Raw genomic sequence first — 72,089 nt, forward strand, 5'->3', positions numbered from 1 at the left:
AGGAAAGACGATAAGTTTAAAGATCCGTCATATCAAGCACATCGAAAGACTCAGAGCTTCAAAAGAAGTGAAGTTAGAACTAATTCTTCCAGCTGAGATTTTAATGCCACTGGTCAGAGGCGAAGTGATAGATTTATTGGTGAGCCCAGGTCTCAGAGATAAGGTGATTTGAATAAGAGAAATGTACCTTTATACCGTATGTACAATATTAGACACTTTGGAGAGTGTGGGAATCAGTGAATGTGTTCATGTGGTTGGATGAGACATAGAGGTATGAATGGTCCTTAGAATCAGTTGTTACCCAGCAGTCTTCCCTGGCACCACAGTATCGATCCAGCAGGGTTATGGACTTAGTAGTTTGGTCAGATTGGCGGTGGGTACAGGGATAATTGATGAGTTATAAGTCCAGCCGTACAGGCCACAAGAGATGGATCCGGCGAACATATTAATTGGAAAATTGAGGAGTAAGCCGTACAGGTCATTCTAGCTGACTCCGGCTGATATATTTCTTATTATGGACGATGTTGCCAAAGAGAGTAATGTTGGAGCACGATCGAGGCGTATTTATGTATTTCTAATGAAGAACAAGATGATAATATTACACCTTCAGGGTGTCCAGTGAGGGTGGAAGAAGTAGTTATGCCAGTGAATCTTATCCTGTTAGACATTGTGGATTTTGATGTGATTTTAAGCACAGATTGGTTAGGTTATAATCTTGCCAATATGGATTATCAAAGGTTACCTTTGTGATTGAGCAAAGTGGATTGAGTTAGGCCATCATTTATGCTGTGAGAGCAAAGAGATTGTTATCGAAAGGCTGCCAAGGATACTTAGCTCGTGTGGTGCTAAATGATGTGCTTCTAGTATTTTGGAAAATGTAAAGGTGGTTAGACATTTTCTCGATGTTTTCCCTGAGGAATTACCTGGATTGCCATCGGGTGGAGATATAGAGTTTAATGTTGATTTGTATCCAGGTACCAATTTTATGCTAGAGATTGGTTTATGATGAGTTAAGAGAATTGGAAATTCGGTTACATGAATTAGTTGATAAAGGTTTTATTCAAAGTACATCACGTTGGGAGAACACCAGTTTATTTGTGAGGAAGATAATGGACATTAAGGTTATGCCTTGATTATAGGCAATTGAATCGGGTAACGATTGAGAACCATTATCCATTGTTGCGTATTGATGACTTATTTGATCGGTTCAGAGGTACCTATGTATTTTCAAAGATTGACTTGAGGTCTGATCATTACCAATTGAAGATTATGAGTGATGATGTTCCTAAGATTGTTTTCGAGGCTCGTTATGGTCATTGTGAATTTTAGTGATGTTATTCGGATTAACGGATTCTCCTGTTTTTATGAGTTTGATGGATAAAGTATTCTAGGAATGCCTTGACAGGTCGTTATTGTTTTCATTAACGGTATTTTGGTATACTCTAAGCCTAGAGCATAGCATGTTAGATATTTTAAGTCAGTGTTACAAAGTTTGAGGGAACGTCGATTGTATGCCAAGTTTAACGAATGCCAATGTGGGATGAATCAAGAAGCATTGCTGAGATAAGTTATATTTGCTAAAGGTATCCAAGTGAATTCTTAAAAGGTAACGGAAATTGAGAATGTGGAACAGCCACGAACTGTGATTGAGATTCGAAGTTTTCTTAGTTTGGCAGGCTATTAGGGACGGTTCGTGAAAGATTTCTCAGTCATTGCTTTGCCATTGACGACATTGACGAGAACAGAGGTTAAGTTGAGTGGATAATAATTGTGAGCAAAGGTTTCAATAGTTGAAGTATTTCCTCACTCATACACGTATTTTAGCACTCTCAGAAGATAGCGGTAATTATGAGGTCTTTAGTGATGCTTCTTTGGTTGGTCTTGGATAAGTGTTAATGCAGCAAGGTAGGGAGATTGCCTATGCTTCACGGCAATTGAAACTTCATGAAATGAATTACTCTACTCACAATTTGGAGTTAGTAGCTATCATCTTTACTTGGAAGTTTTGGAGACATTACTTTTATAGTGAAAAGTGTAAGATTTTTTTACGAATCAAAAGAGTCTCCAATGTCTGTTTACTAGGAGGTATCCTAGTCTTAGGCAACGAAGGTGGATTGAGTTACTAAATAACTATGATTGCACGACCAGGGTGATCGTGAAATAGTTGCAACTGATGCACTTGGTAGGAAGCCTCTAGTAAGAATTGATGCTTTGTATGTTTGTGTGTTTCCCTTTCTTGCGGATTTAAGACCACTGGAGTGAAGCTTAAGGTAAAAAGTAAGAAGAAGTTTTATTGACTAATTTTCAGGTTAGACCAATTTTAGTTGATTGTATAGTTGATGCCCAGAAATTGACGAAGGAATTCAAGAATTAACCGAGGCAGAATTGGATGGTATGTTTATGCAAGAGAATGGGACGTATGTGCCAAATTATGTGGAAATAAAAGAAAGCAATTTTGACGATGTACACTGTTAAGCTTTTTGGGTATGTTGGTTACTTCTAAGTTTTGGATAACGTACAGGAAGCTTGGTTACCAAGTTACCTTATAGTACAACTTATCGCCCTCAAATAGATGGTTAATCAGAGAGCACTATCCAGACTTTGGAGGATATGCTGAGATCTTCAGTATTACAGTTGGCGACGTTTAGATTAAGCGGTTGGATTTGAGGGGAATTGCCTACATCTATAGCGTTCGTGCGAGCGTGGGTATGAAACCAATTGAGGCACTTTTTGGTAAAGATTGTAGTACACCTTTGTGTTGGACAGAAGTTGTCAAAAGAGTTCTTGCGGGCCCTGAGGTTATGGATGAGTCTACTTGGAATGTTCGAGTGATTAATTTTAACTTGGAAAACGGCCCAAGATCGCCAGAAAAGTTTAACAGACAGACATGCCACTGATCGAGTGTACAAGGTAAGTGATTGGGTATTTATGAAGTTATCACCGTGGCGAGGTGTTGTTCGATTTGGAAAGAAAGATAAGCTGAGTCCTAGGTACATCAGACCTTATTAGATCACCGAGCGCGTCGGTGAAGATGTTTACAGGCTTGAATTGCCGTCAGAGCTGTCCAGCGTACATAATGTGTTTCACGTTTCGGTGCTTCGACATTATGTTACAAATCCGTCGCATGTGATCCCTCTGCAACCCTTAGAGTTTAACCCAGATTTGTGTTACAAAGAGGAGCCGGTGGCGATACTTGATTGGAAAGACAAAGTTCTAAGGAATAAGATAGTGAGCTTGGTAAAAGTATTGTGGAGGAACCACTCCGTGGAAGAAGCTACTTGGGAGACCGAAGATCGGATGAGAGAGATTTATCCGAGGTTATTTTATAAGTATTAAGTGGAGTGGTAGGTTGTATGAATTTCGAGGACGAAATTCTAAAAAGGGGGAAGATTGTCACAGCCCGTCCCGAGATTTTATTCATCGAGGACGTGAAAAGACGAATTTACCCTTAGCGGGTATTAAGGTACGTGGGTGTGACGTTATTTGGATTAATTTTATAAGTTTGGATTAAATTACGATTGTATTTTGTGTGGGTAGGGATTAAATTTGGCATGTATGGTTGTGGTTGGACCACACACTCGCTCAAGACCTCCCTCCTTCCCCCGTGCCTTCTCTCTCTCTCCTCCCTCACTACTCTCTCAGTTTCTCACTCTCTCCCTCTCAAATTGTACGGACCTCACCACAAAACCCTGAAACTTCACGGATCGAAGGTGCCAAGGGCACCATTGTGCTCGTAAAGACTCTACGAACTCAAAGACACCATTTTCAAGTAAGGAATCCTTCGTTTTCACGTTGAAAACTCGAGGTCCGAGTTTGGCACTATTCATGAACTTTTTGTTGGTTGATTTTTAGGACAATCCAACCTCATAGTGAGCTTAGTGAGGTCCCAAGGAAGCTCGGAGTGATTCGTTGGAAGGATTTGGACGTCGGGATCACGAGGGTTAAGTTTGGCCGGTTTTGCTTGGATTTTTCCGGTGAGATTTAGTTGTTTTTGAAGCTTAAAAGTAGTATATTGTGATTCTACATGTTGAGGGCTTTAAATTGATATATTATACGAAGAAAATGGTTGAGAAACGAAGGAGAACGAAGCATTTGAAAATTCCCCAGTTTTCCGGCCACCGGAAAAACCAGTCCAGCGAACTCGCGAGGAAGAAGGTGCGCGTGGGCGCGCGTGGACCCGTGCCTTCCTGGGCGCGTGGGGGCACGTGCCACAGTAAAAAATTATTTTAAAAATTTTTCGACGTCTGTGACGTCGAGTAGGTCAATGTGGTATATTCATATACCCAAATTGAGCACCGTATGAGAAGTTATTAAGGATTGTTGGTTAGGTGTTTAAATAACGTTTTATAGTTTTTGTATTTAGGTAAAAATGTGAATTGATGATCCGACCGTTGGATCATCACCAAACTTTGATACGTTGTAATACGTAATATTTGAGGATTATAGGAACTTACGGATTGGGAATCCGATTTACGGATTGGGAATCCGATTTACGGATCTTCCGGAATTGGAGTTGTAAGTTCATAAAATAAAATGTTAACCGTCACTTAGTTTTGGAAATTGACGGAGATCCGACCGTTGGATGGTAATGAAATTTCAGGATGTTGTCCTAGAGATATATTGTGGACCTCTGGAAGTTATGGATTTAAAATCTGAGTTGCAGATCTTTCAGATCGAACTGCGTAGTGATGTGTTTTATATAAGTTATATTCTATCGATATGATTTCTGAGGTTGGATTTTATTATTGTTCTAGGCGGCAATCGTCATGACGCCTTGATGTGTTGTGCTAGGGAGTTGTAGGGCGAACTCCAGGTGAGTGGGCAGTATTTTCTGTATTTACCTATATACTATTGAGTTTTTCCAGAAATTGAATTTAAATGAAAGTATGATTTAAAATGCCATGGATAGATTTATATGAAAAGTATGATTTGAAATGCCATGCATAGAAGTATATGAAAAGCATGAATTGATATATGATGCATATATATATGTGAATTGGTGTTGTGGACGCACATGTAAGTATCAGGTGAGTTTTATATTATTCATGTGCATTGTTGATGTGTATATTGTGGATAGCTCATAACCTGCAATCATGGTGTTAGTGCTTATATTATTCACCACACCGCACGCTCGTCTTGGATCCAAGTAGGTGGATGTCGTACAGACCAAGTGAGGGTTCCGACATGCTAGTCGTATAGATTACTAGATGTGATTCCGACTAGTGGGTGACCTTAGATTATGTGCACAGATGATTGATGAGAGAAGCACTAGAGCGTATTATTACACCATCCATGTCGTACAGACTACTTCAGGTAGTTCCGACTTATCTGCAGTGTAGTGCCGTACAGGTCATCGAGGTGACTCCGGTTGGATTGGATGTTAAGCTATGGAATTAACCGTACAGGACCAACTGCAGGGTCTCCGGTTAATTCAACTTTTCACCTGTTACATTGATGCATCATTTATTTTGTTTTCGAAATTAAAACATGGCATACTTTCGGGTTTTAAAGAAAAATTGATGATTCGAGATTTATGAAAAGTATTATATTATTATACTATTTTCTGGGAAAAGTATACAGGTTTTACAGTGAGGGGTTAGAATTATGTTTGGCGAAATGTTTTTGAAAAGCTTGGTTTTACTGACCCACTCAATTTTGTTTTTCGCCCCTCCAGGTTCTTGATAGCAGAGTTTTGGTGGCCACGAGGAATCCAACGGTATTCTGACAGAATTCACAAAAGTAGGACTCACCCTCGGGGGTTTCCATTTTAATAATTGTATTTTAAAAGCTTCCGAACTGTGTAAATGGTTACGTCACTCTCATGTGACGGCCAGCATGCCCTCCTTCGGGACGGGGTGTGTCACTATAAGAATGTAATGAATAAATTTGATATTTAATTTAAAGTATTTACACCAGTGGATACCACAAAAACTTATTTTATACTTAATAGAAGTATAATATTAACTCTAAGTGTTTGTTTAATATACCGTTTTGACGTAATATGCATTCTACGAAACTTTTTTCAACGATCCAACCGTCAAACTTATTTGTACACATTCCGAGATTGCAAAAGTAAAAAATCATAAAAAACAAACATTCAGAGATTACGTAACGGAACAAAAGTTTTCGACGGTTATAAACGAAAAATCATAATTTAATGTTTGTTTTAGCTTCGATTTTGATGATTTTGTACATATACACTCCTCAACCCTATAAGAATGTAATGAATAAATTTTATCTTTAATTTAAAGTATTTACATTTTTTTATATATGAGTGATTGTATATATATATATATATATATATATATATTTTTTTTTTATTACATTTTTTACACTTCTACAATAATTATTATTAATTTTATTAATTTTGCCCTCAAATAAAAAACATTATTAATGAGGGTTGATTTTAAAAATCTAAACGATAATATAAGTGTAACAATAATCTATTCGTGGAGGAATAATGATAAATCACGAGTGTTTATATATTCTTTCACATTTTTCATACTTGTATGTATGTCTTCTTAGTTCTTGCATATACAAATACTATAATAGTATATTTTAATTTTGGACAAGAATATGTTATGTAAAATTTATCCTAGTAATGATAATAGGGAACTCTCATAATAAAAATAAATAATGACTAAATTTTTTTTTTTATAATTTATATAGAACAATAATACAAAACTATATATTTAATATAGAATATATTGTATATATTAATATGACTATTGTATTTTATAATAAATCTTTTAGTAATTAAACTTTAAAATTATTAAAATAATTTTTTTCTTAACGGGTCGAAACGGGTTACCCACGTGTTACCTGCGTGTATACCTATTAAGAACCCGTTATTAATAGGTCGCCCGATAGTGACCCGATAAGTTATCGTGTTGACCCGAAACCTGTTATTTTCGTGTCGTGTCAAAAAACTGCCAGGTCTAGTAATAACCATATCACATATATTAAAGTCACTCACCAAGATAAGTCCACAAAGCCTCACTGAGTCTTTAGTAATACTAATTTTAGTAATTTAAATGGTTCAATACCTATTGACCAAAAGTCAATTTTCAATCAACGGTGGGGTCCACATCCCTACATAATTTGATCCAGAAGATCCGCACATCGGATTTTGGATCTGTAATCTTCTAAAATACACATTATGCCTCTAGAACAACATACTAAAATTTCATCACGATCCGACGGTCGAATCATTGATTCATATTTTGATCAAGTAATGTATCATAAAGAAATTAGTTTCAAACAATCAAACCACATCATACGAATATCAAATACAAATTCAGGACATCTAATTGAACTTAGAAAGGCATTGTTGGCCCATTGGCCAAAGCATTGCCGTTGGTGGCGATCGGCCTCACCGACTAGCTGGAAAATTCAACAATTTTCAAAAATTACCAAATTTTACAAGCAAGTATATCTCAGTGAAGGGAGCAATTTTCATACCTGTGGCCAAGTCCAATTCGGCTGGGAAGTGTCCCAATTTCATCCAAACCCACCGGAAACCTTAGAAATGGGTGTTCCTCAATTCATTGCCAAAACGAACTTTGATGCCACATCCAATGCTTGGGCATTGCTCCAGGGGTTGAATGGAGTATATTGGTGGTGGTGATAGACGGTAATCATTGTCGGAATCATCGTAAAATGAGAAAACTCACCGGAAAACCCTCGGCACTTTATGGCTTTGACCTTGAAAAATGGAAATCTAAAACAACATAGATGTAGGACTCATCAAGAGCTTTCAATGGACACCAAGATCACCCAAAACGGAAGTCGGATGAAGGAGATATGACCGGTCAAAAATGGGGGTTCGCGGGTCACAAATGACCCATTTCGGGTCTCTCCTCTCCCCTCCTTTCTCCCTCTCCCATTGGTCACTCCTCCCCTCATTTTCTCTCCCACAACCTCATCTTCTTCTCTCTCCCACTACCACCTAGCAATATCCAGTTTTATTTATTTTTTAATACCAAAACGTCTCTAATTTCTTTGTTATAGCTCTGTTTCACGAATGGTTTGTGTCTACGTGTTCGTGAGATCGAGATCTATCCAAACATATAAATTGTGACCTCAAAATGCCTACGAGTTTTAAATAAATAATTTCCAAACTTCACTTTTTGTAACTAGTTTAATAAAAAATCTAAATTCAAACAAATTAAAATAAATTCTTGAAAAATAATATAAAATCTCAATAATATGAATACGTAGATTATAACAGTGAAATCCAGGAACGAGATTTCACAATTAGGAAGCAATTGACCCTTATTTATAGGACAATTGGGTTTGTGTTTTATCACAATTCACATCCTTGCAGTGTACTTACTGATGTGCTTTGCCATGGGTTTTGCTGCTTGCTTGCTGTGGGTTTTACTGCTTAGAGCTTGTTACAGTGCGTCACTTTCTATCGTGTGGTGCTATGCAAAAGACTACAGTGGATTTGCACTATGTAGTGCCTTTTTGGTCACATTTGTCCTTCAGTGGTGACATTGCTGTGTAGTGCAAGAAACTGCTTGCATAATCACTGCAGGGTTGCGTAGTGCGATTGCGTAGCATTTTGGTTTTCTTTGCTACTGTAATGTGCGTTGAATGACTGTTTTGTAGCTGCCCTCTTTGCCGTGCTTTTCAATCTTTGTGGCTGATTTCTTCTCGTCGTTGCAATTTTATCATCGTTATCCTCCAATGCTCATGAGGTTTGTCTCGCATGTCTTTCGCTTTAGTGAAGTAATTTTGTTTCTTTGCCGCCCCACTCTTATGCTTATGTTGCTTTGTTTATTTTGTTACAGCCATGGTGTATTTCAAATACTTTAAAAGTAATACCATCACCATTATTGTGAATGAAGGCGATTCATAAGATAGGGGAACGACGTTCAAGCTTTGTGCACCATTGACTGGCTCTAAGTCACTTATTCTTCCTGCAAAAGACAACACGATGCATATCAAGTCGTAGCCTTCTGACGTATCTTGGGAGGTGACAGATTTTGGTCAACCAAATACAAAGAAAAAGGCATGTACATCGAGGATTCTCATCTTGAATCCTTCGCACCATGCTTGTGACAATTCACCAGCTTTGTTTGAGCTTCTTGGCGATTGTGTCCATAACGGGGATGCAAATTGGAATAGTACTTTGTGGACTACTGGAGAAGCCGTCTATGTTGAGTTTTATTAGGAGTAGCTTGAAGATGTCTTAAACTGATCCAAAGATGTATTTACCAACGTGGCATTTTATCATGATGTGTACGCATCTTTGTTTAGTTATGATTGTCATCATTCCATCCTTCATGCGTTCTTTGAGCATTGGTGTTCAGCGACCAACACACTTCACACAGCTCAAGGGGATATGTCGATTTCACTTTAGGATCTCCATAAGAGATAAGGCTTACTAATCCAGGGTAAGTTTTATGACGAGGTTGTTCTTAGCGAGGAGGAATTTTCTCATTGTAATAGCCGAGGATTGCCTGTGAGGCTCAGGGTATCATAAGCTTTCTTAGGAGGCTCAGGGTAAGTCAGGCGTGAAGATTTCTTTATGGATCCAATTTTGGTATTGGGATGCCATAAAGTACAAGAAGCCTTCGAAGAAAATGGGCTGCAATAAGACCACTAAGCCAAAAGGAGGCTCAAAACCGTTAGGTGTCATTGGTTCAGCTAGGCACTACGCCCCTACCGAGTTGATAGCGTTTGACGAACTTGGTGTAACGTCAGAGCATGTGGAAGAATCTTACCTAGCCGTTTTCTTAGCTTGTTGGCTTTGTAAGTTTGTTTTCCCTAAAGACGATGTCAACTTTATCCGTCCCAGAGTTTTCAAAGTGGCTAGCAAGATGGCTGCAGGTGAATCTTTCAATCTTACTATTCCAGTTTTAGCCAATATTTACAACGGCTTGAGTATTGTTTTGAACTCAACGAGCAGTGAAAATCATGTTGCTGTACTTCCATACCATTATGTGTACGGTTGGTTGGGTGAGTACTTTGGCATTCATTTTTCTTCATCAACTTTAGACAAGTCGGGGTCTTCTTCACCAACTTCAGTCAAGTTGGGGCCTTTAATGACAAAGTACTTTTGCATGCTTTCTGCGAAGAGCTTTGATGATTTGCAGGCGCGAGCTTTGTTTAAAAGCTATGAAGGTTTGAGAATGGACCATTTATCAAAGGTTGGCTTGGTGCGGCGAAGCCTTATAGATGATTCACATCTTTATTTCTCAGACTTGTCTTATCTTACAAGTCATCATTCGGGGTATGTTTCTTTGCGGCAATCAGATCGATGTATTGTTCAGCCGTATAATCCTTACCGTTTCAGCAGGCAGTTTGGTTTTGTCCAACATATGCCAAGTAAGCTGAAGGAAAACACACAGTCGGAATCCTTGCAAGCCATGTATATGCATTGAGAGTATTGTACCCATTCATGCACAAATGTTTCTGTTAGATCCCACATCGCCTAGGAAAGTGGATCTTCTATGCCTTATATGTACATGCTCACCTTCATATAGCACGAGGCCTTTTGGGAGCTCACTGATTTCGGGTTCCATCAGAACTCTGAAGTTAAGCAAGTTCGCACGAGAGCAATCCCAAGATAGGTGACCCACTGGAAAGTTCTCGTGTGAGTTCCCAGAAACAAAACGGTGAGGGCGTGGTCGGGGCCCAAAGTGGACAATATCTTGTTACGGTGAAGTTGAGCCCGGGTCGAGATGTGACAATTGGATTGTGAGATCCCATATCGCCCAGGGGAGTGGATCCTCTATGCCTTATATGTACATGCTCACCTCCATATAGCACGAGGCCTTTTTGGGAGCTCACTGGCTTCGGGTTCCATCGGAACTCTGAAGTTAAACGAGTTCATTCGAGACCAATCCCAGGATGGGTGACGCACTGGAAAGTTCTCGTGTGAGTTCCCATAAACAAAATCGTGATGTGGTGGAGCCCAAAGCAAACAATATCGTTCTATGGCAGAGTCGAACCCGGGATGTGGTGAAGCTCAAGTTCGGATATGACAGTTTCCATCACCCTGCCAGCCAATGATGAGTTCAAGAGTAATTCAGTGACATGTGCCTACGTAGGCTGGTGGTCAAAGGTATATCATAAAGACTTGGGAACGGCAAGTGACACCAATTATTCTCATTCATGCAATGATGAGTCGAGAGAGGGTTGTTCTGTGGTTCCTATGCAGTTGGAACCTTTTGATTGCACGAGTGCAACTCCTTTACAAGATGGATTTGCAGCTTTAGGTCCTCAATGCCCATGCTTGCCTTCTTAACATTCAGGTGCTTCTGAAGAGGCGGTTGATGAAGTTGATTCACACGGAGATAACCTTGTTTTGCAACAGCATCAACAAGTTTTGAACAAGCAACCGCATAAAGGTGCTATGGATGATAGTGACATTAATTTCCTTCATAAGAAGAAGAAAGTGTTTAGGCCTCCTCAGTTTGATGATCGTGTGTCACTTGAGAAAAATATATGTATTTCCTCATTTCTTGTGATTTCTTCTATTTTTTATTAGTTTAGCTTTTTGTTTCTAACACCTTTCTTTGTCTTCTTTGGGTTGTTCTTTTGACTTGGAGAACATAGGTGTTCATTCCTTTACGGAGATACTATTTGGAGGTAATCTACCTACAAACGAGGAGATTGGGGACCTGCCCGGTGCAGAGCTTGTTCCAAATCCGCCAAGATGCCCAAGTTTGTTGTGTGTGGGTAAAGGTATGCAAGAACCCACCATGCGTCCAACACCTTTACCAGCTGGCTTTGAGATTTCTCTTAGAGAGCCGAACCTTAGTGGCACTGAGTAGCTTATCTATCGCATTAGCCTTCGCGCAACTATGGGCATCAAGAGCTACATTGAGAAGAGGATTGCAAAGTGCCCGTTGAAGGACCTTGCGTTGCTCAAGGATGACTTGTTGAGGCTTGTTTCTACGATTGACAACCTTAACGTTGATTCTTCACTCTTGAGAGTCAAGATTACCAAACTTATGGCCGCCTTGACTGGGTATTCTTCCTTGCATGCTATTTCCTCGAAAAAGTTGAGTCCAGAGGTTAGAGCTCAATAGCTTGCGGCAATAGACTTATCAATTGCCCAAGTTCGGTCTTCTCAGTAAGCTGCTTTGGAGGGTTATCAAGATATAGGAACTTCTTTGGCTTCCGTCCAAGCATGTCTAGAAGTGTTGGCGCATGAGCGAGAGCAGTTGGAAATTGAAGCATCACGACTTCAAGGTGTTCTCTCGGAGGAGGAAGCTACACATTCTCAGCATTAGGAGGAAGTTTCATGCCTAGAGTAAGAGAAAGGCGCAGCCATGGAAACGTTCACCTTGTCTTCCACCGATGTATAGACTTTGAAGACTTTGGAAGGCTTGCTTTAAGATCGTTGCCGTAGTTTAGGGCCATAGCTCTTAAGTAATGTCTTCCATTTGTTGTGCTTAACGCCTTCTTTTGTTTTTTTTTTTTTTTGTTTTTGCTCATTTTGTAACAAGGCTTTCTTCCTTTAAAGAAATAAAGTATTCATATTCTTGAATTTGCTCTTTATTCTTCAAAGTGTTTATGTTTTTGTTGATGATGTGACTGTACCTGAAGTTTTAAAGTTTCAAGTTGCCTACGTACCCTTAGTTGAGGAGGTATCAAGTCATGACGTAGTTCATAGAAGTGATGGATTTCTTTGATGGTTTTAATAGTTTTGGTGATTTTGATTTTTGATTTTGCCGTACACAATTTATGCTCTTGCAGGCCAGGAGCGTTAGGTGTCATATTTTAAGCTCGTGCGAACAAGGAGTATTAGGTGTTGCATTTTAAGCTCGTGCGGACAAGGAGCATTGTTGCCGTGTGTAGTTTAGGCTCGTGTAGGCGAGGAGCTTTGTGCCTTCTGCAGTTTAGGCTCATGCAAATGAGGAGCATTGGGTGTCGCCTTTTAAGCTCGTGTGAACAATGAGCATTATGTGCTGCCTTTTAAGCTCGTCTGGACAAGGAACATTGTTGGTGTGTCCAGTTTAGGCTCATGCAGGTGAGGAGCATTGCTTGTTTGTTTTAGGGGTAGTAGCGCTTTAAGAATCTGTCATTGATGGGGCCGATCTCCAAGCCATCTTCCATCATGATTAAGTAAGCTCCATTGGTGTAGACCTTTTGTATTACGTAAGGTCCATCCCACTTTGATGTGAACTTGCCTTTTGTTTTGTTAGTTGTGATGATGGGCCTTCGTAATGCCAAGACAAGATCTCGAGTTTGGAAAGACCTTGGGCGGACCTTCTTGTTAAAAGCCTTATATAGCCGTGCTTGGTAGCATTCCAAGTGTTGTTGAGCTTTGAGCCTTCTTTCGTCAAGTGATTCCAACTATTAAGTCGTAGCTTTGCATTTTCCTCTTCAGTCAAACCTTCTTGTATAGCCATCCTTAGTGAAAGGATTTGACTTTCGAGTGGCAGAACAACTTCCATGCCATATACAAGAGAATAAGGCGTAGCTTGGGTAGGAGTCCTATATGTAGTCTTATATACCCAAAATGTTTTGCTTATTCTTTCGTCCCAATCTCTCTTTGTTCAGCCGATCACCTTCTTCAGGAGGTTGCACAACATTTTGTTGAATACTTTCGCAAGATCGTTGGCCGGAGCATGATACATGGAAGATTTATGCTGCTTGAACTTGTATTTCTCCTCTCCCAGAGCTCGTCCATGTGTCAGTTGGAGAACTATTTTTCGTTGTCAGTGATGTAGCGAGGCACACCATATCGATAGATGATATGCTCTTTGATGAAATAGACGATAGTTTCCTTCTTAACTTCCTTTAGGGGTACAGCTTCAGCCGACTTGGAGAAATAGTCTGTTGCGGCTAGGATGTAGGCTTTTCCGGCAGATGATTTTGGTGTGATTGGTCATACGATGTCCGATCCCCATGCATTAAATAGCCATGAGGCAACTGTAGGGTGTAAAGGCTTAGGTGGTTGATGTATGAAGTTGGTGTGGAATTGGCAGGCTTGGCACTTTTTGGCGTATTCCAGGCAATCCTTCACCATGCTCGGCCAATAGTAACCTATTATTTTGAGCTGGAAATGTAGCTTTAGTCTAGACTGATATGCTCCGTATATGACGGAGTGTGCTTCTTCCATGGCTTGATTAGCTTTTTCCTCACCTAGGCATCTTAGAAGTACTCATTCAAAATAGCATCGGTAGCGTGTTTCTTTGTAGTAGAGGAAGCGAGGTGCTCGTCAACGTATTTCAAAGCGGTGTTTAGGATCGTCTAGAAGTTTTCCATGCTCCAAGTAGTATTTTAGTGACAAGTGGGATCACCCACTAGAAGTACTGAGATGACATTAGTGAGAAGTAGTCTTCACTATTCAGTGTCAACTAGAAGTACTGAGATGACATTTGTGTCATCTAGTAGCATTTTAGTGACAAGTGGGATCACCCATCTTTGGCAAACTGGCATGTCTGTAACTTCGTCTTCTCCTAGCGTCATACTTGAGGCTAAGTTAGCGAGAGCGTCCGCAATTTGATTTTCTTTTCTTGGCACATGTCCTAACATTATGGCCTCAAACTTTTGGTGCAGCTTAGTTGCTAGCCAGAATTATGGGACGAGATCATCTTTCCTCACTTCATATTCAGTCAAGAGTTGATTGATTATGAGCTTGGAGTTGCCATACACTTCTAGTGTTGTGATTTCCATGTCGATCGCCATTTGGAGTTTAATGATTAGTGCTTGGTAGTCAGCGATATTGTTGGAGCATAGTTCGCTTAGTTAGAAGGAATAAGGTAGTACTTGTCTTTGTGGCGACATGAATACTACTCTTGCCCCTGCTCCGTCTGTTCATACAGATCCGTCAAAGAACATTGTCCATGTCGAGAAGATGTCGATGTAGAACACCTCATTGTTAGGCAAGTTGTCTGAGATTTTCCAATCGGCTAGGATTGGGTTATCGGCAAGGAAGTCTGCTAGTGCTTGTCCCTAGACGACTTTAGCTGGGACGTAAATGATCTCATAATGATTGAGAATCAATGCCCATTTAGCTAGTCGCCCTGTCAAAAAATGGTTTGGACATGACGTATTTGATCGGGTCAACTTTAGCAAACAAGTGGATGGTGTAAGCATGCATGTAGTGTCTTAGCTTTTGGACGACAAAGACTAAAGCAAGGCACATCTTTTCAATTGGTGAGTAGTTGAGCTCGGCACCAGTAAGGGTTCTACTGAGGTAGTAGAGTGCTATTTCCTTTTGGTCTTCATTTTCTTGTGCCAAGAATGCCCCAATGGAACCTTCTTGTGCAACAATGTATAGGATAAGCGGTTTTCCAGGCACAAGTGCTCGTAAGACAGGTGGGTTTGCAAGGTACCGTTTTATGCTCTTAAAGGAATTGTGGCATGCGTCGTCCCATATAAATGAAGCATCCTTCTTCATAAGTTGACTGAAGGGTTGATAACGTCCAGCGAGGTTGGAGATGAAGTGTCAGATAAAGGCAAGCCGCCCTTGTAGACTTTTCAGCTCATGTAGATTCATTGGCTCAGGCATGCTTTGAATGGCCTTGATCTTTGACTAGTCCACTTCAATGCCACTGTGCTTGACAATGAAGCCAAGGAACTTCCTAGAAGTGACGCCAAATGCACATTTCAATGGGTTCATTTTGAAGTTGTAATGTCATAGTTTATCAAACACCATTCGTAAATCCTTCAAGTGATCAGATCTCTTCCTAGTTTTGACAACTGCGTCGTCTACGTAACATTCTACGTTTATGTGTAGCATGTCATTGAAGATCTTCTACATTACACCTTGATATGTAGCCCTAGCGTTCTTCAAGTCAAAAGGCATTACCTTGTAGCAGTATATACCTTTTGGAGTATGAAAGACTGTTAATTCCTCGTCTTCGGAAGCCATACGAATTTGATTGTATCTAGAATAGCCATCCATGAATGACAATGCCTCGTGGCCAATGGTTGCGTCCACCATGATTTTGATGATTGGCAAGGGAAAGTCATCCTTCAGGCAAGCATCGTTGAGGTCTCGGAAATCTACGCAAACACGTATTTGTCCAGATTTCTTAAGGACAATGACGATGTTGGAGATCCATTTAGGGTATTGCACCTCTCGAATGAAACCTACTTCGATTAGCTTGTCAATCTAGGTCTCAATTTACGGGATGAGCTCGGATGGATAGCGTCTTTAAGTTTGATTTATCGGCCGCATTCCAGGCTTGACTGCAAGACGATGTATAGCGATGGTAGGGTCAATGTCGGGCATTTCTTTGAAGGTCCAAGAAAAGACGTTTGTGTACTCCAAGAGTAGTTGGTAGTACTCCTTGATCTCGTCCGCACTTAGTAGTGCACTTACAAAGATAAGCTTCGGTTCATCGCTTATGCCTAAGTTGAGCTGGCGCAGCAGTGACGTCCTCCTCGGGGATTTCATCCTCTTTTTCTTCTTGGATCGTGATGTGAAAGACGTCTTGGACCTCATCTTCAGTGCTGTCCTCTTGGGCTTGTTGACGTGAAGATTGGCCAGTGTGGATGAGGATGGGCCTCCTTACCTTCAGTGGTCCTTTTGTGTTAACCTCCAAGGTTGCTTAGCGTTTCATTCTTGAAGGAATCGAGCTTCGAACATTGTCATTTTCTGCTAGATTGTCAAGCTTTTCTTCCTTTGGCGTTGTCTTCTTCTTTCTTGAAAGCTTATTGGTTTCTTCAAGACTTTTTAAGGTCGACCGTCATGGATGAGAGCTAGCCATGTTGCTTTGTTTCTTGGGTTTTGACAACCTTTCTAACACAGAGCTTTGAGGTGTTAGCATGTTAAGCTATTTGAAGACAGAAGTTCGGACTTGACCATCAATGCGATCAAATACTTAAATTCTGGGTTTTGAACAATTCAGCTTATCGAGGACTGACGTTCAAGGGGCAGGTTTAGGTTCCTCTTGATCTTGTTCAATGCTCATGCTGATGTGTTGAGCTCTAGCATTTTTCGCTTTGCTTGAAATCTTCATGGATGTATTTAGTGTGAAGCCAAGCCCAGCTTTGTTGTTGTCAACTCTGTAACCATGCTCCTTCAACATCCTTTAAGTCTTGGTGAGGTCACGTTTTTTGTCGTTGACGGTGTTTGCATTCTTCTTTCCAAGATTTGAAGAGGAGGCGAAATCATACCCAACCTTTGACATGAGTTTCGGTGTTTGGGTCGAAACCTTCTTCGATCTTCTTGGTTGGAAGAGAGCTTGGTTCTGCCCCATTTGGCAGGTTTTTACGAAACCTTGTGGTGGTTTTGAAACTTTAGCGTTGCCTAGCTGTGTTAGAGGTAAAACTGCATTTGTCTTTAGCAGCTTTACATTGTCTTTGTGCAGCTATGTGTCGGCTTTGCTTGTTCCAGTTTCAAATGTGGATTGCCTATTCTTTCTTCTCGACATGGAATGTATCGGAAGACAAGTATGTTTGATCCTTTTGAGGGCGTCACCCTCCCTTTGGTTGTTGTGGGTTTGGCAGGCTCATCATCGTCTTTGCTTGAAAATGGCACTACTTCCGCTTCTTGCTTCTTAGACACGGCTTGCCACTCTTGTTTCTTAAGTACGGTTTTGTTTGTGGATTTGATTTCTTTTGGAAGAGCTTCGGGCACCATGTCTTCATCCATGTAAAACTTGGCATCTGCGAAGTGTGATTGGGCTTCGGTGAATGGCTTGGTGTTGCCTTGTATCATCTTTACTCATTCTCGGTAGAATTTTAAGTATTGATGAAGGGTGGATGACACTACTCCATTCTCGTGGATCCAAGGCCTTCCTAAGAGCAAGCTGTAGAAAGTTTTTGCATTAATCACGTGGAATAGCGTGCTTGATTTAAGTTCACCAATAGTCATCTCCACTCGGATCATGTCTATCGCCTTTTGTCCTCCTTGGTTAAAACCTTGGATTAGAAGACGACTTTGGGATAGTTCATCCACCTTGACATCGATTATGGTCATTGTTAACTTTGGCATGATGTTTATGGCTGATTCATCATCCACAAGTATACGGTTGACTTTGTGCTCCCTTACGTACCCAAAGATGAAAAGATGACGGTTGTGAGGCTTTAACCCTAACAGTAAGTCTTCGTTAGTGAAGTTGATTGCGTTATGGGCGGCACAACATATGGCATATTCATGTGGCCGAAGCTTCAAGCCTTCGTCCTTACTTTCTTGCACTTTGTGGTCGTCGGGACTTGCCAAGATTGCTATTAGTGATTTTCGCATCTCCTTGGCAACTGTAGCGCTTATTCGATGCTAAAGTATGTCATCAAGTACCAAGTGACAGGCAACGGTAATGCATTGTTGGAAGAAGTCTTTCAGGAAGTACTCGTGCAATGAGACGGGAATGCGTGGCTCTTGCTCCATAGGTTCCCCAGCGTATGTTGGCTTGGTAGCTCTTACGCTTCTTCTGGGCTTCCTATTGTTGCGACAACAGTGTTTTTTCCCTTGTTCTGCCTTTGGCTTTGTGGCTTATGGTCTTGGCTTCCTTGTCTTTTTGTAGGTTACCAGTGTCCACCCTTCTTCATCGTTGGTAGGTGCATTTTGGTCGCTTATCCTTAATGATGGTTGTGCAAAAGGTGTTGTATTGTTTGAGCATGGACGGGAGTGGTCAGGCATTACTTGGAAAGGCACAGGATCGAAGGATCTAAACGCAATCATAGTAGTATGTGTTGCAACCATGTCTTCAAGGTTAAGTTCAATTTGCCTTTGTTGTGCAAGCTTCATGATGAGCTTTTTGAGGATGAAGCATTTGCCAACAAGATGGCTCACAATACGATGGTACTTGCAGTACCTAGGATCGTTAACGTGATTCGTCTCTTTAGGGCGCTTGCATTCGGGTAGCTCAATCACCTTTTTTTCCAGCAAGTCATCTAACATTGCAGCCATGTCGGAGTCAGGAAAAGGGTACATCTTCTGCTTTAGTTCCCTCAAAGTGTTTTTGTATCTGTCTTGGGTGCGAGAAGGTTCACCTCTCTTTACCTCTTTCGTTTTGTTCTTGGATAAGATCTTGACGGGCGCATATGAGGTCTTGATGGGGGTAGTATGGACGACAAAAGCTTCCTTAACGGGCTTCTTCCCAGTCTTGTCTACCTTTAAGGCGAACACCTTATCTTTCTTGAAGTCGATGATTAGCTTTCTTCCTATAATTGATGATACTCAACTTCATGTCGTGGGATCGAGTTGTTAGCTCCTCAAATGTTCTCAGCTTTATGCCTTGGAGGATGTAATGTAGCCCTCAGTGCATGCCTTGAACACACATCTCAATGGTAGAGGTTTCAAAAAGTTGATCTTTACAATCCAAACTTAATGAACACCACCTATTGATGTAGTCGACGATAGGTTCATGCTTTCACTGTTTTGTACTCGTCAGCTCCAGCATGCTTATGGTGCGACGAATGTTGTAGAAGCGGTTGACGAATTCCTCTTCAAGCTGATCCCAAATGTTGATGGACTCGGGCTCAAGGTCGTTGTATCAATCAAATGCGTTACTTTTCAACGATCGCACAAATTGTTTAACGAGGTAGTATCCCTCTGTCCCAGCGTTGTTGTAAGTTTCGATGAAATGGGCAATATGCTGTTTGAGATTGCCCTTTCCATTGAATTGCATGAATTTGGGTGGATGCTTAACAGGTCGGGTCGCTAACGGGTGAACCCGTTAACAACCTGTTAAATAACAGGTCACCTGTTAGACCCGTTAGCACCCGTTATAAATTATAACCACACCTTATCGGTAGGGGCCTTCATATCACCCAAGCTCTCCGACCAGACCCTCATTTGCTCATTCCACCATTTCTCCCAAGAAATCTTTTCTCTTGAGCCGTTCCAGATCCTCCTGTGCCGCATCTCTCTCTCCGTGATCTGTAAGTCAACCCTCATCTCCATCCTCTTCGAAGACATCATCCGCAGTCAGTACCTTTAAAAAAAAATTCATGATGTTTATAGCAGGCCGAGAGCCTTCTTTATCTTCCTTGCATTGATGTTTCTTCTTTCTTCCTCCCCATCTACTCTCTATCTCTCTCACCCTCTATCTCACTCTCTTTCTCTCTCTCTCTCTCTCTCTCACCCTCTATCTCTCTCTTTCTCTCTCTCTCTTTCTTTCTCTCTCTCTCTTTTGCCCCTTCTCTTATTCTTAAGCTCTCATAGAACTTTATATCCAAGTCAGTACCTTTTTCACTATCAGCACCCTTTTATACATCCTTGCAGTTTTGTAATTGTATTGAAATGCAATAAAAAAAATGTTAACGGGTGAAACGAGTCAGATTCAGGTGACCCATTAGCTTAATGGGTCAGATTGAACACGACCCAAACCCAATAAACCTGACCCGTTTACATGTCTACCTACTGCTGCTAGATAGAGAGAGATCCTATGAGCGTCATTGCTTGGTCCAACTTCTCCTCGACTTTTTCTATTAGAGGCTCCTCATATTCGTCAGTTTCCTTCTTTTGTAGGTAAACCTTTGGGTTGACGAGTGTAGCAATATGTAAATCCTTTTCCTCCACGGTCCTTATCAGCCTTGCGATTGCTTCGCTCATTTGTGCCAGCTGCTCCTTGATGGAAGTCACACCAGTAGTCATGACTTGCATGGCTACGGGATACGAATTGTTGTTTGAGTTAACATCAGAAGGCAATGACTTGAAGTACCTCTTCAAGCTTTCCTCCCTTAACGCCTTTAGCGAGGCCAAGATGATCATGGGCTCGTGCCTTGGTTGTTGGATTTGTATCAATGGATGAGATCCATTGGTCTGTAGGATCTCCACAAAATTAATCCAGAGAGGATCTAAATCTGTATTTATAATAGCTTAAACCCATATAACATTTATAAGGAGAGAAAAAGATAGAAGTATTTTTTCTTTTTGGATCAAAAGAGAGAATGATAGAATAGTCAAATTCTAACTATTTATAATGACCTAAAACCTATATGGCATTCATCATTGACTTATGCCTAATTAATAAAAATATATCATTGATTAAGTCCAAAACAAAAATATAGCATTGATATATGGCCTAATAGTAAAGTTTTTATTAACTTTTGGCTAAATTACCTAAATTATATTTGTTCTATGAAAATGATTCCCAGTCAAACAATCAACACGAAAAAGCTTAAATTCTTTCTCTTCTTATTTTGAAAAGAAGGAGAATAATAAATAGGGGATAAAAGTACGAAAATACCCATATAATAATAGTCCTACCAGTTGGGACATTTTTGGAGGGGAGGAGAGAGTCGTTGATTGTTTTCGTTGTTGGAACGACACGGTTTCGGAAGAAGAACAAGAACATCATCTTTCACCACCACCACCTTCGTCTCCACCACCATCTCCTCCTCTGACATCGTATCAATGGTTTGATCTCTCTAATCCCAACACATTATAAGTGTTGTTATTCTTTGAAAAACCCAATGAATAGATAAAAACCAACTTTTATTTTTATGGGTACTTTTCAGAGCTTTCGGAAGGCCTATGGAGCTCTGAAGGACTCTACCAAGGTTGGCCTCATCAAGGTCAACAGCGAATTCAAGGTGCGAAAAAGAACCGATTCTGGCTTGTGGGTTTTGTTTTGATGACCTCTGTGAATGCATTTGCATTTTGGTTCTTTGATGAAATGCAATTTTTGCTGAAATATGGGTTGTGTTTTTTTGGAAGGATTTGGATATCGCCACTGTGAAGGCAACCAGTCACGTTGAGTGCCCTCCGAAGGAACGTCATATTCGAAGTGAGTTGTGTTTGATTTCCTACATTTGTGAATTGTATGATATGGATGTGTTATCTGATTGAATGATGAGGATATGAATCTGCATTATAAACTTAGTGTGGCCATCAGATTTGCAATTACGTTCAATTTCCTTGCATTTGCTAACATAATGTTTGTAATTCTATTTTCCAATTCTGTTTTGAATTCCATGGTCAAAATTCCTTGCATTGATGAGCTTTCCCAATTCAGTCATGTTCTCGTTCCTGATTAATGTTTGGGTGTGTTTTTTATTTCTTGTTCTGCTGCCTAGAGATTTTCTCTGCGACATCAGTGAATCGTCCACGCGCAGATGTGGCATACTGCATTCACGCGTTGGCCAAGAGATTGTCCAAGACACGGAGTTGGATTGTAATGCCCTTTATTCGCTTCTTGTTATCGTTGTTTTTGTTGTCATTCATAGCTGGTATAACATGCATATAGGAAAAGTATGTCCAGTAGCAGTAGCAAAATAGTTGTTAAAATCTACCAGGTCACTTAACAAGTGACAAGTTTACAATCTACAGGTTGCCATAAAGACATTGATAGTTATTCATAGAACATTGAGAGATGGTGATCCTACCTTCAGAGAGGAGCTTCTGAACTATTCACAGAGAGGACACATTCTCCAAATTTCCTATTTTAAAGATGACTCAAGTCCTCTTGGTAAAACGCTTCCGCCTTTGATGACGGTATATTATGTAACATGTGGCCGATGTTTGTAACAGTCCCTTCTTACACCAACTTTTACCTTGCAGCTTGGGATTGCTCCGCTTGGGTTAGGACATATGCGCTCTTTTTAGAAGAACGGCTGGAGTGTTTCAAAGTTTTGAAATATGACATTGAGGCAGAGCGTTTGACCAAAACATTGCCAGGATCAACCAAGGTTTGGTTTATATTTGTCATTTTCATGATTTAAAATTTTACTTTTTTGTGTCTCTCATTGAATTTCATGTTCAACTTTAGTATAACAAAGATACCATTGAATCCACCAGGTCCATAGTAGAACACGAACGCTGAGTGCTGATGCGCTCTTGGAGCAGCTACCTGCACTGCAGCAACTTCTTTTCTGCCTCATGGGTTGCCAGGTAATAAGTTAATATGGATACAGAAAATCTGATCTGGCTTCGTTCTTTGAGCCAAATTATTTAATCGGTCCACTATATCCTCTCTTACTGAAACAGTCATGAAAGAACCATTTTGTTGGTTATATTGTTAATTTCTAATTTGCTCTTATTTTGCAGCCCGAGGGAACAGCTTATAACAATTACCTCATACAATATGCCTTGGCTCTGGTATGCATGAAACCTAAATTCCTTGAGAAAACCAATATATGCCTTTTTACTAGTTCCTTCTGAGCTTCAACAATGTTCTTCTCCATGTAGATATTAAAAGAGAGCTTTAAAATATATTGTGCCATCAATGACGGAATTATAAATCTCGTTGACATGGTAAGGCTCTTCTAGACTCATATTTCTCTGAGCTGAATCAGTTATCATATGATACCTCCATTTTTTATTTTAAAATTATAACAAATCGAGTTACGTCTTCCTGCAGTTCTTTGATATGTCAAGACACGACGCAGTTAAAGCCCTCGATATTTACAAAAGAGCTGGTCAACAGGTACACAATGATACGTTATTTTTGAATCTTTTTTATAACAATATGTTGTAGGGCAACATGTATTGCTGGAATAGATCTTTTCCCATAGTTAAATTAATTAGGATACCCTCAAAAGCAGTTTTTTCTCTATTGACCTACAGGCTGAAGCGCTTGCTGATTTTTACGAGTGCTGCAAGGGTTTGGATCTTGCTAGAACTTTTCAGTTTCCAACATTGAGACAGGTTCCACTTTGCCTTCTACTGGAATATTTAAGTTGACTCCATTGCATGGTCTCTCACAAATCTTCTTCTCTACACTGAACAGCCACCACCATCATTTCTTGCAACAATGGAAGAGTATATAAAGGAAGCGCCAGAGTCAGGTTCCGTTAACAGAAGACTGGTGAGATAGAATCCATATGAGTATGAACATTTGAGTACTGGATATGTATGTGCATTAACATTAAGACTCTTTGAAATATTTGTCGCACACAATTTCTGTTGACATGCTGTATATTCAACGGTCATGCTTATTTGTATATTTGAACTATTAGTTCTAATATTCAAATTTCTGATAATTTTGTTCCGGCCATAGGAATACCAGGAGACAGATGAGCAGCCTCAGAGACCTGAAGAACCTCCTCCCCCTCCAGAGCCTGAAAAACAAGAAGAAAAAGTTGAGGAGCCACTGGCTAAAACAGAGGAAGAACCCCAACCCAAGGAAGAAGAAGTCGAACCTCCTCCTTTGATATCAACTGAGGACACTGATCTGCTGGTACGATATTTTATATATGCATTGTAATTCATGTTTTCTCTGATGTCAGTCTGTGGATTTTTTCCATTTATGTTGTGTCTTTCCTTTTCATCGTCTAGGGTCTAAGGGAAATAAATCCAAAAGCTGCAGAAATAGAAGAATGCAATGCCCTGGCTCTTGCGATAGTTCCACAGGGTAAGTTTCGTTGCATTGTATATTATTGAGGAAAATTTACACATGTCTGCATTGTCGAATTTGAAGATTTGTTCGCTGATATACTTTATGAATTCTGTTTTATAAAATCATATTTATACATTTTCAGGGAATAAACAAAAATCTGGAGCAAGTTTCAATGATTTTGCTGGGACTTCCGGTTGGGAGCTAGCGCTGGTGACCACACCAAGCAACCATACCAGCCAAGCGCCCCAAGACAGAAAGTTGGTTAGTCTTCTTTGCTTTTCAAAAAGATTTTATTTTTCTGCCCCTTCGTTTTCAGTGCAATGGTATGAAAGCTACATATGGATACAGATGAAATTTGTATTTAGGGTTTAATTCTTTGTTGATTGTTATTCTTCTCTTTGTCGGAGGATATATATTTATACACACAGCATCTCTTGTGGTACAATTAAAGGAATGAATCCTAACTAACTAGGAAATACAATAAACCAATAATTACTTTCCTAATCAAATAGGGACTCACACGCCAACATTCCCCCTCAAGTTGATGCGTAGATATCTCCTAGCCCCAACTTGTCAAGTGAGTCCTGAAATCTTCTGGCAGAAACTACATGAGTTAAGATGTCAGCCAATTGTTCTTCTGTCCTGACCAACGGAAGGTCAATGAGCTTAACATCCAGCTTCTCTTTTATGAAGTGCCTGTCTACCTCAATGTGCTTGGTTCTATCATGTTGTACTGGATTATTAGCTATCTTCTGCGCTACTTGATTATCACAGTATAACACCATAGATCCCTTTGGTGTGAATCCTATTTCAGTAAGTAGGATCTAAAGCCATAAGAGCTCACAAATACCATGTGCCATTCCCCTGTATTTCGCCTCTACTGACGATCTTGCCACGACATTCTGCTTCTTACTTCTCCAAGTCACAAGATTACCAGCCACAAACATGAAATAACCTGACGTAGACCGCCTGTCAGTAATATTCCCAGCCCAATCCGCATTAGTATATCTCTTCACCTTCATGTGTCCATGCTTTTTGTACATTAATCCTTTCCCATGAGCCCCTTTTAAGTAACTAAGAATCCACATTACTGCTGCCATGCGATCCTCACTTGGTGCATGCACAAATTGACTTACCACACTTACGGCATAAGCAATATCGGGTCTCGTAAGTGATAAGTAAATCAATCTTCCAACTAACCTTTGATACCTTTTTTATTTGTCGGGACTTGGTCTTGATAAATTGCAAGGTGATGATTTTGCACGATCGGGGTATCCACGGGTTTACATGCCAGCATACTAGTTTCTGATAACAAGTCTAACACATACTTTCGTTGCGAAAAGTATATGCCTTCTTGAGACCTAGCAACTTCGATTCCCAGGAAGTATTTGAGTCCTCCGAGATCTTTCATCTCGAACTCAGAGTACAAGTATCCCTATAACTGTTCAATCTCCTTTGTGTCATCACCTGTAACAATCATATCATCCACATGTATAATGAGTAAAGTCACCTTACCATCCTTACGCTTCATGAATAAGGTATGAGAATTTCCTTGTCGGTATCCATAATTTTTCATGGCCTAAGAAAATCGTCCAAACCATACTCTAGGTGATTGTTTCAAACCATACAATGCCTTCTGAAGTCTGCATACTTTCCCATTGGAGTATTCAATGTCGTAGCCTGGTGGAAAATCCATGTATACCTCTTCCTCTAAATCTCCGTGCAAAAAAACATTTTTACATCAAACTGTCTTAGAGGCCAATCAAGATTAGCAGCAAGAGATAATAGAACTCTAATGGTATTCATTTTCGCAACTGGAGCAAAAGTTTCCTGATAGTCAACACCAAAGATCTGTGTATATCCTTTGGTTACTAATCTTGCTTTGTATCTGTCGATCATTTCATCCGCCTTATGTTTGATTGTAAACACCCATTTGCACCCTACTAATTTCTTGCCCTTAGGAAGTGTAAACCACTCTCCAAGTCTTATTTTTCTATAATGCTTCCATCTGAATTTGCATTGCCTCTGTCCACTTTGGATCTCTCCAGGCTTCTTCTACCCTGGTAGGAATTTTAATATTTTCCATTTGTTGAACAAGTGCACAGTATTTCGGCGAGAGTCGATGAGTGGAGACATAGTTAGCAATTGAATATCGCACCTTCCCTTCTGGTGAGTACCTTTCTGGTGGTTTTCCCCGATTCTGTCTAGGAGGTAACACATAAACTGATTCGGTAGGTTTTGAGTGAGTACTTACCTCAGTAACTATATCTGTAGGATTGACGTGTACCAGAGGAAGTTGAGAAGGGCTATTGTTGTCATTGTACGTCACACTTGGTCCAACTTCATCCCTTGCAGCATGCCCACATGGGCACACACCAAACAAAAATTTATTTTGTACCCTGACAGCAGCTGGTACACTTACTGCCGTTTGCCTGGTCATCTAGCCCACTTGGGCTTTCATTCCACTCAGTGTTGTTGCAATCGGTGCTGTCACAGTTGGCTGCTGCCACACGCCCATTTGGGCTTTCTCTTCCGATGTCATCATGCCCATTTGGGCCAACTGCAACTTGATAGTCGTCACGCCCATTTGGGTTACTAGCAGCTTCACCATTTGGGCTACTTGCAGCTTCATTCTCACGGTCCGAGTTGCCAGCTAGGCCGACATCCACATCCACCCATCCATAATCTTTATCTCCAGTCGTCTCCCCCCTGAAGAGTATGGCTGGGGGAAAAATAAAGTTCATCTTCTAAGAAGGTCACGTCTATGGTGACGTAAACATGTTGAGTAGGGGGATGATAACATCTATACCCCTTTTGTTGAGGGCTAAAGCCAATGAAAACACATCGCACCGCACATGGATCAAGCTTACTCCGTTGATTTTTGTGAAGATGAATGTAAGCTACAATCCAAAAAACTCGTGATTCCAGATGAAGAGTGGAAGGGAGAGAGTCATGATCAGCGAGCACAGCCAAAGGTGTTCGGAAAGAGAGAACCCGCGATGGCATTCGATTCATGAGATAAATGGCATAAGGCACTGCATCAGCCCAATATGTTTTGGGTGCACACGCACCAATTAGAAGTGCACGGGTAACCTCAAGCAAATGTCTATTTTTCCGTTCAGCTACTCCATTTTGTTGAGGGGTCTGAGGACATGTAGTCTCATGAAGAATACCTTTGTCTTTGAAGAACTGGGACATGTCCAGATTGAGATATTCACCACCATTGTCATATTGGAGAACTTTAACAGGAAGTGAATATTGTGTGTAGACCATGTGATAAAATGTTTTCAAGATTTCACCCACATCACTCTTATTTTTCATGAGATACAACCAAAGTCATTCTAGTGCAATTGTCAACAAATGTGACAAACCAACGAATTCCATTCCGAGAAGTAACTGGAGATGGTCCCCACACATCAGAATGAACTAACTCAAAAGGAACCGTTCTTTTAATAAAACTTGGAGAATACGAAGCACGATGACTTTTAGCTAATGTGCAGACATTACACTTGAGGCATGAATCTGAAATGTTACTAAATAATGATGGAAGTAATTTCCGCAAATATCTGATGAGGCATGACCAAGATGACGATGCCACAATTGAACAGTCTTTAACTTTTTACTATCTTGACTTCAAACTTGATGAGCACAGCCTTGTGTAACATCGTCAACATAGTACAACCCCCTTATCTTAATACCACGCGCAATGATCGCCTGAGTTCGGATATCTTGAAGTAAACAGAATGAAGAAAACATTAGCGCAATACAGTCTAATTGTTCAGTAACCTGTCCCACAGATAATAGATGACTAGACAATGTGGGAACAAGTAAACAATTATGCAGGGAGAGAGTTGGAGTAAGTGCAATTGATCCGGCTCCTGTAACTGGAGCAACTCCTCCATTGGCAGTAACTGTACTATTTCGTGGAGGCAATGTTGTGGAATTAAAGAGAGTATGATCGTACATCATATGATCCGTAGCTCCAGAGTTAATAATCCAACCTGTATCATGATCAATAGCCGCAATTAGGGCAATGCTTGTGTTACCTGGATCTTCAGATTCCTCGTTTAAAGTAATCATACTCAAGAAAGAGAGCTGTGGGCCCAGTTCATCTGGGTCGGCCTCCTGTTTTTTTCCCGCAGGTTGGCAGATTGGGCCCAAGTCACTGGCAGTATGATTTGAGTTGGCAGACTTGGTTGCTATTCCTTTGTCGTCAGCCATAGGTGGTGGCTTTTGTGTGCTTCTGATTCAAAGTTCTTATGAAAGTCTCTTGTCTCGAGACTTTCAAAGGCAGTCGGTGATTGTTTTTTGGTCTGTGATTTTGGCAGCAAGTCGAAGAGCTCCAGGCATTCTCCAGTCGGCTGGACAGCCAGCAAGAAAAAAAATTATATTTTCACGCTGGCAGTAGCTGGGATTAGGGTTGAGGCAGAGACAGGCCGAAACCTGCTCTGATACCAAGATGAAATTTGTATTTAGGGTTTAATTCTTTGTTGATTGTTATTCTTCTCTTTGTCGGAGGATATATATTTATAGTACACACCGCATCTCTTGCGGTACAATTAAAGGAATGAATCCTAACTAGCTAGGAAATACAATAAACCAATAATTACTTTCCTAATCAAATAGGGACTCACACGCCAACAGATACTGTTGGGATCAGCTCTGGTTAGTCCTCACTCACTGAATCAGTCTGGTCTTGGACCACCTGGTCCTTCCTAGACAGTTTGGGATTGAATTTCTTTCAATGTTAAGTTAGTTGACTACGAGATTCAGTACACATACATACTCACTTTCATACTTTTTTTCTGAATCAAGGAATTGAAGAATCTGAAATCTAACTTGGTCTAGAGTAGAGTAGTTAAGTTTGCATTTAGATTGCAGTTGTTTGCGTAGCTAAATCTCAGTTTCGGGCCTCAATCACCGGACTTTTCTTTCGTAAAAAGGAGGCCAAGGGGCAATACAACTGGAGCTACAAGCCACTGCCGATTCACTAGATTTACATGTATAGATTACTACTCGTATTCTTTCAGTTTATATTCATGGACATCGTTTGGGTTTTATCAGGCTGGTGGCTTTGATAATCTGTTACTTAATAGTTTGTATGAAGATGAAGGTGCCAGGAGACAGTTACAACTCCAGAATGCAGGGTATGGTTATGGCACGACGAGCTTGCAAAATCCATTTGAACAAGCAGCACAGCAACCCGTACAAGACCCATTTGCAATGTCCAACAGCATAGCACCCCCTACAAACGTGCAGATGGCGTTAATGGCACAACAACAACAACACCAGCAAATCATGCAGCACCAACAACAGCAAAACATGATGATGGTACCTCACCCGTATTATTCTCAATATTCCCAACCAATGCAATCCGCAGGCTCTGCAAACCCGTTTGGAGATCCATTCAGCATCCCTCCTAGTACAATGCCAAACCAGGGAAACCAAAACCTAATATAGAAGGCCACTTATTTCATGATTTTATCCCAACTATTCTTTCATTCTTTGGAGTAGTAGTGTGATTTTGATAAGCTCATTCTTTGTTTAATCTCTATATTGTTTTGGAGTGTCAATGGCAACAATGGAATGCATACCAATCGATCTGCTGTTTAGATCAAACTTTTGCTCGTTGTTCAGAGTTTACGGGTGCGTATCATATAGTTAGTATTTCAAAATTCCACACAACTCGAATGGAGGTATTTATAGAGAACAAGATACAAGCATAATTAAATAAGTAACCCCAATTTCTTGAGAACAAAGAAACCTGCATCTTAATAAAACAAAATTCTCCAGAGAAGAAACCCAAACCTCATCAGCATCATGCACACTTCGTCAACATCAATTTTATTCAAATATGATGATTCTTGTCAATTGGTACTTGAGTGGTGACCAGTCCAAGCACTTAAATGCGTGTCCAAAAACTTTAAGTATTCCTCCACAACAATTCTTCATTTCACTCACCTGTAGCATTCAAGTTATGGAGTTGATCGAGGTGGTGGAGGTGATGGAATCTTGTAATAGAAAGTCTTTGCAATGCTTTGGAATCCATATAGGAGAAATCGGGCAGACCTTTAGATTGATTTTATTAAATTTCATGAAGTACTTTATAATTGGTTGGTAAGTATGGTTGGATGTTAATTGGATTATTGCTTTTGTTGGATTTTTATTGGTTTGATTATGACTTGCATATACGAGATGGAATTCGTATCATGCTTTGCAATAATGAAACGTATGAGTTGGGTGAGTTACGTGGGTTTGTCTCGTGATGAATTGGAATGGTTTGATGTATTGGAAAGATTGGATCGACTATGTCAAGGACCAGGATTTCCGGTAAGCATAACTGATCGGCAGTAAAGACGATTTTTATGTGAGAGACAACTTGATGACCGAGAGATGGATATTGTGGTTTGAAGGAACAATGGAAAGTGAATGGATATGTCAAGAGTGGTAATTCATATAACAAGACACTTGAGGTCAAAGCATGGTATGGGACGTGTGAGGCTGTGTTTTGGAGTGTGGATTAACGAGAATAGAGGTGGGAATGAGAGAATATTCATGCATCATTATGGAACCATTGCTCCTAATTTCTCATGACTGAAATCTATGACTATATGACTCTTAATTTAGTTTGATTAATTTACTGTGGTAAGGTTATGTCCCTATTAAGCTGTTGAAGCTCCATTGTTTATGTAGGTGTACGAATTAGACTCAATCAAGAGGGTGAATAGGATAAGATCGAATTAGATGTGAGGCTAGAAGTTTTTATTCATTTATTAATTTATTAATTTGGCCTTGTAAAGAATTCTGGATTGGTTAATAAGAGGAACTTATATTTTTCATTCATTTCTGCTTCTTTTTATTTCATTTACACATGACCATGCAAACAAAAGTTAAAGCACACAACTTCGAGACTATTTCTAATGTATCAACCATGCAAAGTTGAAATTAAATTACAAGATGCATACCAAAGCCTTAACCAAAAGAAATGTAAAAGTAACACTATCATTCATTATCCATATGAAAATCGACAATAAACTTTAAGTATAGTCACCCCAAAACTTATACTTATGTAAAATGAAGTGAGGAGGGTAATATGTGCATGAGCAAATTCGAGCTCAACATCAGGTTGAGTTTGGGTTGCCATAGGCGGGTAAGGCATCAACCCACCATAATACATGATCGAGTTGAGGCTGAGTGGGGTTTGTGCGGGTTTTCTTCTTCATTCTAACCTGCACGATTGGGTTTGAAATTTGGTTGGGCATGTGTAGATTCAAGTTAACCCAACCTAAGTTGCACCCCAATTGCTCACTACCCCAGTATTGCCGCCACGTATATCCCACCACCACTAACACCTTTATTCTCACCACTACTACCACTACTCTAACCACCATTGCTACCAACACCACTCTTGTCTCAACCAAACCGTCCTAACCATCACCGCCACCACTACTATCAAACACACACACACACACATATATATATTACAATTGGTACCAGACGCATTTTCAATGTTTCATTCTCTAAAATCATTTTCGGACTAAACTATCAAACGCATTCTCAAATCACAAGAATGCAAAATATCTGAAGTCAATAATTTATAAATGAGAGAGAATATTTTAAATGTGCTAATAATGGTGGTGGCAACGACAGTGATGATGGTGGGTGGTGGTGGCAGCAACGGTGGTGATGGTGAGTGGTGATGACGGTGGGTGGTCGTGGTGGTGGTGTCCCAAGGATAGCAGAAAAATTCACATATAAATACACCACTCTTAATTATCATCAAATTAACTTTCACAAAATAGATAAGAACATAAAATGGACATAAATTTAAGGAAAAGGACTAAAAACTTCAGTATTTGCTTGCTAGGGAACACTTGCACTTAAACAAAGATAAGTTGAAATTATGTTTAGTAAAATAAAAGTAAAATTGTAAAAGCCACAAAAAGCAATTCAAGAGAGTTAATAGGAAACCGCAAATAATGCAAAGCAATCCAAAATCAAATCTAAACTAAAATAAAGAATGGATGTTTTTTCCTTCTATGCTTTTAGTATCTTGGAAGTCCATAACATAGCAGTCTTAGAAGTCCATCATAAAAACTCAAAACTGTTTCTATCATTTTGACACATGAACGAAAAATTGTTGAAAAGAAATTGGAGGAGTGTAATTTGAGTACCTTCCAATTGCTTTCCTTGCAACAACAGTATCACCCTCATGTTTAACTTGGCTGAATCCATGTCCCCTGAGCATGGCTTCATCTACTTACAACACACCTCATAAATTGAAACAGAAGTAGTGCAATACTATTAGTGGTTCGTGAAAGTACCAAAAAAGAAGAGAAAAGAATGTATTAGTGTACAATGATAGCCAATTTCTCTCTATTCCTTCCCCACAATTAGTTACACGCAAGTTTAAAGCATACAAAGATTTTTCATGCGGAAATGGTAAATTTCTATGTTTATGAATCTAGACAAGGGAATGATGCATGCTAAATTATAAATTATGACTTGTATCTAAATTCTAAGTTCACTGCTTTCATCCAAACATAGTAGTGTAAATATATCTTTGTGTAAAAAAGTAATAAAATATTCATAGTTTGTTAAAATAAAGAGATGAGAAAAATGCAAAGAAGTTTGATGATGAATGGCTAGATATGGGTTAATTTCAACGAAGAAAGATAAAGAAAATATTTTTTTTTTCAAATTCTAGAAAAGAAGAATTAAAGTTTGAAAATATTGGATTCAATCGATGTGGCAACAGAAAAGGCAGTAAGAATAAGTAAAAAAGCAGTCATCCAGGGTGATTGATTTAACCAGACTACTTAACAATGAGAAATTAGACTAGGAGATTAGCTTGCTTGCGAATCCTACATAATCTCAAATGTTATCAGTTCCGTTACGGAGACCAAATGATACAATCATGCAAAAGTTCCTAGATTCATGTAGATATAGAACAACATATAATAGTCTGGTTTCTGAATTGGGTGTAAAATATGTCATTTTAAGGCAAAAAACGATCTTTTAGACTTTTCAAACCACAAAATATCAGACTTTCAATTTCTATTAGAATTCATGCCGTTTTATTTCCTAAGACCCATGAGCTTCCCCAGGGGCTATGATTAAATATATTTAAGTTGTTTTGCTCCCAATGTAATGCATCAATTCAGAAATAATAAAAAAACCTTTTGGTTTTATCACAATCTCTGTGAATTCCAGAAACCTTTGTTCTTCAAGATTTCCGCTTGTAATCCTTCTAACTTTAGGCCAAATCAGATAAATAGTCTCCATGGTCATAAGGTATTCGGAAGATAGTCCTTGTGGTTTAAAAATTCGGATTTAAACCCTTGTGGTGAACCTGTTAGGATTTATGCCCACATTGAAACTTTTGTTTGTTACTCGTTAGTGGCAAGCACCACCCTTTCTTTCTCTCTCTTCCCTCTTTATCTTCCTTTCTTTCTTCTATCTCTGCAACCTGCCGAACCAAAAACCGAACCAACGCAACAATTTCATCTTCCGATCGTCGATTCGATTCCCCCATCTTAAATAGAAGCTATGGAAGCTACTCATTCTTCCACTCCATGTGCCCAAACCCGTAGCCATTTCCTTTCACCAATTGAGGTTTTTGAACCACCATTCCAGCCCAGGAACATGTTGTTCACAAAGATCCTTCGCTTTTGGCAGCACTTCTCTCTCACTTCTCTGATTTGAATTCTCATCTCCGAGCCTTCTAAATAGCTCTCAACCAACACATCGTTCTTGAATTTACTGCTCGTCTTCGATGAAAACTGTCCTCCACAATCTTAACATTAATCTTCAGAATTTCAGCCTCTTCATACATTCTTCTATCTCCATATGAGTTTTTGAAATTTGGGTCATTTTTTTTTTTCCCTTTTGGGTATTGCAGGTTATCAAGATTGCAGCAATACCTGATTATTTTGGTGCAATGTCTCCATCCGCTCCTCTTAGCCATGATGTGGCTATTCAAACTTCAACTAAACCTTTCTGATTTCACTCAAAGACTTCTATTTGAGATTTCATTGCTTCAAAATTGGGAATGGGGTTTTAGTTATGAACTGCTAAACTGTCGCGTTGGTTCTGTTTTTGGTTCGGCAGGTTGCAGAGATAGAAGAAAGAAAGGAAGATGAAGAGGGAAAAGAGAGAAAGAAAGGGTGGTGCTTGCTACTAACGGAGTAACAAACATAAGTTTCAATGTGGGCATAAATCTTAATAGGGGCTTCACCAAGGTTTAAATCCGAATTTTTAAATCATAGGGCCTATCTTCCGAATACCTTATGACAACGGGGACCATTTATCCGATTTGGCCTTAACTTTATGATGCATCAAATTGGTATCAGAGCTGAGATTTGCCCTGTCCTAATGACAGTTGATCCTAGAAAAAAACTATACCCTAAACGACATTGTTCGTAAGAGAGTATTAAATCTTGAAGGGGATATAGTATGAGATTCACCCCGCGAACCTCACCTCGTTGATGTTGAAGATATTCTTATTTTCCTAGGAAGTGATTGCATTGAACGTTTTTTTAGGGATACTTTGGATGCGGTCCCTAATCCTTAACATTCTTTGACTAAAACCTTAATGATATTCAAAGTTTGATCTAAGTCCCTTGACTTTGTACACCTCATTATATTACAATTAATATTTATATTTTTATAGTTTTGACATTAATTGTTTATATTTTATGAGATTTATAATCCTATAAATTTAAAATCCCTCATTATAATACTATAAAAAACGGTTACAATAAAAAAATTCAAACATTTTGATTGAGTAAATGGATAAAAACTATGAAAAAAATAAGAAATAATAAATGGCAAAAGAATGTATCCATAGTGTTAAAAAAAATGGTACATTTTACAAAAAACTTGGTACATTTCACATATAACAAAGTGGTACATTAATAAAGAAGAAGTACATTATAAATAAATTAGGGTACAGATAAAAGATTAAAAAAAATTATGAGTACAAATGAATTTTTAAAAAATATAGGCGCTAAAAGAAATTAATACATGGGTACAAAATAAAACTAAAAAGAAAAAACTACAAATTTAAAAAAAACGTTGCAAATTAAAAGTGGGTACAAACTAACAATATAAATATATGATACAAAGTTTAGGCATAATACATAAATATACCATATGTAATTTTTCTATCATTGATTAAATATAGAATGTCACGTGACGGTGTACACATGGGTACAAACACAAATAAAACCTTAAAAAATATGGGCACAAAAAGAAACTAATATATGGGTACAAATTAAAGATGAAAAGAAAATTGGTACAAATTAAAAATAGGTACAAACTAAAAATAAAAATATATGATAAAAAATTTAGCCATAAATATAAATATACTAATTTTAACATTTTTAACACTAATGACACACCCTGATCTCGATCGAGGCATGCTGGCCGTCACGTGAGAGTAACGTAATTATGTGCACAGTGCAGAAGCAATAGAGATATAAGGAATTGTGTATAATAAAAACCAAATCAACTAAAGAACTAGCTAAGATAGAGTGCTAGAGAGATATTGAGTGTGAATTACACAACCAGAGCATAAATATCCTAAGTGCAGTCAAGCAGGACAAGTACTAATTATTCAACGTCCAAAGGTGATCCTACATTAATGATATTCTGTCAGAACCCCCGTCGAAATCCTCTCGATCCACCAAGCACTTCTACCTAAAACCTGGAGAGGCGCAAAACAGAAAGTGTGAGTGGGCAAAAACAAAGCTTTTCAAAATCATTTCATTTCTTAAAAGTTCTAACCCCTCGCCGAAAAGCCTGTATAATTTCCCAGAAAATAATAATAATAATAAGTTGTATCAGGAATCATACTCAAGATGAAAATCCATGGAAGTATACCATGCCAAAGTATCTCAATGCAATGCCATAAGTTATCCAGACAAAATATATCAATGTCAAATTTTGCATCAGCCAAATCTTTCTAACTTAAACTGCACTACTGAATATATAGCTCATAACCAATCTCAATAATATCAAATCAAATCCTGCACACGAGTCAGAACCACCTAAAATGGTCTGTACGACAAGACTAGGTGTAAAGTAAATATGCTCTAGTGCTACGATTACGTGAAGGCTGTGCAAATAATCGCGGGTCACCTACGAGTGTGCACCTAACTTGAATCCAAGGTGAGCATATGGTGTGGTAGATGAACATCACGTGAAGGACTGTGCCCTAACTCTAGGAGGGAGCACTAACACCGGGGTGCAGGTGTATGAGCTATCAATACATCACATCATATCTCACATAACTGAAGTAACCTCATATCTTTAATTTATGAACTTACCTATGCGTCAGCACCAATCATAAATATATGCAACTACTAATGCATAATAAAATAGACAGATACTTTGCATGGCATTTCAAAACTTATAATCATTCAAATTCATTTTCTGGGAAAAACTCAAGTATATAGGTATATATGGAAAACCAAAAGCCCACTCATTGATATGTCGAAGGGTCCTAGCCCTCGAGCCTCGATTGATGGCGCTCGTCCTCAGGATAGGTCTCACCTATATGCGAAATAACTGAATAAACATTATTTAAAGCACATACACAAAACTAGGAAATAACTTCTCATACAAAGCTCAAATGGGGTATTTGAATATACTACCATGATCTACTCAACCTCACGAACATCCCCATATTTTTAGAAAAATTTTCCAACCTCCCACGCGCCGGCCAAGGCACGGCCAGACGCGCCCCCACGCATGGCCAAACCCTAACTGAAGCTTAACTGCGGTTAGGAATATTCCGTAAAATCTTAAAAAAAGTTAACGGTGTTACTTGACGCCGTTAGAATATTCCGTCAGACTTGACGGAATATTCTTCTTCGTCTTCCTTGGATCACCGGAAATCGTCGTCGGCGTCAGTTTCTGGAAGAACAATCAAACCTTCATATCTTCTTCGATTCTCAACCAAAATTCATAAAATTTATACCAATTTGAAGCTTAGGATGAGAGGAACAAAACCTTACCATTGTAAAGCCTTAAAACCTACAGGATTTTGCCGGAGAACCCTCGATAATCCGGCCAAACTTGAAACTCACCAAACTCAACTTCCAAACGTCCAATTCACTTCGTTTTTCTTCTCCGAGCTCCGTGAAGATGTCCTAAAGCTCACTAGTAGCTTAAAATCTTCTAAAAACTTCAAAATCACAAGTGCATGAACAATGCTCAAATAGGAGATTATGGTTTCTCGGGTTTTTCAGGATTTTCACGTCCAACCATCACTACCGTTCAACTCCTAAGCTTGTAAGGAGTCCAAAAACATCGATCACAACCTCGATCTGTGAAGTTTGAAAGGGTTTTGAGGGTTGTCCGTACAAGTTGTACGGAAATGGCAACAAATCCGAGGGAGGGAAGAGGGAGAGAAGTCAACGAGAGTGGTGTGTGTGGTCCAGTTTTGGGCTACTAACAACCACAAAACCATAATTTTTAAGTTCTAAAAACTTAGGAACTAATTAGATTAGTCTAACACCCAAACTCAAACCACAACACTACACCATATACTCAACATCAAAGGGTATTCTAGTCAATTCACACCATCGAAAAAAAATATATTTCAGGACGGGTTGTCACAACTAAAGGAATATATTTAAAAATAAAAATATTTTATTATTCAAATAATTAATGATGTTATTAATACCCAAGGACCTTGATCAAAAATTGAAAATGAATAGGATTTTAATCAATGGAGTAGCAAAAAAAAGAATGTGAACCTATTTTTTTTTTTTTTTTTATGGGTTGAGGATATAGAGAAGTTTTTTAGAGACAACCAATTTCAAAAAGGAAGATGGTGAAGATGGTAGCTTCTTGGTTACACGGTGATATGCGTTTAAGGTGGGATTGAATGCAAGGGTCTAGGCCATAAAAAGGTAAGACTCCCATCAAAAGTTGGTGTTAGTTGAAGCAACAAAATTGTTAAGCAATTCTTTTCCCATTTCAACAAATTGTATTTGGCAAGGACATGTAAGACAATCATTAGAAAAGAAGCTAAAGTGATGAGGACTTATATTTCATTATGCCAAAACATGACAGTTCACAAGTGGAGACTCGAGAAATTCAAGGTATGAGTGTTTCCAAAATTGTTATGACGAATCAACAATCTTATAAATTTGAGTTAAATTACATTGCTGACCAAACAAGAAAACTTGGGGAGGAAAAATATTTTGATTCTTGATTGGCATAGTTTGGTCTTGTTTACATAATTAATTTCATGAATATTTCAACTAAGTACACTAAAAGTTGGGCTTCTCAAGTTGAAGAATTTATTTACTTAACCAGGCAGTTGTCTACTAGCTATCAAGATCATTTCAAGATGAACTCGAGGTTAAGTTCCTTTCAAGTGGAGAAGTCTAATGTAGGACAAGATATGGATCAATTCCGATGAAGAAAGATAAAAGCAATAAAATGTTCCAAATTCTAGAAAAAAAGAATTAAAGTTCGGAAATATTGGATTTAATTGATATGGCTACAGAAAAGGCAACAAGAAATATTCTAGTGTCAGAATTGGACGTATAATATGACGTTTTGAAGAATCACGAGCAGAACAAGACTAATAGTTATACTGTGAGACCATCGTGTTTAAGGTAAAAAACAATCGGTTAGACTTCCAAAATCGCAAAATAAAGTTTGTAATAAATTTTCAACTTTTCAATTTTCGTTTGAATTCATGTTGTTTAATTTCCTAACACCCCTAAGCCTTCCCAAGGGTTGTGATCATAGTTGCTAGATATGGAATACGGTTCGAGTCTGCAGTTCGGCTTGGGTACGGGATTTGCTATTAACCTATAATATCATTCGCCAGAAAGTAGACATACACATTACAATATTCAGTTCGATTCGTTCTAAATTTGTTAAAGAATGTAAATTAATTTGTATATAAAATATTGATAATAATACATTCATAATTATATTTTATAGTATTACTTATTATGATCATTTTTATTTTGTAGCATTGATGATTTGTAACATGGTTGGATACATGACAAATGACATGGTTGGGTACATCAAAAAAAAAAAAAAACAAACAAACAAACAAACATGGTTGGTACATGCCTCAAAATAAAAACAAAGAACATGGTTGGGTACATATATCGCAATAAAAACAAACATGGTTGATACATACATTGAAATAAAAATAAAGAACATGAATGGGTAAATGCATCGAAGTAAAAATAAATATGGTTGGGTACATGTGTATCGAATGGTTAAGGTCCTTAGGTATATGTATTACAAAATACATTTAACCTAAGAAACAAATATGAGTATAAATTTATGCACAATTGTTGTTTAGAAACCATCAAATTGAAAAAAATAAAAAAATCTAAGATGGTTTTCAGCAAGAGAAGAATAGAGGAACCAGAAATACCCCAACATGATATCATCTTAGTGTCGTCCAACGAGAATGAAGAAGGTGATTGCATAGAAATTCCACAATCAAGGGAAATACCAACGAGCCAACCTCAATCATCCAGGCGGGCTCTGCAACAGACTTCACTGCCAGAAAATGCTAAAACAAGGGTGAAACCCCTATAATTAAGTGAAGTTACTTTTGAGATATCGAGTAAGACAAAGCAATGGAGGTGCAATTACTACTAGAATGCATACAAATCTTTTACTACTCGCATCAGTTATCATCTCATAGGTACTAATTATATTACAAAAATTCTATTTATTTATTAATTAGTAATTATTTTTGTTATTTTAAATTTTGATTTTTTTTTTACTTTAGGTTTGCTAATTAGAAAAAGTGTAGATATTGCTCGTTGTGGTGTAATTTAGAATTACTTCAAAATTTGAGAAACAAACCAAGAGAGGAGGAAAAGATCAAAGGTTAATGGCAAGGGTGAAACAATAAAACCGATTCAAGAAGTGAGGCAAACTATGCCTAGAGAAGCAGTTGATATAAAGGTTATTAGAGCGTTTTGCGCTAATGGCATACCATTCAATTTATTCAGGAATCCACAATTCCATGTGATGGTCACTATCATAAACAATGGACCTAAAGGGTACAAGGCTCCTGGGTATGAAAGAGCTAAAACTACTCTACTCAATGCATGCAAAACTAGTATTGAAAATGAGTTGAAACTTGTTAGAGAGATATGGCTCACACACGAGGTATCCATCGTGTCAGATGAAGGGTCAAACATGAAGCACAATCCACTCATTAATGGTGTTGTAGTAACCAATTGAGGATGTATGTTCTTGTATGCAGATGATTTTTTAGGAGTAATAAAAAGTGGTAAAGAAATTGCTGATTATCTGCTTAAAGCAATTGAACAAGTGGTGGGGAATCAATGTCATTCAGGTTGTAATCAATAATGCAAAGAATTGTGTTACTGTCAGACAAGAAATTTGAAAGGTACACAAACATATCTTTTGGTCTCCATGTGCTGTTCATACATTGAATCTCATCTTCAAAGATCTAGAAATTTTGATTGGCTTAGGAGCACTTACAAAAAGGAAAGTCAATTGTCAAGTCCCATATTCAGACTTTGACCATGCTCAGGAGTCATTCTAAGTTGGAGATATTGAAAGTTGTGAAAACTAGGTTTGCATCTCATTATATTTTGTTCAAAGACATTATGTGTAGAGAGGCCTTAGCAACTACAATTATTCTTAAAACATGGAAAGATTGGTTGAAAAGTCAAGATGTAAACACATACACTAATGCGGCCAAAGTTGTTGAGCTCGTGCAAAGTGATTGTTTTTGGGATGAGGTAAATTCTATCATAAAGATCACAAAGCCCATATATTTGTTGGTAAATTTTTGCGATGGTGTCAGACAAAATATGGGTGAAATTTATGGAAAAAAAAAATGGTTAGTATGCTTGGTGAAATAAAAGATATAATGACAAGAGATAGAGTGCACGAAGAATATTTTTCTGATGTTGAGCAAATTGTGGTTAGTAGATGGGAAAAGATGAATTCCGTTACATTGTCTAGCATTTGCCTTAACTCCACGTTTCTATGATGGAGAATATCTAAGACAAATGGCACCAGGAGGCACAACTAGAAAGGCCCCTAATGATGATGCGGAAGTAACGAGGGGAGTACTTGAAGCTTTTGATATTATATGTGATGAATCCAAGTAAAAAACATCAGCTATTCAAACAATATGCCACCTTTGTTGACCAAGGAGGTATTAATGCTACTCTAAATGCACAAGCAGATGCAGTAGCCATGCCAGCTTTTGATTGGTGGTCAATCTACGGATGGGAAACCAGAGAATTAGCAAAGGTTGCTAAAAAGATATTATTTTAATTTAGTTACTTAATGTATTTGGTTCTTTTATATTAATTTTGGATTATAAATTTTTTTTTTTTAAGAAGCAAAAAGGTGTTGTCTCAACAAATATTAAGCTCATCAGCGAAAAGAGTTTGGGGCACATATTCATACATCCATAATGTTAAGAGAAATAGGTTGAATTGTACAAGAACTAATAACTTGGTTTTTGTTCATTCCAGCATCCGTCTTATATCACGGTTTTGCAAAACTTATGAAGCTGAAGCATATAAAAAATCAGATGTTAATCCAGAAGAGACAAATCTAGAGGACCATGTTGAGAGGTTGGAGGAGTTGCAACGGGTTTCAATAGAGGAGGAAGATCAGGATGTCGTTGGGAGCAGCTCAAGCAACAAGTCTAGGGATAAAGGGAAACGACATTCATGATGCTGCTCCTCGAAGTTATTAATGTTATTTAACATTTTAAAATTTATTTTTAATGTTTCGTTTGTTCAATTTTGCTGGTTCATCTCATTGGAAGATGAAACAAAATAAAGTGGTTAATTTATCTTTTTAATTATCATTTTGTTAGGTATTCATTGAACAAATAATTAATTTACTACTGGACCATTCATTTCCCATGGTTATTTCTTCATGGGAACATTTCATTGGAAGATGAAACAAATTCAAATGATTAAGTTATCTATTTAATCATTTTTATTAAATATTTTTGAAACAAATAATTAATTTACTTGTAGACCTTTCCTTTTCCTTGGTTATTTCTTCTCACTGTCGCATTCCAGTTTTCTGTCCCTCCCTCATCTCTCTCTCCTTTTTCTCCTTCACTAACAAACACAAGGACGAATCGGAACCTGCCCAGTATGATGCTCTTCTCGAAGGGGGTGAGCAAGTCACCTGTGTTCTTGAGAAAGTCTCCCCGACAACCACATGGACGACATCGGCGAATTTTATAGTGACCCAAGTGCGTTTTTCAGTTCTTTCTTTAAGTATTAGTAACATAGCAAAAATGTGTTTTTGTCATTTTTCTTTTTATTTATTTATTATTTATTGTCAATGGTGAGTTAATTAGGTATAGTATTCTCGTCCCTAATCAGCATATTTTTGTGTTCACCATCGAACTGCCAAAGTATTGGTATGGACATCATACCGATATGGAGTTCAGACACTAATTGGTCGATTTCGGCAACTATTGTTATGATTAGGGATGGGCAATGGTTATGCGGACGGGTAACCACGATTAATTTACCCATAACCGTTTATACTCATACCCGTATAACCGTTTACCCGTTTGGTAATTGCCTAAACGGTTATACCCATACCTATAACCGTTTATAAACGGTTAACCATACTCATAACCGCATACCCATTTAACCGTAACTGTTTAATACCCGTTTACCCATTTATTATTTTTAACCCGTTTAGTTTTTTTTTTTACCATTACTCTTTTTTCACCCGTCTACATGTTTTTTAACAACTTGAAAATTAAAAAAAATTGGCACAACCCATTGAAGCTGCTTCTTTGAATTCGAGAAAATAACATACTTTTTCTTTGCTTCTCTCTCAATAAAACTGATAGCGATTTAAAGGAACGAACTTTAACACACAGAGAGATTCAGAGTGGGTTTTGGGAGGTTGGGAGAGGAGGGTCAAAATTGGAAGAAGAAGGAACCGACTCAGAGAGGAGAGAGGATGGGGGTTATGTGTAGGCGCCACAGCCATGTTGTCCCTCTCTAAAGAAGTAAGGAAAATGACGAAATGACGACGGCCAAACGCAGAGGCAGCCATGTATTAAAAACGCGCACTTTCGCTTTCTAATTGCTACTTAAGGGTTTGGTCATACATAATTGCTAAATAATTGAATATTGTCATAATTTTTTTTTTTACAATTAAACACTGTTATATGTACATTCATCATACATTTTCATATTTTAATTTTTTAAGTCCTTATACAATTCTAATAATTGAAATAATAGTTTACGGAAGATATTTTTAATTGTTACTAATGAAGGTAAATATAATATTTGTTAAGTATTATTAGGTTACAAAAATTGTTTAGAAGACATTTCTGTCAAAGTATTTCTGTCAATTTCACGGTTACCCGCAAGGAATTTAAATTAATTTGGCCAATTCTTTGATGATGAGAATCATCATTTCTGTAGTAGTGTTATTGAGAGAATGACCGATAAATTCCTTGCTAATTTATTGTGTGCTAAGTATTATTGGATCGAGAACATGGTTTGTGTTAGTTTTACATATATAAAATAAATGGGTAAACGGTTACCCGTTTATAGCCATGGTTAATACCCATAACCGTCCATTTAAATTTCGCGGGTAAACGGTTATACCCATAACCGTTTATTTATTTAAACGGTTACCCATAACCATAACCGTTTAATTTAAATGGACGGATAAGCGCGGTTACCCATAACCAATGGGTATTTGCCCATCCTTAGTTGTGACTAAGTTTATTTAAGGGAATTTTAACGAAAAGCACCTGGTACTGTTCACTTTAACGAAAAACCATATTTTTACACTAAAAAGTCAATTCTGGTACTATTCACTTTACCCTTTATTTTGTCCTTATCATTAAAACTCAAAATTTTCAAGCTTTTTTTTATTAGTTTTCCTTTTATTTAAGGCTTATTTTTAGCTCTGTTTATTGGAATTTGATTTCAATCCCACATTCCCCGCTAAAAATCAAAAGTTTGTTGTCTGGAACTCGATTTTAATCTCACTTTGCCCATAAAACTCAAAAGTTGTCATTATCCCTAAAACTCAATATTCACTCTACTTTAGCTTGTTTCTATGTATTCCATTACATAACCGTTATGTTCACTTATGTAGCATAATTAGGGCCCACTTATCGCAGACGTGGCACAAGTATAATGCTCACATATCCTATTAAAGGGTGCCACATAGATTGAACCACAAAAAAAAAAGCAAAAGAAAATTGAATTTTTAAACATTGTATAACATATTAAACAAAACAGAAAAAAAAAAATAGCAAAAACCATCTCACAGACCCCTCTGTCTAGACTTGGCATTCGTGTCGTGTTTTTCGTGTTCGTGTCGTTTTCGTGTCATACCTGATATCTTAACGGGTCGTGTCGTGTAACACCCGTTAAAATAAACGGGTAAAATCACCCGACCCGAAATCGACCCGATAATATTAACCGGTAATATGACCTGACCCGTTACCCGTTAAGGAAAATATATTTTAAACCCATAAATAATCAAATGAAAAACATAATACTAAATAAGTATATACATTCCATATTATCACATCCAAAACATAAAAACACAATTTTGTTTTAAGTATATTTTCGCTTACTTAAAGTCTTTAATAGTTTTTTAATTAATGTAGAAGTGTAAAAAAATATAGAAAAATATATATAAACACTCGTAATGACAAGCTTTATAACTTTCATAAAGAGCTTAACTTCGAAATTCGCCACTATAATCATATAATTCATAGATCAAAATTTAACCGTTGATTGTTGTTTACATTTATGCTTCATTGTTCTCATCAAATTTCGTTTTTTTAGATTTTCTTTTTTGAAAACATGATCTATTAGAGGGTGCAGGTAGATGAACGGTTTAGATCGTTGATATTATATTTAGAGTTTTACGGTTAGTGAAAATATTGCTTGATGTTTATAAAGTTTCTACAAATTATATGACATTGACTCATATTTCAGTTAACCGTAAATATCGAAAAGTGATATCATCTTCTTACATCCGCCAGATGATCATGTTTTCAAAAAATAAAATTCAAAAAATGAAATTCAGTAAGAAGAATAAAGCGTAAATGACAATCGACGGTTAAATAAATTTAAGGTTTCACTACTACAAAATTATCTATTGCTGGCGGTCCAAAAGCTTTTTTCAACGATCCAACCGTCAAACTTATTTGTACACATTCCAAGATTGCATACGTAAAAAATCGTGAAAAACAAACATTCAGAGATTACGTAACGGAACAAAAGTTTTCGACGGTTATAAACGAAAAATCACAATTTAACGGTTATTTTAGCTCCGATTTTGATGAATTTTTACAGATACGCTCATCGACCCTATAAGAATGTAATGAATAAATTTGATCTTTAATTTAAGGTATTTACAATAGTGGATACCACAAAAACTTATTTTATACTTAATAGAAGTATAATATTAATTCTAAGTGTTTGTTTAATCTACCGTTTTGACACAATATGCATTCTACAAAATTTTTTTCAACGATCCAACCGTCAAACTTATTTGTACACATTCCGAGATTGCATACGTAAAAAATCGTAAAAAACAAACATTCAGAGATTACGTAATGGAACAAAAGTTTTCGACGGTTATAAATGAAAAATCACAATTTAACGGTTATTTTAGCTCCAATTTTGATGATTTTTTACAAATACACTCCTCGACCCTATAAGAATGTAATGAATAAATTTGATCTTTAATTTAAATTATTTACACTAGTGGATACCACAAAAACTTATTTTATACTTAATAGAAGTATAATATTAACTCTAAGTGTTTGTTTAATCTACCGTTTTGACGCAATATGCATTCTACGAAACTTTTTTCAACGATCCAGCCGTCAAACTTATTTGTACACATTCCGAGATCGCATACGTAAAAAATCATAAAAAACAAACATTCAGAGATTACGTAATGGAACAAAAGTTTTCGACGGTTATAAACGAAAAATCACAATTTAACGGTTATTTTATCTCTGATTTTGATGATTTTTTACAGATACACTCCTCGACCCTATAAGAATGGAAAGAATAAATTTGATCTTTCATTTAAAGTATTTACACAAGTGGATACCACAAAAACTTATTTTATACTTAATAGAAGTATAATATTAACTCTAAGTGTTTGTTTAATCTACTGTTTTGACGCAATATGCATTCTACAAAACTTTTTTCAACGATCCAACCATCAAACTTATTTGTACACATTCCGAGATCGCATACGTAAAAAATCATAAAAAACAAACATTCAGAGATTACGTAATGGAACAAAACGTTTCGACGGTTATAAACAAAAAATCACAATTTAACGGTTATTTTATCTCCGATTTTGATGATTTTTTACAGATACACTCCTCGACCCTATAAGAATGTTATGAATAAATTTGATCTTTAATTTAAAGTATTTACACTAGTGGATACTACAAAAACGTATTTTATACTTAATAGAAGTATAATATTAACTCTAAGTGTTTGTTTAATCTACCGTTTTGACGCAATATGCATTCTACGAAACTTTTTTCAATGATCCAACCATCAAACTTATTTGTACACATTCCGAGATCGCATACGTAAAAAATCGTAAAAAAAAAACGTTCAGAGATTACGTAATGGAACAAAAGTTTTCGACGGTTATAAACGAAAAATCACAATTTAACGGTTATTTTATCTCCGATTTTGATGATTTTTTACAGATAGACTCCTCGACCTATAAGAATGTAATGAATAAATTTGATCTTTAATTTAAAGTATTTACACTAGTGGATACCACAAAAACTTATTTATACTTAATAGAAGTATAATATTAACTCTAAGTGTTTGTTTAATCTACTGTTTTGACGCAATATGCATTCTACAAAACTTTTTTCAATGATCCAACCGTCAAACTTATTTGTACACATTTCGAGATCGCATATGTAAAAAATCATAAAAAACAAACATTCAGAGATTACGTAATGGAACAAAAGTTTTCGACGATTATAAACGAAAAATCACAATTGAACAGTTATTTTAGCTCCGATTTTGATGATTTTTTACAGATACACTCCTCGACCCTATAAGAATGTAATGAATAAATTTGATCTTTAATTTATAGTATTTACACTAGTGGATACCACAAAAACTTATTTTATACTTAATAAAAGTATAATATTAACTCCAAGTGTTTGTTTAATCTATCGTTTTGACGCAATATGGATTCTACAAAAACATTTTCAACGATCCAACCGTCAAACTTATTTGTACACATTCCAAGATCGCATATGTAAAAAATCGTAAAAAACAAACATTCAGAGATTACGTAATGGAACAAAAGTTTTCGACGATTATAAACGAAAAATCACAATTTAACGGTTATTTTAGCTCCGATTTTGATGATTTTTTACAGATACCCTCCTCGACCCTATAAGAATGTAATGAATAAATTTGATCTTTAATTTAAAGTATTTACACTAGTGGATACCACAAAAACTTATTTTATACTTAATAGAAGTATAATATTAACTCTAAGTGTTTGTTTAATATACCGTTTTGACGCAATATGCATTCTACGAAACTTTTTTCAACGATCCAACCGTCAAACTTATTTGTACACATTCCGAGATTGCAAACTTAAAAAATCGTAAAAAACAAACATTCAGAGATTACGTAACGGAACAAAAGTTTTCGACGGTTATAAACGAAAAATTACAATTTAACGGTTATTTTAACTTCGATTTTGATGATTTTGTACATATACACTCTTCGACCCTATAAGAATGTAATGAATAAATTTGATCTTTAATTTAAAGCATTTACATTTTTTTATATATGAGTGATTGTATATATATATTTTTACATTTTTTACACTTCTACAATAATTATTATTAATTTTATTAATTTTGCCCTCAAATAAAAAACATTATTCATGAGGGTTTGAAGGATTTTAAAAATCTAAACGATAATATAAATGTAACAATTATCTATTCGTAGAGGAATAATGATAAATCACAAGTGTTTATATATTCTTTCACATTTTTCATACTTGCATGTATGTCTTCTTAGTTCTTGCATATACAAATACTATACTAGTATATTTTAATTTTGGACAAGAATATGTTATGAAAAATTTATCCTAGTAATGATAATAAGGAACTCTCATAATAAAAATAAATAATGACTAAAACTTTTTTTTTATTTTTTTATAATTTATATAGAACGATAATACAAAACTATATATTTAATATAGAATATATTGTATATATTAATATGACTATTGTATTTTATAATAAATCTTTTAGTAATTAAACTTTAAAATTATTAAAATAATTTTTTTCTTAACGGGTCGAAACGGGTTACCCACGTGTTACCCGCGTGTATACCTGTTAAGAACCCGTTATTAACGGGTTCTTAACGGGTCACCCGATAGTGACCCGATAAGTTATCGTGTTGACCCGAAACCCGTTATTTTCGTGTCGTTTTCGTGTCGTGTCACCGTGTCGTGTCAAAGACTGCCAAGTCTACCTCTGTCTCCCTTCTCTCGAATCATTTGCCCATTATTCATCCCTTCTCCTTCTATCTCCAGCCACCTTATCATTAATTCCACTACTTTCATTATTTGTTATGTTCTTAATGGAGGTGGGTGGTGATGACTCATTTTTGCTCTTTTCTACTATTCATTTATTTCAGGGAGAAATTTGGCATATTACCAATTATAAATTTTAAATGGATGAACTTATTTTAAAAAATAGAGCGAATTTTGAGTTTCAATGAGTAAAGTTGATAGTTTTGAGTTTCAGGGAGCAAAGTGGGATTAAAATCGAGTTCCTGAGAGTAAAGTGTGAGCTTTTGAGTTTTAGGGGCAAAATGAGATCAAAATCGAGCTTCAAGGAATAAAGTGACGACTTTTGAGTTTCAAGCGACAAAGCCGGATCAAAATCGAATTCCAAGGAGCGTAACTAAAAATAAGCCTTTATTTAAGCCGTTTGGCTTCCAATGTAATGCATCAATTCAGAAATAATCAAACAACCTTTTGGTTTTGTCCCCATCTTTGGTGGATTCCATAAACCTTTGTTATTCAAGATTTACGGTTGTAATCCTTTTAACATTGTGCTACGTCAAATTTTAACCGAGAAGTCGTGCTCTTTATGGAAGCTATCATCCGTCCAAAACAGAGTTCGAACGCTAAATTTATAAAGTTTTGCTACGTCCTTTTGTCTTTGTCAAATTTAAAGCGCTTCATTTTCTTTACTTTTCCCCGTAGAAATTTACCTCAATCTTGTCCTACAATATGTTATAAGTAAACCTATTTGGTAACTACATTAACTTTTCAAAAAATAAAAAATGAAAGCCAAATTGTGGAAACTCAAGAAAATAGTTTTCACTTTTTGTTTTTTAGTTTTTTCAAACTAAAAACGAAATGATTATATTCCACTATTCACTTTTTTTTAAATTGTTTTTAATTTTATTAATTTTATTTTATTCCACTATTCACTAGCTACACACTTGTTTTTGTTGGAGATATTACTCGATAATACCGCCTTCCCACAACATGCCGCGCATGCACGTGCAAGATTCAGAGAAATTTTTTAGTGTATCAAAATACGATCTGGTACACTAAATATTGTAGTACTATTTGTTAAAAATTTTATTTTTTAAATTTCAAATAAATTATATTGTTCATGTTAGTGTACCAAAATTAGTGTGTTTAAAATTCTTCGATACGGTCCATATTTACATCCAAATATCTAGAAAATAAGAGAGATATGGAAATGGGGGTTGAAGTCTAAACTTCACCTCATATCAAAGAAACTCTTATTTAAGCTGAAATTGACAGCTATCGTCGATATTTCTTACACATCTATTAAATATAGTAGAAACCCTTATATTTCGTCCAACCCAATGTTTGACAATACTTAAATTTCATTTTAAATTTTCATCATTTCCATCAAAAGCAACCAATATCAATATTGATATTTAATATATCCGTTGATAGGGGTGGGTTCAAAAAATCGAAAACAGAACAAAAACCAAAGCGAATCTCTTTACACTTTATGAATTTATGTCCATGATGTTTCTTTTGTGAAACTTTATTGCCAAGTTTGAAACTAAGCCTATACTTTTTTATGAAGTATACTTCGTTCAATTAGGGGAGGATATTCCATTGGTTACATGGCCGTCTTTGAGATTTTGGAGGCCTTGTGCGAAATTTGTAAAAGAGGCCCTCCTGAAGATAGTTTTAAGTTTTTAAAAAAGTATGACAATGTATTGATACTAGAAAACATTCACTTAAATCAAAACAAAGCCACTTAGTACTACGTTCTAATGGTATTCCTCTTCACTTGGAAGTGAGAGATCTTAAGTTCAATTATCGTCAAAGGCGAATTTGAACCAAATTATTGTTAGCTCATTGTGAGGTTTAAACCCATTTCCCCACCCCTTTAGTGTATATAATACTTTAGCATTCACTGATTGCATGTTTACAAGTGTCCTTAACGATAAGTAAAAAGATCTATAAACATAACCTTCATTAAATAATCAAAAACAGTTTTATCTTAAACAATCAAACATGAAGAAAAAAAAAACTTCTAACAAAAGCAATATTTTTTTTTAAATAAGAACATTATTACATGATGTTAGATTGCAAAAATTTAGTGGGCCCTTCAAATTTGGGGCCCTGTGCGACTGCACCTTTCGATCCCCCTTAACGCCCCCCTCTGATTAGTTATTGAGGAAAATTTTGGAAGGCTTTGGAACTTGGAAGAGTTTCTCTATTTGTTTGTTTTTGGAATGGATACGCTGGTCATTTTTTTTTTGCAATTAAAGTTATTGATAGAATATAATTAGTTTATATGATCTTGTATCTTTACAACTATCTTCCCATTTTTTCCATTTTCTTATTATTAGTCTATCCGTGACAACCCGTCCCTAGTTCTAGAATTTTATAAATTTTAAAGGTGTGAATTTACAAAAATGCCTTGAGAGGCGAGGGTACTAACTTATGTTGACCAACATATAGTGAGACGTATTGTTGATGCACAAAACCGGAGGTCTTGAAACAACGTAAATCCGACCGTGAATCTGCAAGTAATGTAAATAACACAAGATGTATCGTGGTTCACCCCAAGGTTTGGGCTACATCCACACTGATTGTATTTCTTTGAGAGTATTTGTGAGGGAGAGAGTGTGAGAGCTTTGCTCTAGATAGGAAAAGCTTAGGGTTTGTGAGGGTGAGGAGGCTCTTTTATAGAATAAGGGCTCTTCTCCTAATTACATATTTGCCCATTCTTTTATTACATAATTACATTTAAGTCCCTCGAGTATTTATACGAGGTCTAAATACGAGGCCCTAAATATGATATAAACAGTAGTCCCCCAAGTCTTCAGTCAAGAGAGTCTTTTGGCTGGAGACTTGAAATTCAGTCCATGTGTGGGCCGAAGTAACTAGATGCTGTCTTGAACTGATGCTCAATACGAGGCAGTACTCAATTTGAAATGACGCTCAACTAGAAGTAGCACACGTTGCGAGGGTGCTCGGCTCGTGGCTTATGTTGCCTTCGTTGGCTCGGCTTGCGGCGTTTGAAGGTGAGAGAGTCCCTTTTATAGAATAAGGGCTCGCTCCTCAATACATGAATGATGGGCTAGAGTTGATGCTCTCTAATGATGGTGAGGGAGTCCCTTTTATAGAATAAGGGCTCGTTCCTCAATACATAAATGATAGGCTAAAGTTGTTGCTCGCGGCGAGGCAGTTGCTCAGTAGGCGGCGATGCTCTTTAATGATGGTGAGGGAGTCCCTTTTATAAAATAAGGGGTCGCTCCTCAGTACATGAATAATGGGTTAGGAGTGATGCTCGAGGCGAGGCGGTTGCTCAGCTGGCGGCGATGCTCTCTAACGAAGGTGAGGGAGTCCCTTTTATAAAATAAGGGCTCGCTCCTCAATACATAAGTGATGGGCTAAGTCCCCCAAGTATTTTTCATGAGTGCTCTCTAATGAAAGTGAGGGAGTCCTTTTTATAAAATAAGGGCTTGCTCCTCAATACATGAATAATGGGTTAAGTCCCCCGAGTATTTTTCATGAGGCCCAGTTGAGGCCCAATATATGGTATATAATGTAATCCCTCAAGTCTTTGGTCAATAGAGTCTGTTGGCTGGAGACTTCAAATTGAATCCATGTATGGGCCGAAGTGGTGGTTGTTCAGAGGCGGTATTTGTATACCCTGCACTGAAGCTTTGCAGGTGAAGCTTTGCAAGTGAAGCTTTGAAGCTAGAGCTCTGCAAATGACGCTTTTGAAGCTAGAGCTCTGTAAATGAAGCTTTTGAAGCTGATTGACATGAGTGATGCTCATGAATGTTTATGTTGATTGACATGAGTGATGTTCATGGATGTTGTCATGAGTGATGCTCATGAATGTTAACATGAGTGATGCTCATGGATGTTGACATGAATGATGGTCATGAATGTTTATGTATGATTGTCATGAGTGATGCTCATGAATGTTTATGTATGAATGACATGAGTAATGCTTATGTATAATTTGGAGTACTGGGCGTACTTTTGATCACCTGGTTGGTGGCATGAAGGAGAGTACGGGTTGTACATTTCATCACCTGGTTGGTGGCATGAATGGCTAGTTGCCAAATGATATTAGAGTATGGGTTGTACATTTCATCACCTGGTTGGTGATATGAATGGCTAGTTGCCAAATGATATCAGAGTACGAGTTGTACATTTCATCATCTGGTTGGTGGTAATAGCGGCGGGTTGCCGAATAATTTTGGTGTACTAGGCGTACTTTTGATCACTTGGTTGGTGGTAATAGCAGCAGGTTGCCGAATAATTATGGAGTACTGGGCGTACTTTTGATCACCTGGTTGGTGGTAATAGCAGCAGGTTGCCGAATAATTGTGGAGTACTGGGCGTACTTTTGATCTCCTAGTTGGAGCTATTTTGGGCTTATGAGCCTTCGCCCTCTACACAACATTCCAGCCCATTATTTTGGGCTTGACGTGTTTTTTTTTTTGTTATTTTTTTTTTACTATTATTACCCTCTGATGGGGTTTATACAGATGTCTCCAAAAGATAAGAAAAATAAATTACATCATTCAAAAATGAGAAAAATAAATCACATCATTTTGGTGGGGTGTTTATCCCTTGCTTTTGCGGTGTGCTTTTTCTTTTCTGCTTTTGTTTCTCCCACTCCATTTCTTTCTCTTTTCTCTTTTGGCAGATGGCAGACAACGCCAAAGCAGAATAATAATGGAATTGTTGTAAGACAGCTTATCTTTTTCCTGTTTGCCACTAGTGATCGTGGTGTTCGTAGGAGATGGGATCTTGGTCGGCGACTGCCTAGATCGTGAGAACCTTCGTACCAATGGTGATGAGTATATTCACTATTTTTTTTTTACAATCCTTCCTCCATCTATATCCACCATCAAGTATCTCAGCTTTCTTTCTCTTTCTCATCTTCTTTCTTTCTTTCTCATCGTCTTTTTTTTGTTTTATTTTTCATTTTTGCTTTTCTCTTGTTTCCGTGCTTCTTGCACATCATGGAAAGAACCGCCACTGCGGCCACCGAACCGAGACCTGACTGGCTACTTTACTTTGAGATGTGGTTTCTCAATCTGCTTGCCCGCCTCTGCCAGACTGGAAAAAGTTGGGCTGACGGATATCCACCTTCATCTCTGCTGGTCAAGTTGCTGCTCCAGAAAGGCTTTCGAGAAGTTGAAGAGGAAGAAGAGGTTGTTTGATAGTTCCAACAGGCAAGATGTTCGCAGAGGCATGAAGGGTAGAAGCCCGTGAAATGCTCTTCCGGGTGTCGGGCGCAGGATGTAGAGGGTCGTTGGGCTTGAATCTGAAGATGGCGTTCATGGCTTTGGCGTCGAACATGCAGAAACAGCATGAGAGCTTTTTCAGGCCCTTACAGTTCTGCACGAACGTGGTCATTCCAAGGTCGGTAATTTCCCGACAGCTGCGGAGCTTGAGGCGCGTAAGGTTTCTGCAGCGAATCGAGATCAAGACCGAAGCGTCATCGTCCAGGCTGATCGATTTACGATCCTATCGACGAGCGAGCTTCGTGATCGAGTCGAAATGGGCGAAGAGAGCAGGCAGGAAAGGTTGGAGCCCAGCCTGGCGTTGAGAGATAGACGGTGATGCTCTGGCTATCGACTTTCAGCCATCGGTGGTAGACGAGCGAGCTTCATTTTCGGTCTCCGGCACCGAGGAAGTCCACAAGGCTTTGAAAAACCATGAACATAGAAAAAAATTCTGAGCCTTCTTCCACATTCTTCTTTATGACCTTTATGTTGATGCCTGATGCTGCGAGGTTAAGCACCGTGACTCTGTGACCACCGGACTTGAGCTTCGGTTTGATCTTGTACTAGCACCAAACCCCATGACCCGCGCTGTGTACTAGAACAAAATGCGCTTTCCGTTCTCCGTCGGATTCTGCCATTTGTTTCCGGTCCGTGACCCTTGGTCCAATGGTTTTCGGCGTCGAACTGGCCGAAAATGAAGTTATCTGGGCAGAAAATCTGGCTGTATGGCCCAGATCTGACGTTGTCCATAGTTTCCAGCTCGAGATCCGTGAGGACGGCACGTGGGACAAACCTCCCACAACTGGCCTCGTTGTAGTAGACATTGATGTGCTCGAGCTAGAGCTCGTTATCGCCCTGGTATTGGCTGGAGGAATCGATGCTGTGCTCGGCACAGACGACCTCCCAGAACTTGGCGCTGATCTGGTTCCCGCACTAGCTTCCCTGGATATGGAGAATCTTACGCATTTTGGAGAGTGGTGGAGGAGAGAGAGCGAGAAAGAGAGAAGAATGTTCTCGGAGAAAGAATTGGTCAGGGAAGAAGACGAAGTTCTGTGTACCCAATCGGTCAGCTTCGAGCTTTGATGTTTTGAGATTTGGATCTTTTCTGTTTTTGGGTTTTTTGTGATTTTGCAGATTCACGGTGGAGGTGAAAAAATGAAAGAGAACCGACATAACTGTTCGTATCGTTTCCCACAGACGGCGCCAAATGTTGATGCACAAAACCGGAGGTCTTGGAACAACGTAAATCCGACCGTGAATCTGCAAGTAATGTAAATAACACAAGATGTATCGTGGTTCACCCTAAGGTTTGGGCTACGTCCACACTGATTGCATTTCTCTGAGAGTATTTGTGAGGGAGAGAATGTGAGAGCTTTGCTCTAGATAGGAAAGCTTAGGGTTTGTGAGGGTAAGGAGGCCTTTTTATAGAATAAGGGCTCATCCCCTAATTACATATTTGCCCTTTCCTTTATTACATAATTACATTTAAGTCACTCGAGTATTTATACGAGGTCTAAATACGAGGCCCTAAATATGGTATAAACACATATGACTTATTCTTTTAGCATATCCTCATAGTACTCATTGGTATGAACGTATAGGCGAAAGCTATTTGCAAGTCCGAATTATAATGGTATAGTTACGGACGTTTGATTTTGGGTTATTCAAAGATTAGTTATAAATTATTTGAATTCCCACCTTGTGGGATGAGGACCAATTAAATTAAGGTACAAGGGACCAATCAAACAAAAGGGAACCAAGGACCAAACAACCAATAAGAAGAGAGATAACGGAGGGAAATGAGGGAACCAATCTCCCCCTTTTTGGACCCGTGTACCCATATCACCCAACCCGTTCGGCCGGAGTTATTTCGGCCAATTTCCACCCATTTTTCCGGCGATTCATGTCAAATTAACACTTAGGAAACACTCCATGACCTTTCCTCTACCAATTACAACCCAAAATTTATGGAGTTTGGCTTTAATTTGATGAAAATCGTACCCATGGGCGTGATGAATCTGTGTCTTCAATCCTCCAAATCTGAAATGATTTCATCCAATTACTACCACCATTAGACTCTCCTTGAGGTCTAGAACAAAGCCCAAACAAGTTTTGGGGCGTTGGAGTTCGTTCGAGGTCGAATGGAGCACACCCAAATTCAAGGGTTTCATATGGTTAGTGATGATTTGAGGTGTTTCTCGACCCAATTGGCCTTAGTAGCAGGTATAAATCGATTCCTCATGTTTTGTAGATGAATCCTCATGTTTGGATCGTTTAATTTGGTGGAGAAATGAGATAGTAATAACGATTTTAAGGTTGCCCAGTTTCCGGCGACCTCCGCCACTTTTGGGGCGTTTTCTGGCTAAAATACGATGAGTTAGCCATTGCGTAAGGTACCAATCTCTTCATCTCATCGAGAAAGTTATGAACATTGAAAGGTTGCCCAGAAATTCCGGCGAGTTACCAGTTTTCCCGCGGACAGCCGTCTTTCAGACCATTTTCCGACCACCTCCGGCCACTATTTGGACTCCAAACCGGTATAATTTTGTTCTACATTTCTCTAGCTTCGATTTGGTATATTATGGGTTGAATTTGGTTGAAAAACAAGTGAGATATGGAGTTCCAAAGATCGCCCAGGAAATCTACAAAATTTGCAGAATCCGGCAAAGTTCCACTAAGGTCCACCACTTGATTAGGATAGTAATTGACGATCCGACCGTTGGATCGTCACCAAAATTTAATACATTATAGTATGTAATATTTGAGAATCATAGAAACTTACAGCTCAGGAATCCGACTTACAGATCTTCCCGAATTGGATTTGTAAGTTCATAAAATAAAATGTTATCACCACTTGGTTTTTGGCAATTGGCGGAGATCTAACCGTTGGATCGTAATGAAATTTTAGGATGTTGTTCTAGAAGGATAATGTGGATCTTTGGAAGTAACGGATAGGAAATCCATGATGCGGATCTTCCGGATCAAATCTTAGGGGTGTGTTTTATGTAAATTATGTATTTTTATCGGTCAGAACTCTGAGATGTGATTTGATAATTGGTCATAGGTGATGATGGTTCGTGATATCTCGATATGCATGCTAGGAAGTCGTGGTGTAGACCTCAGGTGAGTGGGTCTATATATATATGATTATGATGGATAATTCCATAAACGTTTATAAATTGAATTATCTCATATAAGTACTGTGAATGCTTTGAAATAAGGCAGTCTAACAAGACGTTAGATGCAGCCATACAATAAGTGAGATTAAATAATCGAGACAAAAGCTTTGTTTGGGAAAATGAGCAATGTGAAGGAATCTGGTGAAAAACGTGAGATTTAACCCTATGTTTTGGGTGAATAAATGTTGGTTATAAATCAACGTATGAGGAAACGAGAAATTGTGATTTTATTTTTTATAAATGCCATGCCATAATTAGTGTACATTTTAGTATGTGGTTTAGTACAACCTTGCACAGTGTTGCCCACCAATGCGGAGGCTAAGGTAAGTTCAGGTGAGTATATAATGTGGTAGGATTGATGAGATATGTGATTAGATATGAATATGTCGTACAGGTCACTAAAGGTGACTCCGACTTATATGCAAGCCTTGATTGATGAGATATGTGATGAGATATGAATATGTCGTATAGGTCACTAAAGGTGACTCCGACTTATATGCTAGCCATGATTGATGAGATATATGATGAGATATGTGATAAAATGCTAGCATAAATGTGGTGATGTATGATGAGATGCTAGTATATATATATATATGATGAATAGGTGATGAGCTAGCATATATGATGAGTTAGCATATGTAATGACTATGTGATGAGCTAGCATATGTAATGAATATGTGATGAGCTAGCATATGTGATGGATATGTGATAAGCTAGCATATGTAATGAATATGTGATGAGCTATCATATGTAATGAATATGTGATGAGCTAGCATATGTAATGAATGTGATGAGCTAGCATATGTGATGAATATGTGATGAGCTAGCATATGTAATGAATATGTGATGAGCTAGCATATATGATGGATATCACATAAACTAGCATATGTAATGAATATGCGATGAGCTAACATATGTAATGAATATGTGATGAATTAGCATATGTGATGAGCTAACATATGTAATGAATATAGGATGAGCTAGCATAAGTAATGAATATGTGATGAACTAGCATATGTAATGAATATGTGATGAACTAGCATATGTAATGAATATGTGATGAGCTAACATATGTGACGAATATGTGATGAGCTAACATATGTGACGAATATGTGATGAGATAGCATATGTAGTGAATATGTGATGAGCTAGCATATGTGATCTATAGGTGATGAGCTAGCATATATGATGAGTTAGCATATGTAATGAATATATGATGAGCTAGCATATGTGATGAATATGCGATGAGCTAGCATATGTAATGAATATGCGATGAGCTAGCATACGTGATGAATATGCGATGAGCTAGCATACTTGATGAAATATGTGATGAGCTAGCATATGTAATGAATATGTGATGAGCTAGCATATGTGATGAATATGTGATGAGATATGGGTAAGTCGTACAGGTCACCATAGGTGACTCCGACTTGCGTGCTAGTATGAGTTATTAATCATATGATTATTTGATATTACTAATGAGATGCTGTGTTGTGGTATATTTATGACTTTTCTGGAAATTATACAAGTGTGTAACGAGGGCTTATAATTGTTTATATGGTTTCTATTAAAATTTTACTTACAGGGCCACTCACCCTTGTCTTGTCTTCACCCTCCAGGTTTTATTAGCTGAGTTTTCTTATCGTCGAAGATTCGTAGCGATTCTTAGTATTGGAGAATATTTCGAGGGTACGATTCTTAATTCACTCTTATGTAATTTCTTATGCTCTAACGTCACGTGTGGAATGAGTTCATTCCCACTCGCTAGTGCACTCTGGTATTTAGGCACTCTTAGGTTTAAATTTATTCACAATTTTCCACATTATCACACTTTATGGCTTCGTCACCTTCCAGGTGTCGGCCAGCACAACTCGATTCGGTGTCCTAGTAGATATTCTGGGTCGGGGTGTGTCACTATCAATATAAGCCTATTTTCTAAATTCCATATTTTAAAAAAAAATCAAGTTTTATAAAATTAGAAAGAAAAAAAAAAACAGAAACCAAACCGAATAAAAAAAAATCGAAATCGAACCAAATAAAACCCAACCCATAACTATCTGTTGATATTTATACCAGTGTTCTAAAAATCGGCCTAGGTGCTGGGAGGTGGCCGGCCGCAGGAATTAACTCAAAATCGGGAGCAAAATCGGGACAGGAATTAGGCGGCCGCCGAGACGGCCTAGGAGGTCCAGGAATTTCAGTTTGTTCTGTTTTCAAGAATGCAGATCAGCTGCATATTGCCTTTCTGGGTTTCTGGTTCACGGTTTGGTGAAGAAGACGAAAGGTTGAAGATGATGAGAAATGACGTTCTCTCTCTTCCTTTCACACCGCGTACACTCTACATACTTTTATTATTTATTTATTTTTTTTTTAGTTTACCTCCAATCAAGTTTTGATAGCATGCATCAAGTTGCTTGCTTTTTGTAAAAAAGCCATAGGCTGTCAGTCCTATTTTTCGTAAAAAATAATGGGGTGTCAGTCCTTACATAAGTAGAGCAACCCTAGAACTGTCTGATCCACGTCCTTTGTCCAATAGGATCTAAGCAAGATTTTAGAGGATTCTTAAGACTTTTGATGTGACTTTGCACGGGTGCACAAACCAAAGAGCTATTGAAGCCTAAACCCTAAAGTTTGCTATCTCTGACTGCTTTTTCTCATAACACCATTTAAGTCATGGCATTACTTTTAGGGATTTGATTTGCTTTTAGATTAATTGGTATGGCTCTCTTCAGTACGTGTACCATCGGGTATATTTGGCATCTTTATTTCTTTTTAAATTAAACATAAATTAATATGATCTCTAAAAAACATTTTTCCTTTTTTAAATTACTATGAACCTCCCATATATTCACATTAGAATTTTCTCTTTACTATGAACTACCAAACCCACTACGTGGGATTTTCACTTTTATTTTTAAAAAATTAGATATAATCATTCAAAATGTTTTAAGTTATGTGACATATATGCTTTATTTGTTTTTAAATTTTGGACTTGTTGAATACTTTTTTTGCATTTTATCCATAAATTTTATACAAGTATAATTTTTTGAAAGTGTCAATATACACTTATTTACAAGATATACAAAAAATTTACCTAAATCCGCCTAGCCGCCTAGAAGCTACCGCTCGACTAACGTCTAACGTTTTTTAGTACGTGATTTATACATCTATATTGTCACACATACCGATACTTAAAAAACTCTCCGACCCGCGAGCAACCATCATTCCCTACACGCTCCACCTTCCAAAACTCCATCTCCTTTCACACTTTCTCTCTCTCTCTCTCTCTCTCTCTCTCTCTCTCTCTCTCTCTCTCTTTTTCTCTTTCTCTCTCTCTCTCTCTCTCTCTCTCTCAAGTCTCAATCAATCTCTCCCGAATTACATAGTTCCCACAGTCCACCGACCAAATGGCTCGACTCCTCACTCAAACTCTCCTTATTCGCCACTCCCTCATGCGCCGCCCTCTCTTGCCTCCCTATCTCACCCAGGCCCATCGTGCCCGCTCCTTCCGATCTGGCAAGGTCGAGTTAATCGAGATCGAAGTCGAGCCCTCCCCCTCATCGTTGCCAAGTGATTCAGAGAAATTAATGCTGAAGATGTTTGGGTTAAAACTTGAACTTTGGGCTCAAGAAGGAGTTGGCCCAAAAGAAGGTCTGGAAGGGGGAAAAGCCCGAAGCCCAGCCAAAGCCCAGAAGGCAAAAAAAACCTTTCCCGACTAGGTGCAGATCATTTGAACCACTTGCTCACTTACTTAGAGGTCAAGTGGTGTAGACCAGCCAGCTAATCAGCCCAAAAGCATTTTACAGTGGCAGTACAAGTAAATAGCTGATGAGTCATTACCCTTCAAGCTGCATTCAGGCAAGATTACTGCTATAGGAGGTCAAGCCAAAGTGTCTATAAAAGAAGAAAGAGAAATCAGAGATAAAGACACTCAATCAAACAAACAAATACAAGTACAAACTCTGCTCAAAGCCAGATTTGCCTTCAAACGAAGCTGTGGTCAGCCCAAGCCTTCATCCCTCTCGGGATCAACCCTCACCCAAACCTTTTGTAATAGCTCTGCTACCTCGTCTTAAAACTTGCTGTAGTAACGATTTCTTCCTGTAAACTCATCTCCATACCCCCCTTTCTAAAGCTCTCAAACCCCTTGATAAACCACAAAGATAGGAAGTTGCAAGACGATCAGCCTTGCCCGACCCTCTTTGGTTTTGTCTTTTCATTCATTAGCCTAGCAATATGTTGTATACTTCCAGTTGTATTCAAGTTATTTCTAGTAAGATGACGATTAAAAGACTTTCTCAGTTCTTGAATCCGATTTGAATATGTCTTTACAGTTTAAATCAGATCTAAGTTCTAAGCTCTCGGGCATGTAAGATTGATCATTCAAAAGTCCTTGGTCTCAAGGCATAAAAAAGAACCTTATGTGGACTTAACCCATCCACGACAAGCTTTGATAAACAAGAAGTCCGAAGTTACTTGAGGCGCAAGTAATCGACCTATCTCTTAGTTTTATTTCTATTATATTATGATTATAGCATAATGTTTGAGTATAGAAGGAATTCTGATGGGAAGCCTCAAGGCCTATATCTAAGGCCCTACAAAGGCACCTATTTGGGTTCATTCTGCTCTGCGGGCTCGGATAATCAGAAGTATAATGGTTATAACGCTTCTACAATCAATGAAACAGACATCGTATATTCAAGTGCTGGGTTAGTTCTTGATTGGAAGCCTCAAGGCCTACACCTAAGGCCTCACAAAGGCACCTGTCATAACTAACACAGCCGCTCGGGTATATGTACAACTAAAACTCAACATCCATTTTACATCTGCCATGCTAAAGATGGCAGTGGCACGCTTAAGCACTTAAAAGTTAATCTTGATTGTGAGCCTCAAGGCCTATACCTAAGGCCCCATAAAGGCACCTTTCAAAGTTAACTCTGTCCTTCTCTTTTAGCCTTGCCCGAAAAGCTCGCCAGTAAAGCAGAAGCCCGACAGAAAGCATTAACCGGTGCCAACCTTTCGGGGAGCTGTGTGCTCGTCGGCTAGGAAACATCCTCGACGGAAATTCCAGCCACGAACATAGTTTGGCACGCCCGGTGGGACCTCATTTGTTTTGATCTCGCATGTCCAAAAAGAAAAGCCATAAACTTTGCAGAAAGAATACGAATGACGGTTCCTCTCAACCTTTGCTACAAATGGCAGATCAATCAGGAAATCCTTCTTCCCCATCAGGACAGGTGGTCTTGGAAAGCCTAACTTCATCCAGAAAGTCTGAAGGAAAAGGAATTAGTGAAGAATTACAGGCTACTATGATACAAGTATTAAGGAGTATGGAAAAAATCTCTTTGGAAACTAAAGGGGAAGTAAGTAGACTGTGTACCTTAACGGGGAATCTACAGAGAAGATTAGATCTGGAGTTTTCCACTCCAAAAGGTGCTTAGGGAATTGGAATGAGCCAGGTTACCATCAGAAGTGAGCCAGTTATTCCCCTATTTCCCCTATTAGAAGAAGTAAATGATAGGGGAAAGAAAAAGGTAGTTCTTAAAGGAAGTGAACCAGTTCAACCCGTGATAGAACCAGTTCTAGAGAAAGAATTCCCTAGCTTCCCATTAGTATCATTTAATAATAGGAAGCAGAGCGAACAAGAAAGAACTAAGTATGGGATGCCCATAACAACAGGAGAGTCCAGCGGAAAGGAAAGCTTCATAACTTCAGATAAACCTCCTCCTTATAGGCCACCCTCATTGGCTAATAAGGGAAGAGGAGCCAACTGGAGGAAGCCCGAGTCAAAGAAAGAAGCAGGTGCAGGCAATGACTGAAGCCCGAAGAACGAATCTACCTTTCTCTTCCAGAATAATAATATAGCTACTCAACAACTGAGGGAGGAGTTAGCTGAATTAAGGAAGACAGTGGCTCGTAATGTTCAACCACGAGCTCGTCCAGTGTTCAGGGTTACTTATCAAAAGCCTTATCCTGAATACATTGATGAGCAAAACCCGTTTCCTCTCAACTTCAAAATGCCTGCATTCCCAACATTTACCGGTGAAGACGGCAGTGTGTCCTCTAGAGACCACATTTTCAAATTCTCCAATCATTGTGTGGCATATGAAGACAACCCGAACTACAAGTTAAGGTTGTTTGGGAATTCATTGGCGGGATTAGCATCTCAGTGGTATTCTCTATTACCCCCTAACTCTATTGCCAACTGGGGGCAAATGGAGATGGCCTTCCATGAACAGTTCTACAGAATAGAACCAGAAATGACTATTAATGATCTGGTTGAAGTTAAAGAATATGAGCATGAGTCCACAGAGGACTTCATGATGAGGTTCAGGAAGACAAAGATGAGATGCCAATTCCCTGTTAACCAAGCTCAGCTCATATCAATTGCTCAAAGGGCTCTGAGATTACCTTTGAGGAAAAGATTTTATGATACACAATTCAACGAGCTGCAGGAATTGGTAATTGCTGACACAAAGTATGAAAGGCTGTTGCTAGAAGAGCAGCAAGTGAAGCATACTTCCAAAGCTCCTTCCTTCTACAAAAACAAAGCTGCAATTCATCATGTGGAGGTAGGAGAAACTGGCCCAGAGCATGAAGATGGCCATGACAGAGAGGAAGTGGAGGTGTGTGCTCCTGAGATGACCACGCCTTTCAAACCACTGATGGTGAAAGGGTTAGTTCAACCCATCAAAGACCAAAAAATTGTGATGAACGATAGAGGCTTCATCCCTATGAAACCTCTCAAGTACCAGAGTTATTCGTTCGATCTAGCCAAGGCACCTAAGATCTATGAAGAACTGGTGCGGGCAAGAGTAATTTTACCCGACAATACTAAAAAGATGCCCAAGCCAGAAGAGCTGAGGGGGAAGAAGTATTGTAAGTTACACTACACCTTCAACCATTCTATAACCAATTGTGTCCAGTTCAGAGATTGGATACAGGACCTTATAGTGAAGGGAAAGTTGTTGCTTGACAAGCCCCAAGCTAGTATGATGGTTGATACCAATCGTTTCCCGGAAGCCCCTATCAACACGATCAATCTAAATTGGGTGGGGAAGCCAAGGTCATCATTTGTTGAAAGTGAAGAGGGGGCAGAGAGTTGTCCGAAGTAAAATCAGACAGTACCAAGAGCAGAGCAAGCAAGAAGCAAAACGCATGTTCATTATGCTAAAAGAAGGGTTACAAATGATTCTAGTCTAATAATTTTACATCTTTACTCAGGGTGATTATTCGAGAATGATATGTCTGCATGATTGCAAAAATCCTACTAGGTTCGGCCAAAACAGTATGGCTATTTGCAAGTTGAGACCTAGTATGCTCTAACTCCGAGTTTGACTTCTTCACTTCTTCGATTTGGTTTTTGAGGGTGCCAAGAAGAGTTGCTTGTTTAGCTTTAAGAACAACCAGTTGTTCCTCTAGCTTCTGGATTTCAGAAGTCACTACTCCGATCCTTTCTTTTGTCAGCAAACCCTCATCCATCAACCTTTCAACCTGAGCAGAAGTACTTGATTCTTTCTCCTGGAAACATCTTACACGATTAGCTTGTCTTTTAGCTCTTTTATGCTAATCCCGGAGAGCCCTCAGGTTCTCGAAGAAAGAGAGAAATGAATCATGTTGAGTTTTGGATAGCTGACAGGCTTTGAACAGCTCCATTGTAACCTTCTCTATATCATGAAGAGCCTTGAGGCTGAACGAAGCTGAGAAGTCCTTCCTAGCCCATTCTTGGAAGGCTCGTTGTTGCTCTCGAAGACTGGAAGATACGGCAGAATGCTTTGAAGATTTCAGCCTTGTCTCAAGTTGCCCGAATTCTTCAAAAAGGTCGGGCAACTTAGCAGTTTTTGAAAATAAAGAAGAAGGAGGAGGATTTCGCACTCCAGTCTCCTCTAATGGAGTAGTACCCACTGATGGGGCAGTTTCTGTCTTCTCGGTCTTCTCAATTCCAGGATGGGAAATCCCGACACTTCCAAAAGTTAAATGAGGCTGGGGGAGCTTTGACTTACAAACCAAGCGAGGAGGAGAAGCTTCTTTCAGAACTTGCTGCAAAGACCAAAGAAGACTAGATTAAGACAAAAATACAGTTTGAAGTAAAGGGAAGCTTTGGGAAGAAGAAATATACCTGACTGAGCCCTGGGGCTTCACAAGGAAGAGTACCAATTCTTGGTTGAGGGGAAGACTCTCTACCACTGACAGGGGAAGAAAAAGCTGCACCTAAACCTTCGCCAATGCCCTAGAAGTATCCAGGGATAACAACAATTGTTAGTAAGCAGATTGTAAGAGGAAAACAGGAAGAAAATACCTCCATACCTGAGTTTGACCCCGAGAAGAAGGAGGTTCATCGATGGTAACTGTCAGGCAAGCAAACACCTGCAAAACTGCTACCCCTGAGGTCACAGGAATCTCAGGGACTATGGGTTCATCACATATTGCCACTGACGGTTGGGGTGGTTCATATAATGGAAAAGGCTGCAAGAAATATGAATAAAAGTTAAATATGGAAGCAATGCACAGAAAGTCAATGTAAGGACAGTTACTCACCAAATTACTGTCCTTATCCACAAAGTGCAACATAACTCCTGTGGATGGATCAAATTGAGAAGATGGAGTTGCCTCTAGGGCAGAAGGAGAAATCAAAGACTTCAAAGGAGAACCTTGACTAGGCAAGGGGGCAGATAACCCGACCTGGATGAAGATAGAAGAAGAGAAAGGTTCAGGCATTAACTCTAGAGACTATAAAGTTACCCAAGGTTCGAGAATGAAGTGAAGGAAAAATTTTGTCCTAGCTAAGAACATGTGAGAATATTTGAACACATATGCAAACTATTAACACATTAAAGTAGGCATGCATTCAAAACAATTCTAAAACCCATGACTTCAAAGCCTAGTGAATGGTGAACCAAGAGACTCTTTAACAACATTAAAGAGAAATAAGGTTTTAGAGATTCATTACCCTTGAAGCTCATCCTTGTTTACACAAGGGATTCACCCAAGTGGAGGGCCTTCAAGTCACCTCCTAGCTCCTTGGATCTTCCTTGTGATTTCCTTCCTTTTGATGCTCCTTTGCTCCTTGAGGATGTGAGGAAAGGATCTCCAAAAACACCAAAGGTTTGGTGTCTCTAAGTCTCCACACCAAAGATGAGGTGTGAAGATGAAATGGATGACTTAGAGAAGAAAAGATTGCTAGCTATTTCTTCCCTATGTGGCCGGCCTCCTTGTAGAGAAAAAGAGAGAAAATGTTTCACCTCTTTGCCTCAAGGAAACCCTGATGAGGTAAAAGCTATAAAGATGCTTTTATATCTCTTTTCTTAGGTGAATGACAAACTTGCAATTAAGCAAAACTTCCCACTACCCTTGCTATGGCCGGCCATCTTAAGTGATTGGGCTATTTGCCCATATTTGTTTTAGTTGTCATACAACTTAAACATAATGGGCCTAGTGGACCAAACCCTTTTGGACCCCGAAGCCCAAAACTAACTTAAAAGGCCAATACGAACCTTTCGTAAAATTAATTAACTAATTAATTAATCTTGACCATTCTCAATTAAACCATTTAATTGCTTATCCATCTCATTTATATTTCTTCACTTTCATCCTTACTCGGTGTACGATCCATTAGGTTCCAATTAGCGAGGCAGTGGGCGATTGTTACTCTTAACGATCGATTGTGAATTGAAACAACATTTCAATTCTCCCTTTGTTGAAGAGTAGTGTTTGCTAATCTTCAGGGCTTCCACAAACCATGAGTGACACCTAGCAGTATGTCATGGCTACCCAAGCTAAGTAGAATTGGTTGGAGAACCTATCCAGTTACAATCACAATGCAATACGGTCATTCTTTTACAATACTCTTAATCACATTGTTTGAGTGATAGTTTGTTTCATGTCTACTATCCAATGTAATACTTCTCTATATGATTCAATTGAATATGATTTGGAACATACTTCCTAAGTCATATTCGTATGCTTTGGCCAAAGACTCCCGAATCATATCTTAGAGTATTCTCCTTCCACCATGGAAGGTTAGAGATTCCTTGTTGTGCATTCATATGCCTACATGACTAGATAGCTTGACCCCAACAATGCCATGAACACCCTCGATGGAATGCCTTTGACAGATCAAAGATCAAGGACCTAACCATTAGACATCTATGATGCCTCAGGTCAAAGGACTACTTTGCATATTGCAACTTATGAGTTCTTACATGACATGTATGTTCGAACTCTCTTTTTATCGTTGTTCAATGTACTTGATTACTCTTTTAAGCACCTATGTGTTTGTCTTAGTGTCCAACACTAAATGACTTGAGACTAGTCATACTCACGCTTAAGTTGACATAACACATACTAACCTTAGCGGTTTGTCAATGCCCAATTGGCAATCCTATGGCTAGGAACGTTTTAGGAATGAACATAAGAGAAAGGTCTCGTTAATTTAACTTACTTAAATCACTTCTCTCTTAGATCAAATACATTCCTTGGATTCCCTTATTGCTTAAACACATGATACAATAAATAGTGATTAACAATAAGCTTTGCCTTTCATTAAACATATAATAGTTTAATACATTAAGTATTCCAAAAGCTATTACATCAAATGAGTGGCTTTGTGGGCATACTTCCAACAGGAAGGGAATGCATCTCTGAAGGATTAACCCGGGAAGGAGAGAGGCTTGTTTCTCGGGCAAGTGGCGAAGAGGCCTCGGGCGAACGGAGCTTTTCCTCTCTTGCAGCCTGACTCAAGTAATCATGCTTAGGGTTTTGTGGAAGTAGGAAAGATTATGCAGACATAAACATAAACTATACCTCAAGTTCTTTAAGGGTGATATTTAGCAATTCTTCATCCTTTTTGTGCATTTCAGCTCCTAATGGATCCTCCTTAGAAGCAATGGTTGGTTTCTTGGATGCTTGAGGTCCTGTTTCCAAGGAAAACAAGGGTAATTAGATAAAGAAGAAGGGTGGCAATCTGATAAAGAAGAACAAAAACTCACTTGAAAAAGTTTTGCTTCTTCCTGCCTGCCTCAGAAACTAGAGTAGACGAGGCTGAAGACCTGGAAGTTTGAATAGTTCTTGCTCTCTTACTCTTTCTAGTAGGAATTGGTTGTTTAAGTTTGGGGGGGGAGGCAGGATCAGAATCTGAGGTCTCAATCATAACCGCTTTCCTTCGCTTAGATATTTTGATCTTTACCTCAGCTTCTTCTTCAGCTCCTGAATCTTTTGAGACATCCTCACCTTCTCCAGCTTCTCGTCTTTCAGCCTCTGTTGCAGCTCCATGAAGAACTGCTGCATCAGCTGAGTCATCCTCGGACTCAATGGGTGCCGATTCAATATCCACTTAGGCTGCAGGATCAAGCAAGATAAAATTTAAAAGGGCTTCAGAAGAGATATAGAATCAAGATAAGAAGAAGAAATACCTATAAGAAGTAACCGATTCTTCTCCTGGATCATCTCCTTCCAATTTTCAAGTTCGCCCGAACTGGGGTATGATTTGAGAGAAAGTTGACTGAAGAGGCGATCATCAGTCTCTCTCAAGTCTCCTCCATATTTCTTGGTCCATTTGTTTTCCCACCAAGAAGAGAAGAGTGAAGTGCATTCAAAATTAAGAATGATGGACTTTCGGGCAGCTTGACTCATGACTTCAAGACTACGTCGGGCAACTCGAAAAGTCACCTCGGAAGGAGATGATAATAAAAAGGAAGTGCCACAATGGACAGAGTCGAAGAACGAGATGGGAATGGCTTGCCTAAAGCCTAACTGCCTGCTGTAAAAGTTAGGGTGATACACCTCTAACCCTCGATCATATCGATTGCCCCGAACTCCCCAGGCCATGTCTCTCGGTTAAATACAACTAATAAATTTTTCCCTGCAAAAGGAGGTGGCATCTTCCCCAGGAGCATCTTGAAAGGCTTGATCAGAAAACCAAGGATATCTCCTCAAGACTGACGCGCCCCATTCCAAGTCTGATCAAGTCCTACAAACTTTGAAGAAGTAAAAGCAGGCGAAGATGGAATGATCGGTAGAAGCAGCTTCAACTAGGATTCGGGCAGGGGCCACACCCTCTGGGAACTCTAAGTTGGCAACCCGAAACTCTGGAAAGTACCATTGAAGCCATGTTTGTATCATCCATATGGGTCCATTAAGGTTAGTCTCAAATGGCTCGCCTTGAGTCATTTCGAAAAGAAGATGGTAAAGATGAGAAAGAAGGAATGGACCTGTAGCTACATCATCAAAGTTATGAAGAGCTTCTACCAAGGGGATCCATTCAACCTTCACTCCTTTAGACTTATTGGGGAATGCATGTTTGTTGAGCCAGTATAAAAGGAAATACATGTGTTCTTGATCTTTATCAACATGAGAAGAATCTACTCCAAAATTCTCCTTTACGAAAGGGATTTAGGGAAAACCAGTTATCCCTGGGCATATTGTCCTCTATCACTGCAAGGACCCGGGAAATCCACACGGGACCCAACGATTGTGCCTCATGCACTTCAAAGAAAAGCTCAGAATACAAACCTGCTCGAGGGCGATGCAGTCTGTTGAGTAAACGGCGCAAAGTGGCGATGCCTTCGCTAGATTCATAGGATAGTTGGATTTGGCTGGATCCTGAAGCCATTTGATGAAGTTTGGAAGGGGAACGGCAAGGAAGCCGACAAGGTAGAAGATGTCGGGCAAAGAGCAGAAGAGAGTTTGAAAGATTTGGAAAAGTAAAACGTCTAGGAAGTTAGGAAAATTTTAATTGCAGAGGAATTTCGTGCTAAGAATGCAGAGGATTCGTGAGTTAGTAGAATGACCGCAGGAAAGTGATGATTATCTTTGAAAAGTGTGCAAATCCCGAGAGAGAAAGACGTGGGTATTACTGGGGAGCTTTTCAATCAATATTGGCGCCTGGAATTCCAGTCTGAATATTGATTGAAGGGGGCACTGTTTGGGTTAAAACTTGAACTTTGGGCTCAAGAAGGAGTTGGCCCAAAAGGAGGTCTGGAAAGGGGAAAAGCCTTAAGCCCAGCCAAAACCCAGAAGGCAGAAAAGGTCTTTCCCGACTAGGTGCAGATCATTTGAACCACTTGCTCACCTACTTAGAGGTCAAGTGGTGTAGACCAGCCATCTAATCAGCCCAAAAGCACTTTATAGTGGCAGTACAAGTAAATAGCTGATGAGTTATTACCCTTCAAGCTGCATTCGGGCAAGATTACTACTACAGGAAGCCAAGCCAAAGTGTCTATAAAAGAAGAAAGAGAAATCAGAGATAAAGACACTCAATCAAACAAACAAATACAAGTACAAACTCTGTTCAAAGCCAGATTTGCCTTCAAACGAAGCTGTAGTCAGCCCAAGCCTTCATCCTTCTCAAGATCAACCCTCACCCAAACCTTTTGTAATAGCTCTGCTACCTCATCTTAAAACTTGCTAGTAAGATGACGATTAAAATACTCTCTCAGTTCTTGAATCCGATTTGAATATGTCTTCACAGTTTAAATCAGATCTAAGTTCTAAGGTCTTGGGCATGTAAGATTGATCATTCAAAAGTCCTTGGTCTCAAGGCATAAAAAAGAATCTTATGTGGACTTAACCCATCCACGACAAGCTTTGATAAACAAGAAGTCCGAAGTTACTTGAGGCGCAAGTAATCGACCTATCTCTTAGTTTTATTTCTATTATATTATGATTATAGTAGAATGTTTGAGTATAGAAGGAATTCTGATGGGAAGCCTCAATGCCTATATCTAAGGCCCTACAAAGGCATCTATTTGGGTTCATTCTGCTCTGCGGGCTCGGATAATCAGAAGTATAATGGTTATAACGCTTCTGCAATCAATGAAACAGACATCGTATATTCAAGTGCTGGGTTAGTTCTTGATTGGAAGCCTCAAGGCCTACACCTAAGGCCCCACAAAGGCACCTGTCATAACTAACACAGCTGCTCGGGTATATGTACAACTAAAACTCAACATCCATTTTACATCTGCCATGCTAAAGATGGCAGTGGCACACCTAAGCACTTAAAAGTTAATCTTGATTGTGAGCCTCAAGGCCTATACCTAAGGCCCTACAAAGGCACCTTTCAAAGTTAACTTTGTCCTTCTCTTTCAGCCTTGCCCGACAAGCCTTGCCTGACAAGCCCGCCAGTAAAGTAGAAGCCCGACAGAAAGCATCAACCAGCGCCAACCTCTCGGGGAGCTGTGTGCTCGTCGGCTAGGAAACATCCCCAACGGAAATTCCAACCACGAACAGAAGAAGTTGGTCGACATTGTTCAGACCATCGTCGTCCAAAGGGCCACCCCCGATTGGCTCCCCTTCGTTCCCAGCTCCTCGTTCTGGGTCCCACCTCGACACGCTCCGTTGAAAGTGGCCGACTTGATTGGCAAATGGGCTGACCAACTCACATTTGAAGAAACCCTCTCTGTTGCTACCGATCGAGGATGGCCTTGTTCCCAATTTTTCATCAATGGCGGTATGGGCTTTTTTTCTTTTGGTTTCTGTATGCAGGAAATGTTTTTAATTAAGTTTAATTTGATGGGTTTGGTGGAAAATGGCAAATTGGTTCTAATTAGTTTTTGTTGGATGTGGTTGGTGGAAATGCTTCTTTTAAGAAGGAATTGAAGTGGCTTTTTAGTTTTATGTATCTACAAAATGTTTTTAGTTTGTTATTGTTTGATTGGTTTGGTGGAATTGTTGGGTTTTTTTGGATACCTTTAAAGGCTTCAATTAATGGGACCTTTTGTTTTTGGATACCTTCAAAGGCTTCAATTTTAGCTTCATTGGTGAACATATGTGGTTAATGATGGACATGGGAAATGCCTTTGGTATCTGTCTAGTGAAAGTTTGCGATTGTAAAATTTACAGAACTCAGCAGAAGAGTGTAAGAACAGCGGTTACAT

At 38.5% G+C, this 72,089-nt stretch overlaps 1 protein-coding gene across 3 annotated transcripts; it reads left to right on the forward strand.

The window, feature by feature from the left end:
- The first annotated feature begins 21,090 nt into the window (after positions 1 to 21,090).
- LOC103453777 (putative clathrin assembly protein At5g57200) lies at positions 21,091 to 29,819 on the forward strand. 3 transcript variants are annotated; one of them, XM_029091674.2, is made up of 16 exons: positions 21,091 to 21,280; positions 21,382 to 21,456; positions 21,581 to 21,650; positions 21,940 to 22,037; positions 22,193 to 22,331; positions 22,424 to 22,551; positions 22,661 to 22,753; positions 22,910 to 22,960; positions 23,051 to 23,116; positions 23,223 to 23,288; positions 23,429 to 23,509; positions 23,592 to 23,669; positions 23,862 to 24,041; positions 24,140 to 24,215; positions 24,343 to 24,461; positions 29,265 to 29,819. In XM_029091674.2, the coding sequence occupies exons 1-16, from the start codon at positions 21,278 to 21,280 to the stop codon at positions 29,658 to 29,660; spliced, it is 1,719 nt and encodes a 572-aa protein (XP_028947507.2). In that variant the 5' UTR covers positions 21,091 to 21,277; the 3' UTR covers positions 29,661 to 29,819. The 3 variants fall into 3 exon arrangements, with proteins under 3 accessions (XP_028947507.2, XP_070666994.1, XP_008391574.3); XM_070810893.1 differs by lacking the exons at positions 21,091 to 21,280; positions 29,265 to 29,819 and adding exons at positions 26,306 to 26,369; positions 26,475 to 26,613 and having other exon boundaries at positions 21,367 to 21,456; XM_008393352.4 differs by lacking the exon at positions 21,091 to 21,280 and having other exon boundaries at positions 21,367 to 21,456.
- The last annotated feature ends 42,270 nt before the right edge of the window (positions 29,820 to 72,089 follow it).

The sequence above is a fragment of the Malus domestica genome, chromosome 13 (genome assembly GCF_042453785.1).
Source record: "Malus domestica chromosome 13, GDT2T_hap1".
Classification (NCBI taxonomy): Eukaryota; Viridiplantae; Streptophyta; class Magnoliopsida; order Rosales; family Rosaceae; genus Malus; species Malus domestica.

What these genes read in the sequence shown, in the direction of transcription:
- LOC103453777 (XM_008393352.4), top strand. Translation starts at nt 21,367, where the DNA reads ATGGGTACTTTTCAGAGCTTTCGGAAGGCCTATGGAGCTCTGAAGGAC. An exon ending in TCTGCCTCATGGGTTGCCAG is followed by an intron (nt 22,754 to 22,909) that starts GTAATAAGTTAA and finishes CTTATTTTGCAG; the next exon opens with CCCGAGGGAACAGCTTATAA. An exon ending in GTTCCGTTAACAGAAGACTG is followed by an intron (nt 23,670 to 23,861) that starts GTGAGATAGAAT and finishes TTCCGGCCATAG; the next exon opens with GAATACCAGGAGACAGATGA.